At 36.0% G+C, this 72,089-nt stretch overlaps 3 protein-coding genes across 4 annotated transcripts; all 3 read right to left on the reverse strand.

Moving 5' to 3' along the window:
- Positions 1-1,134: 1,134 nt before the first annotated feature.
- On the reverse strand, positions 1,135-31,509 carry LOC142352996 (COP9 signalosome complex subunit 8-like). Of its 2 annotated transcripts, none has more exons than XM_075405166.1 (3): positions 31,350-31,509; positions 30,589-30,780; positions 1,135-1,460 (listed from the first exon to the last, which is right to left on the reverse strand). In XM_075405166.1, the coding sequence occupies exons 1-3, from the start codon at positions 31,502-31,504 to the stop codon at positions 1,193-1,195; spliced, it is 615 nt and encodes a 204-aa protein (XP_075261281.1). In that variant the 5' UTR covers positions 31,505-31,509; the 3' UTR covers positions 1,135-1,192. The 2 variants fall into 2 exon arrangements, with proteins under 2 accessions (XP_075261281.1, XP_075261282.1); XM_075405167.1 differs by lacking the exons at positions 30,589-30,780; positions 31,350-31,509 and adding exons at positions 27,148-27,339; positions 27,859-28,017.
- A 10,524-nt stretch (positions 31,510-42,033) lies between these two features.
- Positions 42,034-43,867, reverse strand: LOC142353132 (uncharacterized). Its single transcript, XM_075405342.1, has 2 exons — positions 43,688-43,867; positions 42,034-42,476 (listed from the first exon to the last, which is right to left on the reverse strand). The coding sequence occupies exon 2, from the start codon at positions 42,470-42,472 to the stop codon at positions 42,143-42,145; it is 330 nt and encodes a 109-aa protein (XP_075261457.1). The 5' UTR covers positions 42,473-42,476; positions 43,688-43,867; the 3' UTR covers positions 42,034-42,142.
- Positions 43,868-52,270: 8,403 nt separating this feature from the next.
- Positions 52,271-55,591, reverse strand: LOC142353560 (ER membrane protein complex subunit 1-like). Its single transcript, XM_075405824.1, has one exon. It carries the CDS (start codon positions 55,534-55,536, stop codon positions 52,639-52,641), a length of 2,898 nt encoding a protein of 965 aa, XP_075261939.1. The 5' UTR covers positions 55,537-55,591; the 3' UTR covers positions 52,271-52,638.
- Between the last annotated feature and the right edge of the window lie 16,498 nt (positions 55,592-72,089).

The raw sequence follows: 72,089 nt of genomic DNA on the forward strand, positions 1-72,089 counted from the left end.
TTTATAAGTTCAACTCTGCAGGGAGTGAATTTTGTGGAAGCTATAACTTACGAACACTTCGTAAACATCTGGGAGCTATTTATTACTATTACTTACATTTGCTTGCCAACTGAGCTATACAAATGTATTCAAGTTTATAGTTCGTTCATGCAGTTAACTCCAGCAGGCGTATAAAGCGAAGCTTTTCAAAAATGATTTCAATAATAATTACTAGAACTTTGCACAACCATTTAATTTAGCGGTTCTGATGTCGATAGAATAGACGGGGCCTTTCTTATTATAAATCCCATTATGGTATAATTGCGTTATTGGGGTGGGGGGGGGGGGGTGTACATAAGATGCACACTAAAAGGGGCCTGGGTGGGTTCTGTAACGGAAAAGGCCTGGGGTAGGATCTATTCATTCATTCATTCATTCATTGGCGACTCGGTTCTTCTTCAATTGTGACACCATTCCAAAGCTTAGTGGGCGCATATTAATTGCACCCCGCCCAAACGCACGTGCCATATTTTTGCAATGATTTACTATGTAATAGCACGTGCTCTTTATCTGGTTGTGTGCAAACTTGGTATCGAATTTTGGATCTATTCTGTTTCGGCCCACAGTGTCTTTCATGACCCCCAGTTACAAATTATGTGTTTTTATATAGCACGTTACTATGTAAAAATAACACACGTGCGCCTGGGGGTCATAAAACAGATATTCCCACTAAGCTGGGGGACAGAGTAGCTCCCCAGTTTTTAAGGTGCATCTGTGCGCAATACTGGGCAAAACGAAGCACACGTGTCTGTAAGTAAGTCTTGTAACGAAACTTGTGAAAACGAAACGTAAAATGATGAAAGCCTGCAGTACCAGAAGTTAAAATGCCAGAAGTTTCTGTTTAGAAAGTTGACTTCGTCATTTTAAAACGTGCGCGCTTCGTGTTTTAAGCATGGTTACGTGACTCTGCAGAAGTCACTCCAAAATTTTGACTTAATATCTCAAACCGCTTCGCGGTTCTCGATAAACGCCAGAAGTTCTAAGTGATTTCAAGCAGAGTCATTCAACCATTACTACCAGTTTCCACTGTACCGCACCAGTTTTCAGTTAACTTTTATGAAATATTCACCTCTACTTGAAGCTCGCAGATTGAAACTTGTTCAAACATAAATTAAAACAAAACTAAATACTGTATATCTTATCATTTAATTCCTCAGTTTTCAATTGCAGAAATAATTCTTGTCAGCTTCGAAAGTTCATCTTCGAATTCAATGCTTAAAACTCTGTCATTTTGGGTTCCCTTCGGGGTCACAAACTTAGAGTTGAGGTCCCATCCAAGTTGACTAAGCAACTCTTTTGCTGATTGTTCACTTCGGCAACCCGTTAGTTCACAAAATACATCCAGTTTGATCACACCGTATGCTTTCTGGATTAAATTAATTGAGTTCTGCCGCACTGTTTGTTCGAGGGTTCTGATGTAACTGAAACCAAACGATAGATACACAGGTGTGAAAAAAAAACTGTTATGAACAGTTAGTCAACTATCACGAAGTGTCTTAAGCAACACGTTCAATCAGAGAAGTTAACAGATTCCGTTTAAGAATCCGGACATCTGACCAGATTTAAAAACCGAAATACAAAAATTTTCTCTCAATTATGCTAAATGTTGAATTACCACGTAGAGTCTTTAACCACGCAAATTTATCTCATTCTCGATTACAAAAGTTTCATAAGGTAACCTCTTAGACAACCAAAGGTAAAAAAGCCGAATACGAAAAAAAAGGAGCTAAATTATTGATAAGGAAAACTACTTAGTAAATTAAAAATCAGTATTTATTAAATGTGACGAGAAAATTTTCTACTAATATAAACATAAACCGACTAATGTAAAAAGAATTGTTCTCGAACGACATGCGGTAGAAAAAAATTTAGCCCCACCGGGATTAAAACCATTGACCTCCCGCTTCATATTCATACGCAATGCCGACTGTGCTATCTGCCACTTGTTTTTGCTATGCTGCAACCGATTTTATATTAGCAACAAGCTTTACTTCGGAGTGAGAGCAATAGAGATCACTTAAAAATGAAGAACGAAAGCGTGAAAAAGTCACTTGAGAAGTCAAGAAATGTTCCAGAAGAAAAGCGCAAAATGGTCAAGCAAAAATTTGCATAAAGAAGACCAACACGTTTACAAAAATTGCTTTGAACTTCTTTCAAGAGCAATTAAACAGCATATCTTAGATCGAAACATCAATGCCTCCGAGCAAAAGGAAACACTTAATTTCGTTGCTGAACAAAGATAAATGAAGGTGGACAATCAACGAGATCATGGAGTCTATATTCGAATTTGCCCAATATATTATAACTATAACGAAACATGCTCATACCTCAACGCACTGTGAGGCTCGATATGAAAAAATCACAATTGAAAAACACACCCGGCATCTGGTCAGAAAAAAGATGCTGTTGACTCCCATGACTACGGGTTTATTGTTCCGACCCCATTTGTTGGGGCAGGACAGGAACTATATACTCAACAGTTTTCTTTGTTCAGTCAGTCTTGGCCGATCGATATATTGATCGTGGAGAGTTCTGACTGGTATCTCCAGAAATCCCGTCCAACTTACAGTGTGAAAATAAGGAGGTTTTTGCAAAACTTCGTCTTTTTCGAAGTTATCGAGGTTTTAAAGAATAATTAAAGATTTTAAAGGTTTCAAAGAAAATTTCTTGAACATTTTAAAAACTGTTTGGCTAATATTGTTTTTAATTCCATTTTTCCGTTTTTCAGTGACTTTGAAGCGACATCGAGACTACTTTCTTGGGTCGCATCGTGTTTTTTTTAACAAAAAAATGGTTGGATTTGGATGTAGAATTTTTCAGTTTTTAAAGATATTTGTTTGCGGTCATTTGACTTGTTTTGGTTTTTTGTTACTTTCTTTCTAAATGCGATGAATTTGTATTAATGGTGAACATATGCTGTTGTCAGAAGTGGTCTGTGGGCATCTAACAATTTTTTCACTTTGAAACTAAAAGTTTTCAGTTAAATTTTACCAATCGCTTTTTTGTTCTTTTTGTATTGTTATTGAGTCTCAATACGGACAGGTCATATTAAGGTCTAATTACGTATTTAATGTTCAGAAAACATAGTTTATGGCATTGGTTACTTTGAAGCTATTTGTTGAAATAGTTTTGCTTCTCTGTAGTTTTGTCGGCGTCTGAGTAATGAAAGGTCTAATTAATTTCAGTAAAAAAAAAACAAATTAAGATTAAGATGATCAATTCATAGCTAATGATTTTTTTAATGACTGGACGCTAAATTTTTTTCAAAAAATGAACCATGACTACTTAGTTTGTTGTTGAGTTGCCTTTCGTTTCATCTGTCTCAGTAGCTTCTTAAAAGAATTTAAAAATTCGATAACTGGTTTAATCCGCTTTTTGTACACGTCTTCCTTTTTTCTGTCTTTTTTTCAGAAGATATTTCAGTTTTCAAAAGACAAAAGACAACTGCTCAGTCTAGCAAAAAAAATGTTTTTGTTCTAATGGTGCATAAATGTAGTTGTCTCAATTGTGCTCCGGGCAACTAATGATTTTGTTGATTTTGACAATAACTATTTTCAGTACAATTTCGTAAACTGCATCCCTTTTTTGATCTTATATACTGATACTAACTCCAAAGACTGAGACCTCTTACTGCTGGTCTATCAAGGTCTGAAAAACTCATATCAAGTCTATTTTCTGAAACTGTTATTTTGGTACTGAATTCTTTTCAAAATTTGTTTCAGTTTTTACTTCAGATTGGTTTGTTAAAGTCTGAGCAATGATTAATCTCATTAATCGCAGAAGTGGCAAAAAACTGATGAATGACTGGAGCTAATAGTTTCGTGATGACCGTACACTGTCTTAAAAAATATAAGTGAACTTTGTTCTGACCAATTTAGTTCTTATATTTATTGTCCGGAACTTCCACTTTTTAATTGAAGTTTCATAAGTCAATAATGAAGCATGACTGAATCCGGATTTCTCTTTTCATTGGTGTTTTTTCATTGAGTTAAAATTGACACAGTTTGTAATAAAAGTTGTAGAACTTTTTAGTTTGGTACACATTTGGTTTTTACTTTTGGCTTTTACAGTTGGACTCATCAATTATTCTGATTTCTGAAAATTCCAACCAGTCTACTGAAGATGCATAAACTAGTCATCTGAACGTGTTCATTTGAAATCAAGTGATTTTTAAATTTTTCAAAAATAAACGTAGCCGGCATATTGCCCGAATAGCTGGGAAATAGACTTGCTGGCCACATATTTTAGATAGAAGCAGATACAGATATAAGTTGAAAAGTTATTGGCACCGCTCAAAAAGCTTTTTCAAAAACATTCAGCGATGATTTAATAAAGCTTGCTAAAACTCATGCCGCAGAAGCTTTTTTTTATTAGGGACCTTTATTACACATTAATATCACTCAAATTAAATTTAAGTGCAAAAGTGAAAAAGTCAATTTCCTGAGATAGGTGAGTAACGTATGATTGAGATCTAATCACGCAAATGACCTGAAAACTTCGACTCTAGAAAGAGAGAGAGAGAGAGAGAGAGAGAGAGAGAGAGAGAGAGAGGGAACTGACGTCACACGCGCAAAAGCAGTTAGAGGCGAAAAAAATTTCAGAACATTTGAATTCAGAACATTTGAATTTTTCAGCACAACTGTGTGAACAAATGTAAAAAGAAAAATGAGCGTCAGACGACAAAACAAAAAACCAAGAGCACCGCACTGTAGCTCCGCTCGGCTTAGAGCTTCAAAATAACAAACTGGAAAAAATTTTAGCCTAATATTGTATTGTCAAAAATAATCGCCATAACAAGATATCCTAGCTGAATCATACTCATTTCTATGGGCATATGCTTTGTGGCTCAAGTTTTTTGAAAATTAAGGCGAGGGTGTACTTGATTAGCACCAAAAATTTGAAGAAACGGCACTTGTTCCGGATCTTTTCCGTTTTTTGATTCTGCATATGTTTGTTTATGAATTGACAACCAGTTTGCTAGAGCAATCTTTTGATAAGTTTCAGGAGCAAACATGACTTACTTCAATACCAACTTGCCTCATGATTATATAGCTTGGGTATCCTCTATTTCAATTTGATGATTTTGCATTCTTAATTCAGATTTTTAAGCGAGTGAAGAGGCCATTTTTTACTTCTGATTTAAGATTTTCAAAACAAATCAAAATTTCATAAAATTGTTTGATTTACTTGGAAATTCCTTTAGAGTTGATTTCATCTGTCGTTTCGTTAGTTTGAGTTTATATTAGTGAAATAAAGAAATTCGATTTCACTGGTATAAGCACCTTTTTGTATGGACGTCTGTCCTTTTTAAGATTTTTGATCAAAGTTAAAAAAAATCAACTGCCTTTAAAAGCAGTTTATCTCTTCTCATATTGGCAGAAAATTGAGAGAAGACTGTGAATGAGCAGGTTCGGAAGATTATAGACTATCGCACATTAGAGAATCTCCTTGTCTTGTTTCTATTTTTGATTTCGCTTTTCAAAATTGACTCTGTTTATTTTAGATTGTTTTGCTGGACAGCTACTGCTCATATGCCAATTAAGCAAAATTACGCTGTTCATATGCAACTAAGTCAAACAAATGTCACGCACAATAAAAACAGAAAACAATACAAAATTAGGCAGAGCGAAACAAATTTCTACCTGACGTAGTAAGAAATCGAAAAACTCTTTAATACACTCCTCTTTATATTCGGCTGTTTTAAATGTTGGGTTTCACCTAGCCAATTAATTCGGTTCAGCGCAAGAGAACTCACTCTACAAAAAGCCGAATGAGAAGTACAGAGGCCTCTCCCTCTGGATTCGAAATGAGTCACGCACGCAAATTTTTATCCCTTCATACCTGAATTGCCCATAGCATTATTTACCAAAAATGATGAGTGCTTGGCTATCATAACCTCATGATCGATTCTGATAGTTTCAAATCGAGTCTTCGGAGCTGCGGAGGCAGAAGACGTGCAACTATGCCGACTTATTTCAGAGCCGACAATTTTTTTGAAATTTTAATTCTTAAAATATCTGAGCCAGTAAATAAATATTGCTGAAATAAGAGCATAAAAATTTCAAGCAATCACAATTGAACCATGAGATATTGCATCTTTGCTTTATCAGTACAAAATGTCAGCGAGGGAAACAATCTAACAATACCAATGGCTAGCCTTTTGGACCTGATAAGAATCCATCACAACCAAAACACAGACCAGATTACATTGGGTGTCATTGAACATCACTTCAGCCTGCAATTATATGATGGTCATTTTCCGCAGTCTAAAATTGATCACGTTTTCGGCTCTCTTGACCGTCGGCTTGGTTATACGCAATACAGTTGCTCAATTGATAAATTAAAGAAAATAACAACCTTCAATTCTGCATTCAATTGTAATCGGTTCAATATTTTATTCAGTAAAAAATCTGTTAGCTTTCAAAAATATTTCCTAAATTTTTTGATCTCTAAAACCCCGACATACTTGCGCCTCAAGAGAAGCATGGAACTGTACACTAAACAGATTTCGATCTTCTAAACAAACGAGAGGACATACTAATGCTCGAACGAAACATTCCTAGAAAACTTTATGCAATAAGAGGGCATTTTGACAAAATCGCGGCTAGCAAAGCACAACAGTTTTTCTACGTTTTAATATCATCAAAAAGCTGCAATAGCATTGACAGCATTACATAGCTCATCGTTTTCTACATTTAATGACAGCAATAATTTTGCGTTTCGTTTATTTCACAACTCAGCGTGCGAACGCGTCACTTAAAACAGGGTAGGCACGGAACGCAGCAATAATGGCGCACGAACTGTGCTATTTCATGAGCATTGTGTAGTTTGGCATGTGGTAACAAACTCGAATAATTAATGACCACGCTTTTCACCTGACAACAAAGAGCAATTCTCCACAATTCCTCTCCCAGATGTCATCAATGCTGAACAAGGCTTCAAATAGCCGCCAAATTGAGAATAAGGACACACAGCAACCACTTGGCATCATAAACAATGCGGTCACAACAAACACTTCATACGTAAACATGGAATTAACAACACCATTTTGCATGCTCATTTTGTTGTGTAGAGCCACAAAAGTATCCGAAATATGAGAGAAAAGCAAAAGAAGAATTTGAGTGAACCTTAAACTTATAATTCAGTTTGATTTATCAACATTAAACGTATAACGGATAGAGTTCCGTGTTGCAGGTGGAATGAGGTGGAGTGGGTGGGGGGAGTGAAGAGGGGGGGGGGGGGGTTAAAGGGAGAGGGGTCAAACTCTAAAAACAACAGAGTCAAGCGAAAAATCGCATAGAAAAGACAACAGCCACAAATTATACACCAAGAGTCCCAAATCAATGACTACCTACACATTGCAACCCATAAAAATCAACTGACTAACGTCGGGCGAATTATTGCTGTCAAATGACCGCCGAGCTGTTGGCTTCTGTAGTCGCCAAAAGGGGCTTAGGGATGCTAGCATGGGTGGGGGGTTTTGACCGGAATGTGCGGGGGGATCAAGCGATGAGTTGCGAAGGCTAGATGAGAGAGGGGCTTCAAGTCGAGATAAGGAGCGTGGACAATGCGAGTGTTGAGGTGGGGGGGGGGGTGACTGAGGGGGTTTATTCAATTGTCTTAAAAAACCATAAATCTGATTCCTGTCAAATGAAGCCAGTTGAACACCAAAAAGACTAACTGCAACAGAAACTCCAAAACGCAAAGTTTCATCTAATCCTAATAATTGCTTTAACTGGTAAAAATGGTCTCAAGAACACCATTACCGACTACAATCTGTGAGAGAAACCATTAAGGTTGGATTTAAAGCTTTGCCCGCTCAGCTTAAAATTTTGCAGACTTACTTTTCTTGTTCCATCTCAGAACATTATATGAACAAAATTTACTGCAAATTTTTCTCTGATTTTAGACTTTTGTTCAGTAAAATGGCCTAAACACTTGTTTTCACGTACAGCATTTGACTTTTCATCGTCCACTTTTAGTCGTAATAATTGCTACAAGCTTCGTTTGAGATAAATAAATCAGTTTTCAATCCAAAAAAACTAGCAACTTTCGAATGCAGTAGAAGTTAAATGAATTCGTCAACCATTTTGATAAAAGCACTTCGCTCAGAACAACAATTTTCTCCAATAACAAGGAAGAAATTAATCATTCTATTTCTTAACGAGCAGCTAAAGGGAACAAAATCTTTGAATTGCAGCCTTAGTATTGTTGAATACGATGAGGAACCCAATTCCAATTACTAAAAATTAAGAGAAACCAGAAGCTTATCAGGGATTTTGTCTCTATGTGGCAAGCATGAAACAGCTAGGTCGACGGCTGGTAAAAAAATTAAAAATATATTAATAGATGTTCAACTTTCGTTGAATGCTCAGTGCAAAAATCACAATCCTTTATGTCAGAAGTTAATAGATCAATATTTGCAAGCGACAAAAATAGACGCCATGTTTGTTAAAACAACGGTAGTTGATAAAATTGAGTGAATAAAAAATATAAATGGCAAATTTGAGGCGTCAACTAATGGTCACTTTTAAATTCTCGTCGACACCAAACTTAAAAAGTGAATCTCCAAAAACTACTTTCGGTGACAAAAGAGCCTTTTAGTAGAAATGGCAAAAACACCGCAGCTGTAGGCTAATTCACATTTTTAAAATTTAATATTAACTAAAGACATCCAACTAACATAAATAATGAAAAATTAACATTTTGAAAAATCAACATTAACTGGAGATAGACAACTAACATAATTAGGGAATCATCCAACCGACAATGTAGGGCGGTGACTAGTTTGTGGGGTCACTGACGCAGGGGTGTAAACATCCACCTTTTTCACCTCAATTTGTTCACCCTCCTATATTCTAACACAATTTTTAATGCTATCTCTCAATAAACACCGTGGTTCTAGCAGTTAATGCGCTCCTATTTTTTGTTCCGACCCCCTCTTGAGGGGGAGGAACTATATACTCAAATGGGTTTTTTTTTGTTCAGTCAATTTTGGCCGATCGATATATTCATCGTAGAGAGTTGAGACTGGTATCATTAGAAAGCTTGTTCAGCGTAGAATATGGAATTAAAAAGATTTTTTGATTTTCGTTCTTGACAGGATATAGAGGTTTAAACTTTCGAGAAAATAGAGTGAATTCCGTTGATTTCATTCAACTTTTTTCGGAATTTTTGCCTAAAATTTCGCCAATTTTGATGAAATTTAATAAAATTTTTCCAAAAAATGTTGTTGATTTTACGTTTAAAGACAAAATATATTGTCGGCTATTTTCATTGAATTTTTTTGGTCACAAATTCCGGCTAAATATTTCACAAAATTTAGATTTTTTCATCAAAAACAGCACGAAATAAGTTTCTTTAGTCCATTCTGATTAAATTTGCAGGAAGTGCACACCCAAACACCACTAAAACAATATTTGTAGACTGAAAAAGGGGCTAATTCCACTTCAACTTCCGTTGAGAGTGCTCTGTAAATAAAACATTGCCGTTTTTTGCTAACTTTATTCGTTGATTATCAAAAAAGCAGCATGTATTTTTGATTTTTTTAACTAACATATCTATATCAATGACAATCCAAAAATTCAATATTCCTAATGAACAATCTGCATTAGCAGGACTAGTTCTGTACCAATCGTGGACCGTTACAATCCAAAATTAATTCGGATTGTCGTCAATCGGTTTTTTATTTTAAAAAATCGATCATTTTTATATTAATTAAGTAACAGAACATTTCAAATCAAAGCTCACTAGTGATAGGTCCTATTGGCTTCCTAAAAAGCTCAAAATTAATTTATATAGTTGATTGCTTGAAAGCTTATGGTCGTTTTGACTTTTAAAATACTTGATTTTTAAATAAAAAATGGCATATTGAACTTTGCCTCCATTTTTCTCTTAATTTGGTCAACTTGTAGCTTAGTGTCAGCAATCAAAGAGTGCTCCTTCTTTCTCTTCTTTCTGCTGAATTCAAATTTGGTCTTTATTGCGGTTTTACGCCTTAAGGTATTTGCCCATTTTTCATGTTTTCTAGTTTTGTCAAATTATCACGTTATTGTCAGTTCATATATCACATTTTTCGCGTTCAAAATAGCGCACAATTGATAATATTTAAATCCTTAACGATATAGATTGTGGTTCTTTACGGCTTCGACAGTACTTTTTCGAAGAATTTAATTGAATTTTTTAATTTTGTCTTTAACTGTTGTTTTTACTTTGTCGTTCGAGTCGTATTAATTTTCCTGTACAATGACCCAGTTTGATTGGCTTTTCCTGAAAGAGTAGATGAGTCGATGTTCTGATATTAGAAAATAGATAATGGCTTTCATGACTTTCAAAACAATTGTTTTCCAAAATGAAAAAAAAAATTAAACTTCGCAGTTTTCTTCCATTTATGGTCTGTTTGTTACCTGGTCTCGTTAATTAAAGGTTAAAGATGACATTATTTTTGTCAAGGAAAGGTGTCAAAAGGGATTGGTGTCACAAAATCTAATGTTTTTAAAGAATTCGTTATGAATTTACTGTCTTCGACACGGGTTTTTCACAAAAAAAGTCAATTAATTCTTGATTTTTGGCATATCTCTTTTTGTAGACGTAAGACTTGTTATGGATAATTGCAAGTCTCGAGGGCCTCCTTTGGAGGAATAAACGAACCTATTCAATTTTTTCATTTTGTAGTTAATGGCTTTCATGTCTTTGGAAATAAATTTTTTTCGAAAAAAAAACAAGTATTACATAATTTTGCATTTTTTCACTTTTTGTCTAATTGTTGCTTATTTTCATTAACGAGTGGCTACATAATACATTATTGGTGTTCGATAAGGTGCAATTGAACATATTTTGGGGGCAAAGTATGGCTTTACGGCTTCCAAAGCATTTTCTGACAAGTTTTAATTGATTTTTAGTTTGTTGTCTATTTGTTGTTCTTTTTGTAACTGCATAAAAAATTGAATACCAAGAGTTGTTAATTCCCTTCTATAGAAGCATTCGTACTTGTAAACCTATGGGATATTTTAGTTGATTCCTAATGGTTTTCATTACTTTGAAATTAATTGTTTTTTTTTTAATTTCAGCGAATTTTCTAACTTAAAAGTTTCTGTTCTTTTTTGTTTAATTGTTACCAAGTTTTATTATGAATTTGGTTAATAACCATTTTTTGCTGGTGAATTACAATTTGTTTTGTTTATTTCAGTTTTATCTGACGCTATTTTGACTTTGTTATTAAGTTTTGTTTTTTAGAACGGACATAAATTTTTTAATGTAATTAATGTTTGTTGTTTGATTTTGCCGTTCATCTTCGCTTAGGGCTTGATTATTAATGCGGACATCATAGCTAAAAACTGAAGCGCGGCACGTGAATACCTGGTATTTTTAAATTTCTATGCAGAAGTAAATTTATTGACGGTTTTGCTCGCTCAAATCTCATGGCCATGAACTAATTATAATTCGTTGGCTCGGGAAGAAACCCAAACCCTTTTTAGAAGACAATAAAAAATGGTGTTTTCATTGAAAACCCAAACGCGAAATGAAACAATTAAGTGATTGGCTAATAGTGATAGTTAATCAACAAATTCGTAACCTGAACAGAACAGATCGCTAAGCGTACTATTTGAAGATTTTTTTTTTTTTTTTTTTGGGGGGGGGGGGGGGGGGGGCGTATCTCGGCTTATTATGGTTATCAATTCAATGGGTTAAATTAAAAGAGCAGTTACAGAACCAAATGAGACCAAATTATGCGCGCAACAACTGACTTCAAAAAGAGTGATCAACTGAATTTGTATAATCAATTTCTGCTATTCAGAACAACAGAAATTTAGAAAAAAATTTGGCTTTCAGCAGCAATTACGACGAAAACTTTGAATATTTGATATGAGAAGTCTGAATCGTCGGAAAAAAACAATGCACCTACAAATGTGATAGAAAGAAAGATTAAAAATAGCAAATTAAAAATATCACAAATATCCAAAAAATGGAAGAAATAAAGTGCAAGAACCAAAACATTGAGATTTATGATAGTCTCAAAACAAACACACAAAACAACCTGTTAAAAATTAGCCAATATAAAACGATTGAAGTCGATTAAAGTGCTCTCGAACGACTGGTGGGGCAATTAATTTAATTCCGGCGCCGTAGAATAGTAAATTTTTCTTTATGAGCGCAAAAAGAAGTTCTTTCAAAATAAGTTCTCTTTATGAGTTGTCGACAGAAGCATAAACGACACGGCTATCAGACCCTTGTGCTCTCCAATCTTACATCCACTTGATTTTAACAACAAACTTTATTTCGGAATGAGAGTGTCAAAGAATACTCTCGAACAAACGCGAAAATTATAGAAGGCGAGAAAAATATAAAAGTTCAATTTTGACTGGTGAAGTGTTAAAGAAGGTCAAAATTTTTCTCATAATCAATTGTCAATATTTTTTCACGCTGTTAGATCCAAAAACCTCAAACTAACATGCCAATATTGCAAAGAATTATCGATTTATCTTATCGACTAAAAATATTTCTAAACTTTTATCACCGTATATTTTGTTTTCGCAATGTTTGATAAGGTTCACATGTACAGAAAACCATGTTTAACCTTATAGAGCCCCTGAGAGACACACCGGCATGGAACATTAACCGAAAACGTGCTGAAGTAAAAAGTGAACGTAAATGGGTAATAATTGAACCCAGAACCATATATCAAGCAGGATCACTCTTCACTAAGACATACTGGACTCAATAGATAGTTCAGGACTCAACCTTTACAGATGCTTTTTGTTCTAAAAATCACAATTAACAACACGGCGACCAATTGTTTAAGCAATTGTATTTTAATTCTACGTTCTCTGATCTGAAAAGCGTCGATTTTGCAAAGTAATTGAAAATTTTTTATAACAGTAGTAGTTGGTTTTTTATGACATTCAAACCAATTCACAGCTAAATGCTACTGCTGGTCCCTAAAAACAATACATCAAACAATATTTAATGCTCAAGAGCCTGTTTGCATTTTTGTAATTTCACCAGATATTAATTGCCTAAAAGTAAAGAACTAACCGACTAACGTCGGGCGAATTGCTCTCAAACGACCGGCGAGCTGTTGGCTTCGTCAGTAGCTAACCGCGGTTTAGTGAAGCTAGCTTCAGCTTGATTGAAGAGGCGTGAGGTGAGCGCAGAGGGGGTCGGAGCAATCGCGGGAGGGGGTCTTCGGCTGCACGGGAGCCTCACGGCCTGAACCATGTGCAGGGGTGGGGATTGGGGGGATGTGAAGTGAGGGGGGCTGATGTGGGGTGGGGGGGGGGGGGTCAACGTCTAACAACCGTCCTTCACACCATAAGTATAAGTCTCCAAAACAGTTTCTGTGAATCGCATAATTGGAGACTAATGAGCTGAAAGGCTCTAAGAGCGCTTTATGCCCGCCGGGCGCCCCCTGTTTATCTCGTTTTTGAGGAAAAAAATCAAATGGGTCATACGAAAAATTGGCCAAGCGAAAAATTGCATAAAAATACCAACAGGATTAATATAATTGCTAAAAACTTCGTTTGAGAGTAATTAAAAACATAGCTGGATAAACCAAGAAAAAGCCGTCGAAATGTTTTTCCGGGGTCAAAACTTTGTATTTCGAAAAAATTTAGCTCAAAAAACGCACTGGAAACTGAATATTGTAATAGTTGCTAAGGCCCCAGCATTTCTGTTACCCAATTGGTTAACAATTTTCTGTACAAGTTAAAGATTTTCTTCAAAAGTTTTTTTTTCGTAACTTTAACCTCTGAAACGATAATAACCAACTACCGAAAAGCAAGCAGAATATTGCCAACAGGAGGGTTGACAAAATTGAATATTGAAAGATGAGTTGAAAGTGAAATGTTTCGAGCAATTGCCACCTAACTTTTAAACCGAGGACAATTTTTCCGAAAACTTCATTTTTATAACTATTCGAATAGTATAAGACGGCAGATTGCCGGAAAAAAGCCGCCGTTGTCGCACTTTATGCACATCGGGAATGAAACAGAAAAAGAAAAAAGGAACAAAAATTGACTGAATTTTCTGTTTTTTGTTCAGTCAAAAAGTGTTCTAATTTGGCGCGCACTTTAGTTAGATGCTAAAACTATACTTAATTCAGCTTCGAAACTAATCAGCTAGCAAACACTTGGCCAAGCGAAAAATTGCATAAAAATACCAACAGGATTAATATAATTGCTAAAAACTTCGTTTGAGAGTAATTAAAAACATAGCTGGATAAACCAAGAAAAAGCCGTCGAAATGTTTTTCCGGGGTCAAAACTTTGTATTTCGAAAAAATTTAGCTCAAAAAACGCACTGGAAACTGAATATTGTAATAGTTGCTAAGGCCCCAGCATTTCTGTTACCCAATTGGTTAACAATTTTCTGTACAAGTTAAAGATTTTCTTCAAAAGTTTTTTTTCGTTAACTTTAACCTCTGAAACGATAATAACCAACTACCGAAAAGCAAGCAGAATATTGCCAACAGGAGGGTTGACAAAATTGAATATTGAAAGATGAGTTGAAAGTGAAATGTTTCGAGCAATTGCCACCTAACTTTTAAACCGAGGACAATTTTTCCGAAAACTTCATTTTTATAACTATTCGAATAGTATAAGACGGCAGATTGCCGGAAAAAAGCCGCCGTTGTCGCGCTTTATGCACATCGGGAATGAAACAGAAAAAGAAAAAAGGAACAAAAATTGACTGAATTTTCTGTTTTTTGTTCAGTCAAAAAGTGTTCTAATTTGGCGCGCACTTTAGTTAGATTCTAAAACTATACTTAATTCAGCTTCGAAACTAATCAGCTAGCAAACACTTGTGAACTTTGATAACCTAATTCTCAAGGAATAAATGACCGGTCTTCTATCGGTTTTTCCCATCTCTTTTAATTTTGCTCTTTTGACTTTGACAGTATTTACTATATTGCGTAATTCAATGCATGAAAAAATTTAAAATCCATTCAGTTGAAACAGTGAGTGAAGTAAGTCAGAAGTCAAACGTTAAAATCGTGACTTATGTAAAACGTGATCAAAGAGGAAAGAATTAAAAAACATAGCAGGACAAGTCCTGACGTAAAGATTTTACATTGACTAAACAAGAAAACAGACCTAGAATGGAATATGAGTGAATTGCAAAAACCCCATTTCTAAAAAGAAATCAGATAAAATTTTTAAAAAACCAGAAAATCAATGTCAAAATGCAGCATGTGAACAAAAACCCACTAACGAGAAATGGAAATTTGGTTCAAACAAAAAACTAGGCCTAGAATGAACTATGAATGGATTGAAAAACATTTAGAAAATCCGATCCAAAAATCGAAAAAACAGAAAAAATTAAAGTGAAATTAACGCATGTGAACAAAAAACCACTAGCGAGCAAGCTAATTTTTGCTAAACGACGTTTTCTCACTAATTTAAAATTAGAGCGGAAAAATTCACGCCGCAAAACCACTCGCTTTTTCGCCCCACTTCCTGTTTCGGCGTGACCAAAATCACTACTCCAATTTGACTTCAAAAATCATGAAAATGTGTGAACAGATCTTAAAAAAAGACAGCGCCCCAATACAATTCAAATTCTTTGAATTGTAAAAATTCTTTGGATTGTAAAAAGGAGAGCGCTTAAATAATAGCCGTTTGACCGTTTGAGAGGCTGACGGCTGCTATTAAAAATGGTTTCAATTTTGCATAAAAAACACAATTATGGAAAACTAAAACAGCAGTTTTCTTTGCCTCACAAACAGCTAAAATTGAACTTTGAACATATAGAGCATCAGATATTTTAATTAAGCAAACAAAACGAAATAACTGATTCAAAAAGTTTAATATCAGAAAGTAATTAATTTTAAAAGAATACTTTATTTGTTTTAAATTGCTTCGGTATGCTGTGCCAACCTTGATGATTTATTGACTTGCCGTGACAATATGAAACATCAAGGAATAAATAAATCTGTAGGTTTTTTAAATTATATCTTCTATACACATACGCGGAACCATCTTTTTGTTGCTCAGATTACATTTTTTTAAAGAACTTTAATGAGGAAAATATTGTCCCGACCATTGGGCTTTTAGATATTTATAAACCAATTGGTGAGAAATAGCTAAAATTCAGACTTTGCTTCTGCTATTTCACTTCTATTCTACTAGTGTATGTCAAGATAAAAATTTTTCTCTGCTAAAATTTTCGGACCATTTTTGGGCAACATATAATCCGAATTGGCTGCTAGTGTGGTGAGCTGGCTCCCTCTCACAAAACGATGATTTTAACTAATCGTTGTGGAAAGAACCAGAAAAATAGTTTTCTGCCTTATTTTGGAATAAACCACGTTGTTCCTCCGACTGTTGGGTTTTGAGGTACTTGCAAAACCGAATCTAGATTTGTCGGGAAATTGCAAAAAGGCAAAAAAATGACGAAGAAATTGGTCCTAGCGTGGAAAGTTTTGATGACGAAAAAGGGCCAATATTTCGCAAATATTGGCTTTGCTTAACTTCAATAATAATGATTATAAATTGTTTCCATCAGTCAATAAGTAGCTTCACAATTACCTTTACAAATACAATCACATATTTGACTGTGGGAGAGCACTATTGGGACGATGGCCGTTCTCATTCAGTTTATCTGGATGAAAGTGATTCAACAAGAAAAAAAGAGGAAGCACTGTTTGTCAAGCTACCATTAAACCTAGCAGTAAAATCAGTATTCTGGTTTTGGAGCGCCTTCGAGTTGTGATATTAAATCTCATACAACAGTCTGAATATGTCCTCATTACCCAAAATATAATTATCTAGAAAATGATGAGAGAAATTTTTTGTTTCGGCATTAGACATGTTTTCAATCTTTTCGATTACTTCATAATCGTAACCTAGAAGGATTCTTAAGAGCCGCCTTATATAAACTATTATTAAAAAACTGTGAAATAGATTTTTACATAGAGCTATTTTGTTTTTAATCAACCGCTTGCTTTTTCAAGGCAGTTTTGCATTGAGAAACCCTTTGAAATTGGTGAAATAATACAATGTCCCCTTATGTTTTTTAGTGTTTGCTTACGTACCTCAGAGGCATGTAACTCTGATGCTAAATAGTTCCTATGTTTTACTCTTTCTTCGTAAGTGCTTTCAAACTTTTTTCGATGAAAAATTAGCCGCACGATACGTTTGACAACTTTGTCTATTTCCCTAATTGTTGTGATTGTTGTTGACCCGTATATCAAGACTCCGTATTGTACTATTGGTTGTATGTATGTTCTAAATGCTTTTATCATCTGTGATTCTCTCAAAACTTTTCTCAGTTTATAGAAGATAGAACAATTCGACAAAAGTTTTGTGACCACAAGCTTTGAGTGCTTTGAGAAACGTAGTTCATTATCTATCGTGATGCCCAGGTATTTGAAACTTTATTTTTCCTCAAGTTCAGTGTTTTTAATGATTCTGGACACAGAGTTTTCTTGATTTTTTTTTAAAAAAAACATGCTTTTTGTTTTTTCCTTGTTCAGCGTTAGTTTGTATTTTATGAGCAAATCATTGACGTTATCTAGTGCTTTGTTGTGATCGTCGTCAATTTTCGATGCAGAACTTCTCCTCTTCACAACAGTGTCATCGGCGTATAAAATTACATTTGATATTTTCTGGGACAAGCTCAAGTCATGTAGATAATAAACAAGCCTCAGTTTGGACTTTTTATCTCCAATTAAGGTATATCGCATTCGTTTGGACAAATATGATTTTAAAATGTTGTATATTGGACCACGTAGACCATATCTATAACACTCTTGCAGTAGAATGTTGTGATCGACAGTATAAAAAGCTTTCTTTAAGTCTAGAAAGGTGCATTTGCTTTTTCGCTGTTGTGAAGATTTGATCTTACTTCCTCTATTAAGGTTGCAATAGCATCAACTGTGCTCTTCCCCTGCCTGAAGCCAAATTGTGAATCTGAGAGAATTTCAAAAACCTTAAGGTAGTTTTGAATTCGATCAAATATAATCCGCTCAAAGACTTTCCCTACGATTGGTAGCAACGAAATGGGCCTGAAATTTGATGGGTCATCTTTATTTCAATTTTTGAAGAACGGTATTACTTTTGCAAATTTCAAACTCTCTGGGTATTGTCCAAGTTCTATGCATCTGTTAAACAATAGTTGTAAAGGAGCTGTTAAACAGTCAGAAACTTTTTTAATGAAAAAATAGTTCAAGTTATAGCAATCAAGGCTATATTTATTTTTACAATTGTTGATAGCGAACTTTACGTCATTTTCAGATATCGATTTTAAAAACATACTTTGACTCTGGTTTTCTATCGTGACGGAACTTCTTGTTAAAAATTCTGCATTTAACTTTTTCCCAATGTTTGAGAAGAACTCGTTAAATTCTTCTACTTTATTTTGTGAGCAAAAAACTTTAGAGGACTCTGAATTGCCGGCTAAAGAACTATAAAGCTGAAAAAATGTTTGTTTTTTTACCGAATCGGCTTCAAGTAGATTTTGATAAAAAATTTGTTTTTTAGATCTGATTAGCGATTTAAGATTTTTAGCGATTTAAGATATAAGTTTTCTGAAAATTTGCGTTAATTTGTGGACTTCCAGTTGCATCTGCCAGTTTCTTAAGACATGCTCTTCACGAAATGCTTAAAATTTCACGAAATGCTCACTGAAGCATTAAACAGTCACCTCCCTGAAAACTATCGTACACGAAAAAAGAACAAAAATTGGATTGACAATGAGGTTAAAAATTTAGCGACGAAAAAAAGTTGTCTTAAAAAACTGGAAGACAACGTTTTTTCGTCGCTAAGTTTTTAACCTCATTGTCAATCCAATTTTTGTTCTTTTTTCGTGTACGATATTTTTCAGGGAGGTGACTGTTTAATGCTTCAGTGAGCATTTCGTTAAATTTTTTGAAGGCGTTGTCTATTGGTAAGAGTTCTAAACTACTTCTGTGTACCTCAAATTGATACCTGAGATCCTTTTTGAGTCTTTCTCATGTAATTGGATTATTTAGATTTTGCCAATTACGAGTTTTTAGAGCTATAAGATACTTTTCTGGACTGCCATAGAGGTCGAAAGCCATCTACCGTGTGCTGATCTGTTATACAGGTTGATTTAACTTTTCTTTCTATAAAAAAAGTTAGAAAATATTGCGTCAATGAGCGTTCCTCTGCCATTTGATACCCTCGTTTGCTCATTATTGTTTGATATACTGAGACCGTTTCCGGCTAAAAGGCTTTTTAAACTTTCGGCTTTTTTGCTGTTTAATAAAAAATTAACATTAAAATCCCCACAAAGTACGTGTTTTGTTTCTGGGTCAACCATTAGGCTGTCAAGATATCTTTCAACCGTCAAGAAATTGGCTTCATTAGTGCAATTTGGTGGCATATAAATAGACGAAAACCAGATTTGTTCTTTTATTGTTTTGATGGCAACTGTTAGTAGTTGAACGGAATTCGTTTCTAATTTTTTAACTATCTGAAGGTTGTTTTTTAAGAAGAATGCAACACCTCCACCTCTTTTATTACGATTGCTAGATATAATTGTTTGATAACCATTCAAAGACAAACAGTTATTGTTGTAGCTAGGATTTCACCAAGTCTGTCAGGCAAACCACTTCGGGTTTCTTAGACAAGCTATTAATGTAAACTTCGAACTCGTCTAGGTTCTTAGATACTGATCGAATGTTTTGAAGAACAAATTGGAACTGTCTCGGATGACATTCTTTTATTTGTCATTGTTGACGTAGGAGTACTTTTCGTTATCAATTCCTTGCCGTTACAGTCTGGTTTTATTTTTTTCTTGTATAAAACTAAACTATTACGATATAACAGTGCTAAATTGTTTTTTTTATTTGTTGCTTGCGGAAATCACCAACAACAAATCAAAACATTATGTTTCTTTGCTCTCCTGCGCCCTGTGTGCATGGTTGTGTAAATCACAACCGACAGTCCGCCGCCTGCGGAAATCACAAGCAGAGTGCTAAAACAATTTTTAAAGATTTTTTGTTGAATTTGAGGTCATCTTATGCATAAATAAGCTGACTTAATGTTTTTTTTGAAAAAAAATTAAGAAATGAGCCAAAAAAAGTTTAAAAAATACGATCAAAACGTTGCAAAGGCTGGCGAAAAGTTTCTACCCTAAATCTTGAGTTGTCATATTATACATAAAGTAAACTGCAAATTGAATCAAAGATAACACTCAAATCGGAATCGTGTGCGATAAGACTGCAACAGCAAAGAAAAATTGTTCTTTTCAAGCAAACATTTAGAGTTTTGAAGTTTTCTCACAGCGTTTCACTCAAGCTCAACCGACTGTTCTTCAGCAAATTGTTGTTTATCGGGCTTTAAAAACACGGCCTTTAAAAAGTTTCTCACAATTGGAAATAGAGAATATTATGACCGCCATATATTGGCTGACATCCAGACCTAGATTAACTAAAAAAACTAAAGAGTTCAAAATAACAAATACCAGCAACACAAATATATGAGCGTATTTTAACGCACTTTAAACAACGGTGCTACCATAAGAACTAAACTTATGGTCATCGACTACGAGCTGCACAATATTATGCATAATAGATCTCTCAGCTCTTCTATCAAGTGGTAACGTAAAGTAGTCTTTACTGTTACTTTATTAATAGTTAATAATTAGACCTTCGCAATCGCAAACGAAACAACTTGCAACAGAACGATTATGACGCAAATTATACACTTCTACAATACCGTAAACTACACACCTGAAAAAACAGGCAACTTTCACATCCGAGTAGTTTTGTTGAAGTGATCACCTGTTAAAAAAACTACATTTACAAAAATGGGGGAAAACACCGATTCTGCAGTAGATGAAACCAATGACGATGTTCCTCAGTATTACATAATAGTTGGATCAGTGATTTCTGGTACCATACTCCTTATGCTGTTGCTTGCCGCTTTCGTGATAGTGAGGTACAAACGTGAATTGAGACGAAAAGAGCGTGACCAAAATATAGGACATTACAAAGTGTCGCCAAGAGGGACACTACAGAGCATGGACAGTGTGGATAATGAACTTGAAGACCGACAAATTGGTGTCCGAAACGAATCATTGGAATACAGGGGCGACTCACGAGAACAAACATTGGAAACGCCAGCAAACGTAGAAGAAACTGTTGTTGTTGCCGACATTGAAACATCATAAAGAAAACAATGCTTTTCTTTTAATAATCTCGGGTGCTCTAATTTATACAAAATCATATGCCCCTGATTAATTCCATTGATGATTTATGGAGAAAATTCTATCTTAAATTATCTGTTTATCAATTTAAAATTATTGTTCCGACCCCCACTTTAGTGGGGAGGGAGAAACTATATACAACAGGTTTTTTTGTTCAGTCAATTTTGGCCGATCGATATATTCATCGTAGAAAGTTGTGAGTGGTATCATTAGAAAGCACGTACATCCTAGAATATTGAATTCAAAGATTTTTTCGAATTTATTTTTTTACATGGAGTTTTCGTGGTTTAAAGTTTTGTGAATATTCGACAGTTTTTATTCACATTTTCCGTAATTTCCGCTAAGATTTGGCTAAATTTTGCTAATATAAAAAATACGATACAATTTTTATTGATAGTGTTATTGTTTTCGCTAAAGATAGAAGAGCGCTGCTGAATTGTTGGATTCAAGTTTTTTGGCAAAAACGTTTGATAAAATTTTCGAAATTGGACTTTTTTTCATCAAAAATGGCACAAAATATGCTTTTTCTGGTCCACTTTGTTTAAGTTTGCCAGGAGAGACCTATAAAACGCTGACACAGACCACAGACTCTGTGAACTCCAAAAGGGAGCTAGTTGAAACTAGGCGCCCTATAAAAAAATTTGCCGTTTTACGCAAATTAAATCAAAAACTATATAAACTGCATCATTGTTCTTTTGACTTTTGAAATATTTAACTTAACAAGTAATCTAATTCTCATATATTTGGAACAATTGGCCGATTTTTCGGTCGCTCGGCAGAATCAGGGATATGTTTGATCGTATCATGGATTCTTACAATCAGGAATTTATTAATTTATATTTGGGCTCCGCCTTTTTTTTCAAAAAAATTTTGTTTTTTTAATAATTACAAAAAATTTTAATTCACGGCTCAATGAAATTAATTAAGTAGATGTTATTTTAAAAAAATGGAGTTTTGGTCGCAATTAATATTTATAATTATTTCATTTTTATCGCTGTCTTTTCTGGTAGTCACATTAATGACAGGTCTCGTCGTCCATCTAAGGTATATTGTTTTATTCATTTAGTGGTTTGTTGAACGATATGGTAATTTATTTATCTCTTCCTTATTTTCTAGAGAATTAAGTTAAAAATGTAGACGAGCAGGGCAGAACATTATGCGAACGCACATTACCGAGCCTCCTTGTTAAATTAAGGCGGAGAGACTACCAAAATGGAGAGTCCGGTTTGGGTGTTAATCTTGCAAGATAATGCGTAAACTTGCAAGTAATATCATTTTGGAAGAATCTTGCAAGATGAAAATAAATTTGCAAGAATCTTGCAAGATTGAAATCCCTTTGCAAGAATCTTAATAATCTCGGGTGCTCTAATTTATACAAAATCATATGCCCCTGATTAATTCCATTGATGATTTATGGAGAAAATTCTATCTTAAATTATCTGTTTATCAATTTAAAATTATTGTTCCGACCCCCACTTTAGTGGGGAGGGAGGAACTATATACTCAACAGGTTTTTTTGTTCAGTCAATTTTGGCGAACGCACATTACCGAGCCTCCTTGTTAAATTAAGGCGGAGAGACTACCAAAATGGAGAGTCCGGTTTGGGTGTTAATCTTGCAAGATAATGCGTAAACTTGCAAGTAATATCATTTTGGAAGAATCTTGCAAGATGAAAATAAATTTGCAAGAATCTTGCAAGATTGAAATCCCTTTGCAAGAATCTTGCAAGATTAAAATCCCTTTGCAAGAATCTTGCAATATTGAAATCCTTTTGCAAGAAGCGTGCAAGAATAACATCTCTTTTTACAAAAATCTTGCAAGAATATCATCCAGTCTCGGTCAGCGGAATCAGTGGTTCTGGCCAACTGATATCAGTGACTCACTTTCTGACTGGTTTTCAGCTGAGCTTTCTATCGTTTTATTTTCAAATTCAGGATCAATTCTACACAATTCGAGCATCAAAAAAATCAACAGCAAATGATACGCCGTTGTGAATCCAAACTCAATATGGTCATTTAAATTACAATAAACACAATTCAGATGCCTCTATTTTGCACAAATGCTTATAGCCATTTTTTGGTGATTTTTGGTGGACAACTATAGCTGGGTATTAAAAATCAGGGATGACGAAATGTGGGACGAGTTCAACATATTTCGAAAATTCACATTCTAAGACAAGATTCTCCTTCATATAACCATCAATGACGTATAGCTATTCATTTTTAGCTGCCGATAACTGCCTATAAAAACTGCCTGTCCGTTTCAATTGGACAAAAGCTGTTCAAAAGTTCATGATTTTGGTGGATTGCTAAGAATCGCCATGCTTTATCCTTATTTCAGATATGAATTTTCCGAGTTTAAAACACCGATACCCACGCGACGTCAAATACGTTGTTGCGATGTCCTGTTTGTCTTTCCATTAACCTTCACGTTCTTATCAGTAAATTGCTAATGATCCTAAATGATGATAAAAATTAATAAAATAACGTTCACACTGACTTCATTTGTATTTGTTTTGGAGACATCATGTTGTGATTTTTTAGCGTCTGAGGAGTTGAAAACGAGCAAACTTTTTATCTGAAAATGAAGGAGTGCTTTCAGAGTTCTAGCTCCGAAAGCGCATCTGGTCAAATTCCGCTCGGTTTCTATACCGTTTCCTTTGATGTCGACTTTTGACCTTGAACATACAATATATTGAGTAAATTTGTTGAAACAATGAGTGAGGTTACTCAGAAGTCAAACGTAAAAATCGTCACAACAGAATGGATGAACGAAAGGTAAAGGGAATTGAAACACACGGCAGGACAAGTCCCATGCGAACTAAAACCACTGAGAGTGAGAAAACGAATTTCTGTTCAAACACTGCAACAACCCAAAGTTTTGGTGGTCATTTAATTTATCTCTTATTTTCTATAGTGAATTTCTTGACAGATAAGAGTTCGTTGGTCGTTCTAGTAAGTGCAGTGCCTTCTTTCAAATCGAAAAGTGATAGCATTTTGGCAACATATTCGTAAGCCCCTTGAGGCGGAGAAACTCAAAAACTAGATTGTTCAAAATATTGAATATCATTGTTCAGATTTTGAGAATAAAAATTAAGCCATTGCGCACACTTGAAAAATCTTAAATACAATTCTTCCCTTGAGAAACTATTATGATCGAACAATGTGAAAGAACTAAGCTTTCCAAAACATGAAATTGATTTTTCCTGGTTACACTTACCAATGAAAATAAACTGAAATCACGCCAAAAAGAATGTACAGAGTTGCTAGATTGGTGACACGGTTTCTTAAACACATCCCTTGCAAATACAGATAAATTCTATAGAAAAAAAACGTATTGGTATGACATCTTCGGTAGAGAATATTTTGTTGCCATTTATAGAACTATTCTGGAAAACAATGAAGTTATAGAGCTACTTATATTGGATCCATTTTATTTGGAAAAATTAGAGTAATTTTTTCCTAGGCGCAATCAATCGATAAAAATTAAGTGGGTGCACTTAATATTTGGTTCCAAACCGGGCGCAAAAATGAACGCAGCGCTTAGATGGCCATTTTGACGGAAACTGCTCACATGCTTTTGCCTGAGCCCTGTAATGGCAAGGACGATATATGCCCATACAGCACCCAATTTGGGCTATTGAATAAATTGCATCAGATTTTTCCACTTGGATTAAAAGGTGTGCAATAGAATACTATAACCCGCTGGAAGAGGACACTAAAATGATTCCAAAAGCCTTCGCAATACTTTTGAGAAACAAAACTTATAACCCAGCATTTTTCCTCCAATAGCTTAGGAAACGACCTCAAGGCGAGTCTGAGAAAGTTACTGAGTTTCTGCAGATTTAAACCCCCTCGCTAAAAAGCGTATTCTGATGGCTGAGGAAATTGGAGAACATTTTAACATGCAAGGTTTCTTGGAGACACTACTTGATCAAACGGTGAGCTTAGAAAACAGAAACTGTCTTAAAGAGGCTTAATAAACAGCGAGTTTTTGTTCAAAATAAATCTGTTCGCATTCAAATAAGGCATAAGAATAGTGTTAGTTTTTGGGGAATACTACGTTAAATCCTTGTTAGTTAAACCCCCATTGATGTTGCTGGAGTCGAAATGCAAATTTCAATAATGGTCTTCAGCGCTAATGCTCTTCAAAGTCAAGGATCTTCAGTGCCAATTTAGAGAATTAGGCAACAATTATAGAGCTCCTTGTTGAACTGATAGTCCTAATTGTGGTCATCTGACAAAAACTGAACATGGTCTTGCAAAAAAGTGCAAAAAAGTGTTTGATAACAACTGAAACTACCTCAATCAGTAATTTCACTTATTTGTCAGTTGGTATTGTCAATACCTATTGCACTCATTTGTACTATTGCTATTTGTCAACGCTTTCTTTTAATTATCTGTATGTACCTCACGTGGACGTGGTTCTTTCTTTGGGAATTAAGAGGTGTAACAACCCAAGCTTTTGTAAGTCAATTAGTTTATCTCTTTCTGCAATTGATTACTTGGTAGCTAAGAGTCGCTGATTCTTTCAAGTTCAGAGCATTCCTTCGAGCCGAGAAGTTAACGCGTTTGGTAACGTATTGCCAAATTTCAAAAATCAAAATGTGTGAACAAAACAACAGCGCCCCAAAACAAAACAAATTTTCTCAATCGTAAAAAAACAGCAGAAAAAAGAAGTGCATAACAACTCCAAGAATTTTTATTTAAACTATTGAAAAAACTAGACCTAGAAATGAATAGGTATAGGCTTAGAAGATCAATGAGAAAAAACCCGACCAAAACCTCGAAATGCGTGAGAAATCAAAGAATTGTCACACCATTTTTATTCATACGCAAATTTCTCGCTTTATTTCACAAATTATCTTCAAAAAATACACTGCAGAACCAATCACCTTGTTCTCCACTTTCTGCTTTAAACGTAATATGACTTAAAAAAACATAACCGACTAAACGTCGGAAGAATTGCTCTCGAACGACTAGTGGGCGCTCTAATCAATTGCAGCCTGCTTCAGTAGGGGGTCTAAATGGGACTAAGCAAATCAAAAGTGGGCTTCAAATAACCACATTGGAGGTTAACATATACCACTATTAAGATTTAAAGTGAAAAATGGCACCATTTTCGGCGCATTTTTCATTTGACTTTTAGTATTAAAGTGCCGCCAATTGAGTTCAGCTGCTTGAAATTGTGATTGAGAGAATTTTAGATCACGAGAAACGCAAAAAGTCAAGGGCGCAAAAGTCACTCGATAAGTCAAAACCGCCAAGCAAAAATTTTGCATAAAAAAGACACACGTTTACAATAATTGCTATGAACTTTGTTCAAGAGCAATTAAACAGCAACCAACATCTAAAAGATTTATTGGATCTTTTCCGTTTGTGCCCCCCAGTATGTTATGCCCCCCCCCCCAGTTACAGAGCACGTGCCATTACATAGTAAATCATTATGTAAAAATATGGCACGTGCGCTTGAGGGGTGCAAGTAAAATGCGCCCACTAAGATGGGGGCATAAACGGAAAGCTTTGCAATGTTGTGCTTAGGTGAGAGCGCTCAGCTGTAGTCAAATCCAAAATCAATACTACGTTGTATCCTGATGAACATATTAACGACTAATCAGTAGATTTTTGTACACTCTTTATGCAAAACAGTTATTATACTGCACTATGCCAAAGAATTAAAGAGTTCGATTACTACCTGCAACATGGACAGAACAAAACTCAAACAAAACCACGGGTTCGATGCCCATATTTCCCTATAGGCCAGGACTTCTCATAAAGCGCAATTAAGTTTTGAAAACTTTAGTTTAACCGGTGATTTATTGGTTTTAATTTAAGTGTAAGTATAAGTCAAAAGTTGCATTGATTTTTGGCGAGGATAGAACGTTGGGAGCATTTAGAGAGAAAACACTCTTTTCTTAAACGAAAAGCGCTCAACCTACTTCTCAATAACAGGCGACCAGTTGAATGCTTGAAGTAACTCATACACAGCTTTCAAATCCCCAGTCCACAGTTTGCATCCAATTTTCCACAGCTGTTTCAATTCATCACCACTTTTGACACTGGCAGGAATTCTTTTCCACAGAAACTTGGCCGCAGTCATTTCTCCAATGATTAGATAGATCGCATACAGCCTAAAATACAACAAGATAAACACTTTGCATCTTTTTGTAAATGAAAAGAACTGTAATTTTACCACTCTTAATATATTTCACACATTGAATTGAATTAAAAATTGCGGTTGGCGACAATTCGAAGTACAAATAACAATCAGAATGAACAATAATTGGACATTCAAGGACCACTAACGATGCTCGCGCAGGCTGGCCTTTTAAAAATGAGATGATTTATGAAAATATTGGTAACAGAGGTGGGCATTGGGTTTCAAGATGCTTCATAAAAACCAAACAACTGAACTGCCACGTATTAACTCTAAACATAGGAAATAATTTTTTGGATCTGCAATAGTTTTAGAAAAAAAAATACATGCCTATTGTTCTGTAACAATATGGGTTTGTTTTGTGCAATTTTCTTGATCTTTCATCATAGACTCCGGTTGTCTCAATTGCGCATATATAACACAGCAGTCGTTCCCTGTATCTATTATGTTCTATCTCAGTTGGTCAGCTCGAGGTAAAAAAAGGTCAGCTAACCTGGAATAAGCATTTGGGTCGAGTCCAGCTAGTGAGAGACTGATGTCTAGACTCAGCTCTGCTTCTTCCAAAATAGACGCCTCCTGTTTGAGTGACTCCACTGAGAAATTGTCACTCGTTGCAGTACTTACACAAGTCTCCATACTAGACGCCATTGTCTGATCTGAAAATGGCAAATAATGCAAACTAGAAAATTATTTTGAGCAATGATTTTTCGGAACGTTTCCCTTTCACGACGAAATTGAATTGACTGCGCCTTCAAAACAATTCTTAAAAATATAAGTATTTCCTTCAATTGTACTATTAAGTCACCTATTCTCCCTACTTTTTGCTTATGTTTTCTTTTAAATCGCTTTATCATCCATCTCCTGAAATGAAAAGTTCCTGATCAAAAACTCATGCCAGATTCTGCCAGTTATATCAATCCACATTAAAGAAATCACAAGAAATAGCCGAAATTGACCATCATCGAGGATTGAAGAGGTTAAGCAATTTGCTCAACAGTTTGGATATGACCAGAAGCCCGAAAGTATACAACCCAGTTGGATATGACTATTTATTATTAGGCACCCAAATGACATCTACTAGAGCTTGTAACCTATATTTAAAATAAAGAGGTTACTATTTTGAGTACAATAAATACGGCACGTACGATTGAAAAACCAACCACACAAATCAGCCAAAAACTCAAAATTTCTATCAAGATTTTAGCAAATAACGTCACGCATGCAATTGTTTAGCGGTACAAATGATGGAACAAAATTGAGGCGTGTTCAAATAATCAAAAAATTGATTTAGACGATAAAATGAAAATAATTTCCCTGCTGGAATTATGTAGGACAGCAGAACCATATATAGGCATGAAGCCATCTGCAATTCAACCAAGACCGACGGGAATCATTATTGCGTCTGGACCAACAATCTATGAGTACATCTAAGGGAGAAATGCCCCGTCACTCATAAACAGGGCAAAAGTTGAAAATCCTCAAATTGAAATGCAAAAGATGCATTAAAAAAACTTTTACTGTGAGAAACGAAAGGAAAATTGAACTAAACCAGCTGCAGGATGACAAGCCAGATATAATTGCGTTCACGAGTTCTGTCAAACTCAAAATTCCACACATACGCGGATCAGTATAAAGGCACCGTGTGGTAAAGTTTTCAATCGCCTGTTCCGATTACAACAGTTGCTTATTTTTATTTTACGTGTTATGTTGATAAGATTACAAGTTCATGCCACTCTCTTATTACCACGCTCACTATATGAGCAAGGGCGATCAAAGCAAGAGCACGTACTTGTCGCGAAACCACAAGTTTTCCATATTTTGCTAATATTTATCGCGCGTTAACGATTCATACAATCGATAAGTTATGCAAGTAAACTTAAAATCAAAATGTGTGAACAAAACTACAACGCCCCAAAACGAAACAAATTTTCTCAATCGTAAAAAAAACAGCAGAAAAAAGAAGTGCATAAATTTTTATTTAAACTATTGAAAAAAACTAGACCTAGAAATGAATAGGTATAGGCTTAGAAGATCAATGAGAAAAAACCCGACCGAAACCTCGAAATGCGTGAGAAATCAAAGAATTGCCACACCATTTTTATTCATACGCAAATTTCTCGCTTTATTTCACAAATTATCTTCAAAAAATACACTGCAGAACCAATCGCCTTGTTCTCCACTTTCTGCTTTAAACGTAATTTGACTTAAAAAACATAACCGACTAAACGTCGGAGGAATTGCCCTCGAACGACTAGTGGGCGCTCTAATCAATTGCAGCCTGCTTCAGTAGGGGGTCTAAATGGGACTAAGCAAATCAAAAGTGGGCTTCAAATAACCACATTGGAGGTTAACATATACCACTATTAAGATTTAAAGTGAAAAAGGCACCATTTTCGGCGCATTTTTCATTTGACTTTTAGTATTAAAGTGCCGCCAATTGAGTTCAGCTGCTTGAAATTGTGATTGAGAGAATTTTAGATCACGAGAAACGCAAAATGTCAAGGGCGTAAAAGTCACTCGATAAGTCAAAACCACCAAGCAAAAATTTTGCATAAAAAAGACACACGTTTACAATAATTGCTATGAACTTTGTTCAAGAGCAATTAAACAGCAGCCAACATCTAAAAGATTTATTGGATCTTTTCCGTTTGTCCCCCCCAGTATGTTATGCCCCCCCCCCCCCCCAGTTACAGAGCACGTGCCATTACATAGTAAATCATTATGTAAAAATATGGCACGTGCGTTTGAGGGGTGCAAATAAAATGCGCCCACTAAGCTGGGGGGGGGGGGGGCATAAACGGAAAGCTTTGCAATGCTGTGCTTAGGTGAGAGCGCTCAGCTGTAGTCAAATCCAAAATCAATACTATGTTGTATCCTGATGAACATATTAACTACTAATCAGTAGATTTTTGTACACTCTTTATGCAAAACAGTTATTATACTGCACTATGCCAAAGAATTTAAGAGTTCGATTACTACCTGCAACATGGAAAGAACAAAACTCAAAGAAAACCACGGGTTCGATGCCCATATTTCCCTATAGGCCAGGACTTCTCATAAAGCGCAATTAAGTTTTGAAAACTTTAATTTAACCGGTGATTTATTGGTTTTAATTTAAGTGTAAGTATAAGTCAAAAGTTGCATTGATTTTTGGCGAGGATAGAACGTTGGGAGCATTTAGAGAGAAAACGCTCTTTTCTGAAACGAAAAGCGCTCAACCTACTTCTCAATAACAGGCGACCAGTTGAATGCTTGAATTAACTCATACACCGTTTTCAAATCCCCAGTCCACAGTTTGCATCCAATTTTCCACAGCTGTTTCATTTCATCACCACTTTTGACACTGACAGGAATTCTTTTCCACAGAAACTTGGCGGCAGTCATTTCTCCAATGATTAGATAGATCGCATACAGCCTAAAATACAACAAGATAAACAATTTGAATCTTTTTGTAAATGGAAAGAACTGTAATTTTACCACTCTTAATATGACTACCCAAAATTGATCATGTAATGAACGCAAAATACTCATTATTTATTTCACACATTAATTGAATTGAATTAAAAATTGCGGTCGGCGACAATTCGAAGTACAAACAACAATCAGAGTGAACAATAATTGGACATTCAAGGACCGCCAACGATGCTCGCGCAGGCTGGCCTTTTAAAAATGAGATGATTTATGAAAATATTGGTAACAGAGGGGGCATTGGGTTTCAAGATGCATCATAAAAACCAAACAACTGAACTGCCGCGTATTAACTCTAAACATAAGAAACAATTTTTTGTATCTGCAATAAATTTAGAAAAAAAAATACATGCCTATTGTTCTGTAACAATATGGGTTTGTTTTGTGCAATTTTCTTGACCTTTCATCATAGACTCCGGTCGTCTCAATTGAGTATGCATAACACAGTAGTCGTTCCCTATATCTATTATGTTCTATCTCAGTGGGTCAGCTAGAGGTAAATAAAGGTCAACTAACCTGGAATAAGCATTTGGGTCGAGTCCAGCTAGTGAGAGACTGATGTCTAGACTCAGCTCTGCTTCTTCCAAAATAGACGCCTCCTGTTTGAGTGACTCCACAGAGAAATTGTCACTCGTTGCAGTAGTTACACAAGTCTCCATACTAGACGCCATTGTCCTGATCTGAAAATGGCAAATAATGCAAACTAGAAAATTATTTTGAGCAATGATTTTTCAGAATGTTTCCCTTTACCGAAAAAATTAAATTGACTGCGCCTTCGAAACAATTCTTAAAAAAATCAGTATTTCCTTCAATTGTACTATTAAGTCACCTATTTTCCCTACTTTTGCTTGTTTTTTTTTTTAAAAATCGTCCATCTCCTGAAATGAGAAGTTCCTGACTAAAAGCTCATGCTAGATTCTGCCATTTATATCAATCCACATCAAACAAATCGCAAGAAATAGCCGAAATTGACCATCATCGAGGATTGAAGAGGCTAAGCAATTTGCTGAACAGTTTTGATATGACCAGAACTCCAAAATAAAGATGTTATTACTTTGAGTACAATACGGCACGTATGATTGAAAAACCAACCACACAAATCAGCCAAAAACTCAATCAAGATTTTAGCAAATGACGTCACGCATGCAATTGTTTAGCGGTACAAATGATGGAACAAAATTGAGGCGTGATCAAATAATCACCAAAAATTGATTTAGACGATAAAATGAAGAAAATAATTTCCCTGCTGGAATTATGTAGGACAGCAGATTCATATATAGGCATGAAGCCATCTGCAATTCACCCAAGACCGATGAGAATCATTATTGCGTCTGGACCCACAATCTATGAGTACATCTAAGGGAGAAATGCCCCGTCACTCATTAACAGGGCAAAAGTTGAAAATCCTCAAATTGAAATGCAAAAGATGCATTAAAAAAACTTTTACTGTGAGAAACGAAAGGAAAATTGAACTAAACCAGCTGCAGGGTGACAAGCCATATATAATTGCGTTCACGAGTTCTGTCAAACTCAAAATTCCACACATACGCGAATCAGTATAAAGGCACCGTGTGGTAAAGATTTTAATCATCTGTTGCGATTACAACAGTTGCTTATTTTTATTTTACGCCGCTGTTATGTTGATAAGATTACAAGTTCATGTCACTCTCTTATTACCACGCTCACTATATAAGCAAGGGCGATCAAAGCAAGAGCTGGTACTTGTCGTGAAACCACAAAACAGTTTTCCATATTTTGCTATTATTTATCGCGCGTTAACGATTCATACAATCGGTAAGTTATGCAAGTAAACTTTTTATCAATTTAGAACTCGATTCCAATCAATCAAGTTTGCTCCTTGTCTATAATATATTAAATAAACTTCATAGACTTTAGAACTCAATTCCTATTGATAAAGAACAAACAATGGATATATGGATAAAGAAAAACTTGATAGGATAGGAATTGAGTTCTAAAGTGATAAGTTCACTTGCATAACTTATCAATTGTATAAATCGTCAACGCGCTATAAAAAATAGCAGCATGTAGAAAACTGTTTTGTGGTTTCACAAGTACATGCTCCTGCGTTGATAGCCATTGTTTATATAGCGAGCGTGGTAATATGACCGGCACCAACTCGTATTCAACATATTTCATATCACTTTGGAGCTCAATTCTTATCAATAAGTTTGCACATTATCCATAATATATTGAACATAATCCATATACATATATTTATGTACAACCAATTGGCGAAACAATTTCAATACCTATTAAGAAAGAGTGAGTTTAAAAGTAACGTCGAGAAAATAGTTTTTGTTAAACCTGATTATTCGGTGTATAAACTTTCTTTGCCTCAAGCACACTGAAACATTTCAAGTAAAAAGGAGAAATTATACTGGCTTGGCATGACGTATCCAGATGACAGTGACCTGAGTACTTGGCACTTGGTTAGTCTCTTAGAGAAGGCATGGCAGGCGAGTTTCAATTTCTTCTGGTGAAAATGTACTTATAAACGATTAGGAAAAAATTTTTGAAAATATTAAATATGAATGCACGTGGTTTGTGCTCGAACACCTTGCGTGGATCTTGCGCGGTAATAGTGCATTGCACTAAGCGTATTCTGTAATTGAAACTGTTTATCGTGACGTTCTGCCATTTCTCAATTCGTCGCAAAAATTGAGAAAAAGGAGAATAAAATTAGAGCAGAATGGGCTGCAAGCCGACGTGCGCGTTTTTGATAATGTGATAGTGGACAGCTTTAAGCTCCATGTAAGGTGCCGCCTATGCTCAGCTTTTGATTCGAATACATTTAGAAAATAAGTTCGAAGCAATTGAAATAGATACGTAATAACCAGGCCACCTTATAAACTAACCATGTTTCGAAGTTGGAATCAGACTAGGAAGAGCAAACGGTTAACATTAATACAAGAAGAGGGCAAACCATAAAAAACGTTTTTGGCTAGAAAAATAAACAGTAAAAAGAAACAAATGGTTTTAAAAAATGATAAATAAAAATTCCCAGGCTTAGCAGCTGATTTTGAATGCGTAAGAAGCTGATCGTAGTCTATGTCCATCGCTTGTATCTTCAATTTGTTGAGTAGACATTTCACCCCCGAACTTACTATGCGAAGGGCTGGCTGAACTTTTAAGGATGACAGTGTATAGATCGAGTGATCTTAATATAGCTCCAACTTGACTAGGTGAGCAGTTGGCCATTTACTTTGGATATGTTTCAGGCGCACAAAGCGAGTATCTGACTGACAAGATAAAACACACAAACTTTTCAATAGAAAGAAAAAAAGATTGGATTAGGCTTCGGACTGTAAATCGGTAGAATTTAATAGTGTGCATGCTGTTATCCACTGCAACATTTTCGCTGTTTGGATACAGTAAAGACTTGATAAATTTACTAAAAGGGAGAATTCCTGGATTTTCCTATCAAATTATGAAGTAATCGTGTATCGTTGTTGGTATTAGCGTACAGAAAACCGAAAATGCGAACAAAAGAGTAAACGAATGTGCCTTCAACCTCATGACTTTAAATGGTTTAAATCAAGCTATTAATATTAAACGATGAGTTAGAGGTGGCCAATCTGAACAAAAAAACGACTGAACATAACCTCGCATAGCAGAAAACTGAAAGTTATTTAGGTCGGAGGGATCTTTTTTTTTACTTAAATCAAGGGTAAGGAATTTTTTTAAGGATAGATTTGAAATAGCAGGAGGATGTAAATGCTGACTTTCATTACGTATAAAGCATATTGTAGTAGCCGTGTTTTGCTATGTTGAGTTCATGAATTACTTGGCAATGGCAAGCGGCTGGCCATCAACGTGACAAAAAAATGTTTTCAGTTACCAAAATGAAACAGAGCGGTAACTGAGGGGGCATCAACCCTCAGTCGATCAAATTTGTTCTTTCTATCAATTTGCGGACGCACTGATTATCACTGCAACCCTTGGCTCTTCTTCAACACGTTAAAATTCTGTAATCTGGTATTTTACTAAATACAAACGCCTCGAGGAAAAAATTATAATTTTACTGGAGTTAGACTCGAATCATAGTTGCAAGTTTTTTGATCATCCATTTTTGCTCCATACAATTGTTCTATTCGATAACGACTTGAGTTTATCAGCCATCCATCTTATCATTTGCTCTGTTGGTTAAACCCAAAATTTAGTTTGGTTGTTGCATTTGATTTCTCCCTTTTCTCCGACTTTAAAGCCCCCTCCTATTACCTGAAAAAGTATAATTTTAAATTTAGTTGGAGAGTTCACTGGGCTCGATGCTCATTTTCTCTATTTCAGTATTTTGAGTCATTTGTCCATATTATATGTGACTTGAGTTTTTTAGTAAAGAAGATGGTCAAGAGTAGTTATGTAAGTCTTGAGCGGGCTCTGTCGTTTTTGTATATCAGCTCCATTATAGACTATGTTGTGTTTTACAGCCCATTGGATAATCCCGTTGGCTAATTTAATCTGCAACTCTTCGCAGTTTCATGTTTGCTTTTCGTGGAGCTTTGGGACACTGTATCATCTTGGTTTCAGTAGTCAAATTTGCATAGTTTGTACCTGCACGCTTTATATTTTTTGATGAGGGCCTACGAATGACCCAGCTAGCAAGCATTAGAGTACAAAAAAGGGGGCGGTTCCAGGATGACTCTCTTCGTTCATGTTCGGGTTATTCAGCTTCCAGAGCTAAAACTGTCTGCTATTCGCCCTCTTCACTAAATTGTGGCAGTGGTAATTTCAATTGAGAAGCGGAGTGAGAGTGATAATCAGGAATTTTGTTTATTGTGTCTTCCTAATGGGTACTCCATTTATGCTAACGATTAAACGACTATTCCCTTCAACTGCTTTCCAATATCATGGAGTGAGTTTTATTGGCGTTTACTTTGATTTTCAGGGAGTCGTGCCAATGGAGGAGATTGTTCAGCACTGCGCTGATTGGAGAAACTTTGAATTAGTTTCTTGGTCCTTGACCTGTAGTACAGGGCAAAGTTGTCAGCGAACTGTGAGATCTTGGCTTTTAGTTGAGAGTATTGGGTGACGTGTATAAGGAAAAGAATATCATTTAGGCTTTATTTAGGTACTCCAGCTGCCGGGCAGTTACTATCACTGACAGTAGAATTAATCTTCACGAAACGGTTCCTCTGTGACAGAAGAATTTATTCACCTTATAACTGAAATATTTGCTAACTGCTTGTAGTTGGAGAATCAATCCTAGAAACCATACAGCATCAAACGTTTTTTTGCCATCCAAGCACATTTTTTTGACATCAAAGCAACAATTTCGTACCCCTGGAAGACTTCACTTACGTGCTGGGTGAGTTAAGTTGTGGTGCAGCGATCGTTCTTGTATGTGCTCAGAGTCTAACCGAATACATTTCGTTGTTCGCAATGTTCTATAACGACGTTTTTCACCTATCCAAAAGCAGTTTAGCAGATTTCGGCTAGGTATTTTGTAAGACTAATCGGTTGGTAGTTTTCGGTTTTTGACCGGTCTTCGTCTTGTTTTGGTAACGTTTGGATCTGAGAGTCTTTCCAATTTAATGGAGTTGTTTCTTGAGCTAGATATGAAGAGACAAGCAAGGTCTATAACATTCTTAGGTAAGTCTTTGAGGAGTTCGTAGCAAATTGTATCAGGCCCAGGGCATGTTCTTCTCGATTCTTTCAATATTTCATAAAATTCATTTGCAGTGACCACGATGCCAATTCCCAGTTGTTCAATGGCGCCATTTCGATTTAAAAAATTTCCTGGTTTCATTTTCAATACTTTAGGAGTGTTCTAAAATTATTGACGAATCTGTTTGTGATTTTTCATCATAATATATTAAACATGATTCACAAAGCTTGTGACTTTTCTAAGGATTTATTTACTTTTGGAATCACTGCTTAGCAACTAGTACCATGTACTTATTTGAGCAATTTTTAAACAATTCCTTAAACGAGCTCGAACACGATAATATTAATGCCGCCTTATAGCCAGCCAGTTAACTCTTTAATGTCTATATGGTTATCGAAATTCAATACGTTATCAGAACCTAGAATTAACATTAGAGCCATCTTAGAAAATACTTGTAGCTACTTTTTTTTGCGTTTTATGCAAATCAGCTGTAGCTATTGTTTCCCTACTGGCTTTAAAATTCCCCTTCTTAGGTGGCACAAAGGGACAAAGAAGGAGCACGCGCCTTTTCCCAAGCAATTTTCCTTTTGGAGATCTCCCTTCTGGTTAATAATTCATAAATGAAGTTTTGAGCACAACCGCATTTGGCTTCAATTAATCAAAGTTTAATCAGGCGGAAGTTTTTATTGAAAACAAACACCGCGCCAGCTGAAACGCACGGTTCACGTTAAAAGCTGCATACTTATTCAGCATTATAAAGAAGATGAGGAAAGCATTATTTCATGTCAGAGTTTTGATCAAATATTAACACGACGAATTAATCCCCCGGCCTAAAACTCATCCTAATAACTGTATTTATTCCAGGGTATTTTCTGAAAATTTTCAACCCAGCCGCAATGTTTTTCAATTTATGCAATCTATTTTTTTGTCAGTACCTAACCTGTAATTAAGAGCTCAAAAACCACATTTTAGCCAGAAAAATTTTTATTAAAAAATATGTCGAAAAGCAACCCAATTTTGCATTTTTCTGAATTAATCCACTAAGGGGTCGGAACTACAACACTAACACTTCCCCATACTAGTAAAATCGCGATATCTGAACAGCTGACGTTCTGCTTTCCTTAGTTTAAAATTAAAAGTTAATTAACTTTTAATTAATTTTAACTTCCCTAAGTTAAAATTACCACTTTTTGAGCTCTAACTCTTTCAACCATCAACGCTTTGGAAACGCGCTCTTCATTTACATAACCTTTTCGGTGACGCGACCAGTCCGAAACTTCAATATAACGTGGAGAGGGGGTGGGGGCACAAACGGAAAAGATCTCGAAGTTGAATCCGATTGCAATGACCCAGGGCCTTTCCCAATTTCTTACCAAAACTTTTGAAATCATTCGGTGCTCCACCTCTCTTACCAACACTTTGACGTTAAAATACCAAGTTGTAATAATAAATGAGATTAATTCAACTTAAGGGCATTTGTTGAAACAGACACCCGCGCTTCATGGCTTTAATGCATTCAGCTTCAGCGGTGAAAGCCATAACAATGAATACAATTCTCTGCAATTTTTATTCTTGTGACATCACTTATCATTTTATGCTTAGCTGAGTACCGAAAGCATTCAATTACGAAAAATGAGACCCGGTACTGATTTAATCGGAGCAAAATTTCAAACGCCCTAACTGAAGTATAAAAGTAGACCTTGTTCCATCTCAACAAATTTTCAGTTTTTACACAGTTTTGACCAAGGAACTCAATGGCAAGAGGGGGTTTCAGAGGATACATGGTAGCCTTGACGTCCAGAGCTGAAAATTTGAAACAAAAGTACATTCTCGGTTTCTACGCTTACACAAAGATTTTTAAGCTCTTTTGTTCATTTACTGTTTGCCACGCACTGTTTCCAAGCACTCACTTATCTTGGGTGCAAAACAATCTGATGGACAGAAATTACTTTTTAGTTGTTCGGAAATTTTGAGAATTTACGAAAAAAACTCCTACCGAAAAAAAACTTTTGAGAATTTACGAAAAAACTCAAAAAACCTTTTGAGAGTTTATCTTCCAATAAGATAATGCTCTCGTGCATAAATTAGTGATTGTTGGCAAATTCTTCAAAGAAAAGGAGCAGAAGGTATTGGAAAGGCAAGCATATGCTCCAGAAGTGCATTCACCTGAAAATTTATGGTCCATTTTGAGGCAGAGATTACGGAAAGTTTTTGGGGAAAATTTAGAGAAGGTCCTGCAAATTTAGAAAATATTGCTGTAGATGTCGTGAGCACTTTGTATTAAAACTATATAAACAAACTACTAAATGTCCTAGGAAGCAAATGCATAATAACTCTGACATTACTACAGAACTGATCTGAGCCCAAAAAGTTTATGTATTTCTGGCTAGAGACGCTTTTTCTTCAGGTGTACGTAGTTTTTTTGGTAGCATAGTGTATAGCGGACATATTGGCCAAAGGCAGACGCAAAGAATCATTCAGATCAAAAACATCTGTGATAAAAGACGGTCTGCATAATCATTTGATGGCACCACGTGCTTTAAGTCATTGTAACATTCAGCAAAATTGCAAAAAACGAATGGTTTCCTATGATTACTATTTAAGACCAAAGTTATGACTTCACGCTTTTGAGTGCGAGTACTAATATGTGACGAGAAAATTCGTCAAACAACGCCGGCTCCTGAAAATTATTCAAACAAGTGCACTTCTCTGGTTATATCTTACAGAAATTCTGTTCTCGAAGAAATATACTTTAACCAAATTTTCCGTAGAATCACGTCAAACAATTCTTACTTTAAAATACAAGCACAGAAATTCAGTTGAAAGTTAAATCTCATCGAACACAACTTTTGTTTCCAGCTTTTGAAATAATAACTAGTGCAGAACTGGCATTCGGAGATGGAAAGAAACAACAACAGAATGCATGATAAAAAAATATGGTCGAGAAAATCAAACTATCAATTCAGAAATTCATAGCAAGCTGTACTGGCAATTAACTGGTTGAATAACTTTCGATGATTTAACTTCGCCCAAATTAGTTCCTGCTTCTCGTCAGAAAAAAAATATCCTCACAAAAAGTTGAGATCATCAAAAATTGGTGGTTTATAAGAGATTTTATCATCTCATCTTTCTTTTACTTGATATACAAATCCGCTTTTACACAAATACAATCAGTTGACATTGAACAACAGATTCTCAGTAGCTTTCACTTCGAATACAAACTTAATTTAGCTTCCATACCAAGCAATTTTACAAGTGAGGAAATCCGTCATAAAAATTAAGTGAAATGACTAAACAATGCGCAAGAATTTTTTGATAAAGTTTGCTTTCACTAATAAAAACTTACAGTTTTTCTTACCAATGCTTTTTATAGCAATATCTGAACTAACACTTCGAATATGCATAATTAAAACAGAAAATCTGCACTTCGAAAATAAAACACTCCGATCTGCACAACCGAAAATAAAGCCAGCCGAAAAAGCTGGCAAATAGACGTACTCACCAAAGAACTTAGATATCAACAGTAGTGAATCAAGCAGACAGGGCTGTTGATGCATAAAAACTATTTAAAACTCATGTTTTTCGTTCGAAGTTACAAAAATTCTTCAAAAGAAAGTGATTTCAATTCACTCACAAAGCCTAACATTTCATACATTATTAATCAATAGGCCTGCATTAATTGTCCAAAATTACGCGAGTTACCTGTAGTGACCTTAGGAAGGCATTTTGAGAGTGAAATAACTCATTCACGATTTAAATACAAATTACGCAATTCGCTAATAACCCAATAATAATCATGAGCATAATAAATGTCGTCACGCACATTGAAGCAGCTGCCGAGTGGCACGAGGACATTAAAAAAGTCTGTTATGCAGCGTGAAAGAAAAAACAGAAAAAGAAAATGAGCGCCGAACGAAACAAACAAAAGATAGCAGAAGTCCCGAATTACCAGAAAGCCAAAACCAGGCAAATGACTGGCAATGGATTTGGAAAATTATTAGAAAACAAACCGACTAAAGCTGTACAAATTGCTCACAAAGAGAGGCGCGGCTAAATTCACAGGGTGCTGTAGCTTAGATAAATTGTTATGGGTGCAAAAACTTCCGGCTAGGGTAGGGTTTGAACCCACTTCCCGCGTGATCGACTGATGCATTCACCAGTCGGCTATCAGATACTCGTAATATTCTAACTTACAATCGCTTCTGTACTAGCAACAGACTGAACATCTGAATAAGAGCAATATAGATCACGCAAAAATCGAGAAATCATGCGTGAAAAGTCACTCGGTTGATCTGGAAATAATGTAGAAAAAGCGCAAAAACGGCGAAGAACAAAATTTTGCATGAAAGACAAGCACATTTACAATAAATACTTTAAACTCCGTTCGAGACCAATTAAAGAACGTAAGTAAATGGTAAATTTCCCGCCTGTTATACTGATTGGGATGCCATAAAATTATGCGTTTCAAATTACAATGTGAAGCTGGCAGCTAAGTGATTTCTAACGAAATGTTCAGACATCGCAGAATTATGCAGATCTACTTCCTAAATATTCGGACGAAAATTTCAGCAGCATAAGGGCTAGTCGACAAAAACATTCCACTAAATGTCGAAGTTCAACGCATAGACACAGTTTCTATTTGATTGAAATAACCAAACTTTGACAGAAAAATTTTATTTCTTCACTTTAAGAAGACGGCTGTCATAAGAGTAACCTTAGAGCTACATGAGGCTTTGTTAGAGAACTGATGAACCTCAAATATAGATGGCCTAACAATTCCAAACTAACAATATAAGCACGAGCAATTAACACTTCGTTTCAAAGGCATGTCCCGTTTGTACATGTGATTTAATTTTCGCCCTCACGTGCTTTAATTCTAGATTAACTGCTTCTTATATGCGAATTGTGCAGAACAACCAAGCATAGATTTTCTATTGTTTTCCAAAAACCTTTATAGTTTTTAGAAAACAATAGAAATTAAGTAAAACTGCAGCGTATGAACAAAAAGAACTACCAACAAAGCAATTTGTCGTTTACCGACAAAGCAAATTGTCGTTCAAACACTAATTTGTCGCTCTAACAAAAAGCTAGATTGAGAGTTTCATACCTCATAACCACTCGTTCTTTCACTCCACTCCTTGTCCAGACACCCCAGCAAACAAACTGAAGTCAAATAACAATAGAAAATTGGCCAAAAACTAACTTTAACAAAAAAGATATTTACTACTTTCTCATATAATAAAAGTGCATACAAAAACCTCTCGTGCACTTTTTAGTGACTGGAGAAAATAATAGGCGTCACAATAGGCAAACATAACCAACCTATTTTTTTTCTAAATTTTTCTATTATGCAAAATTTTGCTTCATAACAATAAAAATCAATTTCTAAGAGTCACAATAAAAAACTACGGGCCAAAAATCTTTAAGGAATCTCCAAATTTGGTTCATATTAATTGAAATCACCAAAAACTTCGCAGCGGTATTAAAAGAACCTCAATGTTGTTTCTATAGTCCATTAAAATCTTTAAAGCAGAAAACTCGTTAATACAAAAAAAACTCGATTAACTAACAAAATGAACTAAGAAACCATTTTAATTTCTTCAAATATACCTACCTAGAGTCAAAATCTAATAAAAAACCGCACAGCACCACAAACTCTTTCGATCCATAAAAGTTGCACTAATCATTTATTCGCACTGGACATTGGTTGATTGAAAAATCGGTACAAGCCTTGATCAGTCCATCTATTCTCCAACTCTTTAACTGTAGGTTTTGCATTAGCCCGTTTATTCTTCCCACTATTTTTCCCACAAGTAACACCACTCATAGTTCCCACCATTCCACTACTGGTTATTCTTGCGCCAGTCTCTGGATTAAGAAGGTAGGAGTCTTCCCCCACTGGGGGTAATTCGTCAATGGGCACTGCTATGTCTTCGTGTGGGAGTTTATCCTGTCGCCATTGATCGTCAACTATGTCAATTAGGAAGTCGTTTGTAACTTGACCGTCAGCCATTTTTCTATGAAAAATATGAACGCTCATTAACATTGAAGGCAATATTTAAACAGCTATTGAAATGAAATCGATTTACATCATTCTATACAGAATAAATGCTCCGGCATTTCTTCAAAACGGGGTAATTTATATGCGAGGCCGTTTTTTTCAAATTTTACTTTTTTACGCATCACAAAGAAAAAAGACATTTCGTAGTACGCAGTTTAAACAAAATCTACAAATTTTAATTAGGGATTTTAAAAAAAAAACAAGAAAAGAAGAAGTATTGGCGGATCACGGAAAGGGGGTATAAAATTGTATTAAAATAATTGTTCGAAGTGTTAGTAATTTAAATCTTTATAAACACCAAGTATTCAAAGGAAAAAAACTTTTACACATTACTTTTTTTAAACATTTCACGGGTTCTTTCTTTACCTGTAACTATTTTAGGTTTTTATTTTTTTGTTCAATACCTTTCCAATACAATCAAAATTTTCGGAAAAAAATATACATGAAAAATCGACAGAACTCAAAAACAGGCGCCAAAAATTTTTAAAAGAAAACATAAATCATTCATCTTTTTCCTCATTCCTCTCATTGAATAATTAAATTACATTTTAGAACTATATAGTAACTTGCAGTCAATTTCTCAGTTTTAATGGATAATTGCCAGATATCATATCCAAATGAACAACTGCGCTACTCCTGATGTACAAGAAAACTTTAAAATACAATTTTTCAAATATTTAGTTCACCTTTTTATTTGTTTATGTGATATCTTTGACAGACTATTTTACCTTAATAATGAGGCCTCAATATAACAGACTATTTGATTCCACGTTAAAAGCAAACAAAAAATTTCGAATTAAAAGATCAAAATATGTTTTAAGAAAACAACTTAATTTTGTAATAAAATGTGCACTTTTGATAAATGGAGTGCAATTTCTTCTAGCTAATTTGAGTCGATTTGATTGAGAGTCCACAGAACTGAAGAACATCTGCTTCCCTAAAACTCTTTATTATGCTGATTGTTAGTGATACTTTAGAAGGCTCTCAAATTTACGCACTCTATTGGCCTCCTGCTGACTGTTCATTTCCACAAAAAGTGTATAAAAACAGGTAAAGTCACCAGTATATTTCAACTTAAAATAAAGCAAAAAAAAAACAAATCAGGAAAGTATAATGGAAAAGTAGAAAAGCATATATTTGTAAATGTTTGAAGAAATTTACACTTACCACACTGCTTCCTTGTTTTTTAGGGTTTTTATTTGACAGTAGAATAACAGAAATAATTCTTCAAGGCACATTCCAAAATAATAAAAGCAACCACTTGAGGAAAGAACGAAAAATATCTTTGTCAACTTTGTTGACTAGAGACTTCTTGATTTTGATGTTTGCGCAGTTCAGTTGTAATGATATTAATCAGCAGTTAGATTCAACAGAAATTCCGAGTAAGACCTTTAGGTCTTACCTTCAATGATAAAAACAGGCAATGTCTTTCTGTGGAAAACTATTAAAAAAAAAACTAATGCAAAATAATCGCAAGAATGATGTCTTTCTTGGCTGACTAAAAGGTCATGGCTGACTTAAAAAAAGGTCACATAATGCAAGCACAAAAAAATCGCTTTCAACACTGCTCCGTTTTTCTCGATTGATGCTTGGTTGGCTTTAAAACATAACTTATCTCAATTATTGCATAACCAAATTTTAGTAATCAGTAATAAATGTCCAAAATCTTTTTCAAATTTTTTTTAATTGACAGGTGAAAAATCAAACAAAACATCTTTTTATTGATTTGATTAAGTTGTACAGAACTGAAAATAACTAGGATACAGGACAAATGATATTCAAATACTTTGAAATAAATTTGTTACTAAAAACAACACTTGACAATCATCATCTCTGAACTTTGATGACTTCATATTTGGGAACACCTTTTTGAGTAAAATTGTCCAGTGAATCTTGAGTTAAACTGATTGGTAGAAACGTTTCGTCATTCTGGCATATTTTAATAAAAAAGAATAGAAAAGAAAGTTTTGCGAAACGCTGTTTTGTATTTCAAATTGAATTTTTCATTCAGCATAATACAGAAAATCGTATTCAGGGCTGCTTCCAAAAAATTGCTTTAATCTGAGCTCAGCACAACTATTTGTCAAAAGAGTTTTTTCTCAGGACACAGAAACGTTTCGACAAACTTGATATAATGTTGGATCATGCTGCGCTACGTACCGTCTCACATGAGCCGTCTTCTTGATTTGTTGCGGTGAAATTCATCTTCATGTTTAACGAATCACGGCAAATTGTTCTCACTAGAACGAAGGAAAAATTAAAAACACATGCTTTCATGGGAAAACAAATTATGGCACCCCTAATCCGTACGTTACCAGATTTATTTTTTTTCAATTAAAAAAATAAACGTCGGACAAACTGCTCTCGATCGCGCAGTAACGTAATTCAGAGGGAACTGTAGCCTAGGTATTCTTTTTGGGTGCACAATTGCAATTTTTTCGACAAATGAAGGGTTCGAACCCCTGATCTGTGGCGTAATCTACTGCAGCATTAACAACTTGATTTTCAGGCCCCTGTGTTAGCTTATCGCAAAATCAACTGTTTTAGCGACAGACCAATTTCTAAACAAGAGAAATTTAGGTCACGCAAAAATCAAGACAAACGTGAAAGTCACCAAGGAAGTGAGATCGAAAACAAAACGGTCAGGAGTTAATTTGGAGTAACTTTCAAGCCTTTGAATTCATTATTTATTTGGCACTTTTTAAAAAAAATATAGTCAAGGGTGATCCAATTCCAGAAATCCAGTGTCAGAAATTTTGATTTTCAGGATTTTCCCCTGACTTTGTTAGTCTGTGGTTCCCAACTGTGCGAGAACTATTGAAGTGATTGTTTTTTCATGCCAGGCGTCATTGGATTGAGAATACGACGTATTTCGTTACCCAAATGAGTCAAATTATAGAAGGAAAACTTAAATTCACTGTCCGGTGCTTCAAATAAGATCATTTGATGTTATATATCACTATAATCAATAAAAACAAATTCGGACGAATTTCGGCGCACTTTTCGGTTGATTTTTAGAAGTGAACTCCCGCGCTTCTAGAGTTCAACTGCAGAAATTTAGATCACGCCAAACAAAAAAGTGAAGGGCGTAAAAGTCAAGCGGTAAGTCAAAGCAAAAATTTGACATAACTTCGGACGATTTGCTCTCTATTTGCTTACTCGTTCAATTCGCTTCAAAAAGCGTTTAATGGTTGTTTTGATCATACTTTTCACGAAAGCTTGTTTCATAAAAGGCACTCAAGAAGAGTATGGAGACATTCTGGTGAACCCACTGGGAGAAATATCTAGGTGCAAGAATCGGGTCTCTTAAACATTCGGTAGCAATTAGAGAAACTTTTAAACGCTATTCATAAAATGCAAGTACATGATATCATTTTTGGTTGTAAGAACCAGATACAAATGCTCAGAGCACTTTTAGGGATGATGTGTAAGAGAGGTAGAGATAGAAAGAATTTAGGCTTCTGCGTCATTCACAAGAGGGTTTGCACCCGTCATTGAAAGGTTAAGTGGACCACTTCCTCAACAATGTTGCAGCTGCCACAGTTGCAGAGCAAGGTTCAGAAACAGAAGTTGATCTCTCAGTAACAATTTCTGAAGTAATTCCAGCAAACTTTTATGAACGTTCTTCAATCTCCTTTAGTTCAATATTTGAGCATTTCCGCGTAATATTTAGTAGTTTGCTGACCCACAAAATCTCACCCAAAAAATCTCTTCTTTTTGTGAGATTTATCGATTGCTAAGAGCCCAAATTGTCGTTAATTCATTCCATTTCCATTTGGCGATTCGAGGTTGTAACTGCCCGGCAAAAAAGTGGTGAGCGTTAGTAGCCCATGGAGTTAAAAGTATGTGACAACGGCAGAAGCTTGAGCCCCGATAGCCTCTTCGTAATTCACTTCCCAACTACTTAACATCTATGCAGTGGCTTTTTTGGGATATGTTCAGATTTATTAGATTATTCAGATTTATTAACAAACCAAACCATTAAGGCATGGCTTAAAACTGGTACGAAATAACCTACATAAGCATTAAGTTTTGCTCTAACGCCTTTGCAATTTTTTGACATCGCTTTTGGCCAATTGCTTTCCAGGAGAGTCCAGGTAGTTTGGTCTGGAGGAATTTAAATTTAGTTTTAAATGATGTTTGCAGTTCTGTTTTACGTGTAAAACAAAATATTTGTTTTCAATCAGTTTCATTTCATTTTACACGCAACAGCTTTCTATGGCTTCCAGATTTGATTGATTTACTGGCTGTGTTGTCATTAACTTAAAGTCATCAGCATATCCAAAAGCTCTACACACTTTCGACCGCTTTGGTAGATCGTTTACATATATAAAAAGTAGAGGACCAAATAGTGATCCTTATGGGACACCACTAGTAACTAGGACTATTTCAGATTTCCAATTATTTACTTTAACAGATTGTTTTCTTACAATCAGGGGCCTTGCTATTATTCTCTGGAAGTTATTACTGATTTGCAGCTCCTCAATTTTTTCGAATTATTGATCGTTTACTACACTGTCGAAGGCTGTTTTAAAATCTAAGTAGAGCTCAAATAATTAGTTTTCTTTTTCGTCGAGTTCTTTGCGAAGAAGATCGAGGAAAAGCAGTTTCTGCGTGACAACAGACCTATGTCACGTGAATCTATGTTGGGAGTTTTTGAGAAAATTTTCTGTCAATGTCATTGAAGACTTACTTTTCTGAACCCTTCAAGTCATTACAAAGTAAGCTGATCGACCTGTTATTTTCAACAATTGGTCGGTTTTCGTCTTTGAAAATCGGGATTTTTTCGCTCGTTTTCCAAAATTAATAGAAACACCCTTCGTTCAAAGCAGCTTGGAAAAAAAGCAGTGATTTTGAAAAACAGGCAGGTTTTTTGTAGACCCAGCTACTAATGTCAGGTCCGCATGCTCTATGATCTGAAGTTTGGCCAGTATTTCTGATTTTTTCGTCGGTCAATTTTTGTTCAGAACAAGGTTTCAAAGTGATTGTACTACCTTTTAGGAAAACACTGGAAAAAAAAACCCTCAAGTACTCGCACTTCAAACTGTCTTCATTGATTTGGTGATTCTGTCTAGCAATATGGCTTGAAAATGATTTTTTGTATAGAGGTATCTAAATCCTTCAAATCAACTTTGTTGAGGGCATGCTTAAGCTGTTTTGCACCGAATTGTGTCTGTTTGCGCCCCGATCTTCACTATGAAAACTTCATGATCGGATTTTGAAGAATTTTTTATTTGTGTAACGGAGTATTACTTCATCGGTAGTCTTTGTTTTGAAGACATCAAGTTGTCCGTGTTGTTTTTGGTTTAAAATTTCTTGGAGTTTTTCCTCACATACATTCAACAAACTTTTTTTCGTATGCATTTGTTGAACTTCAAATTTTCCATTAAATATTTTCATGATTGAGATCGCCTGTAATAATAATTGAATTACAATTTTCCTTTGCCGCATAGATCTTCAACTAATCAAAAAGGTTAATCATTGATGTCTCAGACCACCTATATGAGCTCTTTTTTGGCGGGTTGCAAAAACAGCATATCAAAATTGTTGTATTTTAACAACATACTAATTTGAATTCTTAACTCCTACTCTTTTATGAGGTACTTTTCTAAACGCAATGACAAATTTTTAGTGCTTTGTCTTGCGATTTTCAGTTTTTCTGTCATTTCGTTGGATGGTAAAGTCTTTAAGGAAAGTTCCTCATTGAGTATGTCGTCTGTTAACCATGTTTTATTCAGGCACAAAATCTGTTTTCCAATGACCGACAATTTAAAAAGTTCGACCTGCGTTTGAGGTCTACTAGACTTCTTACATTGAAAGTTAGAAACTTCATATCGTTGGATTTTGATAGTCCATCTCTTGTGACTGTTTCATTTTTATTACCGTTCTCATTTGTAGCAGTTATTTTTCTGTTGCTTGCTCTTCCGGAGTAAGCTCTGCCAATAAATACTGACTTGTCATAGTCTTTCCATTTTTCTTAGGGACAGAAGAATAAGTCTCTTTGCATAATCACAATCTTCACCAACAGGGTTCGATTCTTGCCTTCAGAGAATTTACCTAGCCGATTGATATCAGTGACAATGCAAGCAATTTTTAGGTGCTTCATTGCAGCTTTTACTTCTTTCAAGTCATAATCGCATCAGTCCATATGCTTACTGAATTCAGTTCTGGTTTGCCCCGGAACCTAACTCCATCGTATTGTTTACTTACAGGCTTTTTGTACGATGGTTCTTTTAATAGTTTGGGTCCAGCAGTGGGAGCTGTGGTGTTGTCAGTAATTTCCTCATTAATTTTGTGGAGCTCCGTGTTTAACGCTAACTTGTTGACTTTTATCTCTGCTCTCAGTTCTCTAATTTCGGTCTATCCCTGCATTCGGTTAACAGATCAATTATGAAATCTTTATTTTTCAAATCTAAGTTTGGCATACTCGGAGTACGTTGTGAAACATAGCCGGCAGATTGCCGGAAAATAGCCGCGATAGACGCTTGGGGCCTTCCATGAATTGAAACTAGAGATTAGATAGACAGATCGACCAGCAGTCCTTAAATAGACCACTAGACTTTGGGTTAGCTTTGGCCTGTCATTTTTATGAGACACATAAGCTCTATAAGGAGAAAGCCCTAATAGGGCTTTTGAAAATTAGGATCTCTTCGGTTTGTGCCCCCTCAGCTTAGGGGCGCATGTTATTTGCAGCCCTCAGATGCACGAGCAATATTTTTGACATAATGACTTATTATGTAATGGCACGTTCTCTGTAACTGGCGGGCGCATAACGTACTGGGGGCACAAACGGAGAAAATTAATATTCAAATCAAAAACTCAAGACTCTAATTATCAAGAATTAGGGAATATATGTTTGGCACTACTTAGATGCACACTATTGACCTTTAACAAGTAAACGTTCATAAAATTTAAAGTTCCATAAGTGAGTTCAGAAGTTTTTTTGAGTGAGGTCAGTAATTGAAAAAGTCAATTCCAAGAAGTCAGGGTAAGACGAAACAAAAATCTGTTAGACGAAGTAAAAACATAGCAGGACAAGTCCTGAATTACAATTCACAGAATTGAAGGAAAAACTTAAAAGTACTTTACCTGACAAGCAGATCAATTGAACAAAGCCAGCCAAAACACTAACAAAATAATCTCAAAAAAATTGAGAAACTAAAATAATCAAACGAAATTATACTCATTACTAAAACTCCTAAAGCGTTATTCCTTTAGGCAAAATTTCATCCCTTTAAAATAACCTGTTTCAAAAACATGTTCAAGACCATTTTTTGTTTTTGAAATCGGTCCAGTATTATATCTGCATGACCTGAAAAAATTCATTGGCCCCTGAAGATCGAGTAACTCGAAAATGATCGAAAAATTTAAAAAATGAAATCAATAGCAAACTGTAATGAAGTGTTGCTGAAAATCAGGATAATAATATCTTCAGAATCATTTCTGTGTCTCTATAGGCTATCCATTAACCCAATGCATTAAAAAATTCATTGGCTCAAAGATCGATAGGCAGTAGTTTTCAAAAAATCTTTAAAATAAAATAGAAATTCCTTCTATTAAAATGTTGAAAACCATTCAATTGCCCCCTAACAACTATCTAATAACATACTATCAAACCCTTAATGAGGTTAGCTGGCTACCGAGGCAAGAGAAATTGAATAAAAGTAAAATGTGTTGAAAAAACTTGAAAAAAATTGCAAATTTCATCAAAAAATTTCTAAAATTCTAAAGGCTAATTTGTTGAAAACAAGGGTCTGTCCCATTATAGCCCCCCCCCCCCAGCTTAGTGGTCAGATGACCTATAGCCCCCATCCAAACATGGTAATTATACCATAATGGGGGGCTATAAATTCATGGAGGGCTATAATGAGAACGACCCGAAAATAAATCCATTGGAACTAACAACCATACAGCAACCTTTTATCAGACCGTGGAATAGGATTTCTGGCACTTGAGAATGGACAAATATCAAAAATTGGCAAAAACTTAAGGCCAGCATGAAAAAATTGCAGATTTCATTTTAAAAAATGCAGAATTTTGAGTGCTCTATTAGCAAACCACATAGGACGTTTCCTGGCCCCTGAAGCTCGAAAAACTCAAATAATGACAAAAATTTTCAAAAAACTTGAAAATTGCAAAAAATTGGTATCATTTTGCGTGTTTGTATTTGGAGTACCAAAACAACATATAACAAATAAAATGGTCATAACAAGTCATTTTGTCTCGCAATAGGCCTTCATCATTTCTCAAAAAGCTCAACTTAAGACTAATCAAACAAAAAATTCAAAAAGAAATCACAAAAAAAAACATGAAAAATTGCAACATTTTGAGCCCAAAAACTCCTAAAAAGGACCTTTTAAACTTCAATTAAGGCCATCCCAGCAGCTGCGCCACTCTAAGCACTTGATGGACTACTGAAGCCCACTTTGGGCCTCTAATGAAACTTAATGCCCGCTGAGCTTTACCTGTTTATCCCGTTTTGAAAGATCAAAGTCATTGAAAAATGCGTGAACACATCTTAAAAAAAACACAGCGCCCCAATACGATTCAAATTCTTTGAATTATAAAAAATTTAGGAGTGCTATAATAGCCCCCTGGAATTGAGGACGCGGCTATTAATAAAACTGATGATTCCAAAAATTTCCTCGTGTGACACTCCCGTGAACTTTGCTGTTAGATGCATGTTTTCATCACATTCTACGCAATGAAAGACAACTGATTTTGATTCAATGTTTGCCGTGCACAATGTGCAACGTTAATTTTTCATTGCATGTTCTTTGACCATTACCGTTGTTCAACTTAATTCGTATTGACGTTTTGAGGACGAATCATTTCGCTTGATATTATTATTGGAGGACTGTCTTATATAGTTGTTTACACTATGTGATAGAGTTAAGAGTTTAAATAATTAAAGGACGGGAATTACTCGAAAGGAGATAGTGGTCGAAGAGGACTAGATAAGGTCAATGTCTCCTGGCGGAATGAGCCTATGGCTTATCTGACACCCCAGAACGAGAAAAGTTGAAGCCCGGGTCTCCAGTCGAAAGGAGCCCATGGCTCATCTACTCACAGATAAACGAGAAAAGGTTGATATCGTCTTCAAATAAATTTCAATTTTCTTCTTGGCTTCACTTGCATATGACTAATATCAGGTTTACGTCTCTGTTGATGCGTTACTGCCTTGCCTTTACATGTCCCCATCTAGTTCTAATACATTAATGGGCTATTTGATAACAATGAAAAACTTCTAAAAAAAAGGTACTGAGGTACCGGATTTTTTTAATACTTTTTTGTTTCAGTTCTTCCTTAAATCTCGCATAGTTAATTTGTGCTAAGCTTTTCGAGTTACTCGATGCTCAACAATGCTCGGCAATCACTGAAAACGTCGCATGAAGTACTATCAGTAATTCAAATACTCATATTTCCCTATTTTTGATTTCTCTTAAATTCATCTTCCTTTTCTCCAATTTTAAACAATTACTCTCCGATTTGTTTGTCATTTTTAGAAAAAGCTCAGACGTCTAAAATAAGTTGTGGTAACATCAATGTACTCCAATCTTAATATGTGCTATAATGCATTTTGATTTACTTTTTGCTTGCTGTTGGGATTTAATTCTTATTATTATGTCAATAATTTGGAAACTTAGTGATGCCTCACAATCTGTATGAGTGCCGTTCCTGTAAATTTCAATTGTTGGCCTCAATTTACCGAGGTTTCACTCTGCTATTGCGCCCACTTTGCAAAAGACACAAAATACGTAATAAATTCAGGAAAACTAGTAACATAATTTAAAAACATTACTGGTTCACATGTGCGGGAGTAAATCAAATTAGCAGATATAGCTTTATAGAACAGCATTAACTTGCAAGGAAAAAATGGTATAAATATCAAATTTATGGATGGGCCAGAATTAAGATTCATTATCAACTCATTCAGATCAAATGACATTAAATGTGAGTCATGTTGAAGCATCAGAACAATTACTGGATATTTTATGAGAAAATCGGGCCGCGAATTTGTTCACGCTTTTGCCCAAATTGCTAGCATAAATGATTGATGACTTCCTGAGATCTCGGTTGAATAACACGGGTTATGAACAGACGTTGGAACTCATTTTTCACTTCCACGCTTTTTTCAAAGCATAATATGCCGATAGCTTTTTGGTGACAAAAGATGCAATGAAAAGAGCTGAACAAACTCCTCCGATAATCCAGAACTCAAAATCGGCGCTAAGGACATCAAACATTTCCGATGGGAACACTTGTGTGAAAAAGACGTCCAAGCCGTAAGTGAAAAGCAAAACAGTGGACTCCAAACCTCCAGGGTAGGCAAAGCTTCCTCGAATAGACGCAATGCTTCTATTGTAGTTGATAGTCATTTCTAAAGGCAGTGATATTACAGGATGGTACGGAATTAAACCCTCCTCTCTAGCGGCCGCTCTAGAGGTCAAAGTTCGTCTCGGGTCAAGAATATGCTTAGGAATTGGAACTAGCGCTCCTGTTGAGGTACCGACTATAACTTGTTTGTTCGTCAAACCCTTTTCAGAATACGTGGTAGCTAGAGACTTGATAAATGAAGGGTAAATGTAGCTTTGTCTTAGCACCAAAGGTGCCGATGAGTTGGCAAATGATGAGAAATGGGTGGCGTTTCTGTCGGCATCCTTTCCGGACTCATACAACTCGATAACTGTCAGTTCAGTGCGTCTATTCTTCTCGTTCCATACGCTCATTACAACCCAATTCTCGGAATGAACTACTTTTATATCTGATATTCGTTTCATGGTCGTCGAGAAAACTGTCTCACCAGAAATGGAATCGAGGAGACTGAATTCGTGAAGGTATTTTGCGTCACTTTCAGAACGGGACTCACTCGCGTCCTGCTGTTTTGGACTCAGAACCAAAACTATCAAATTCGGGTTCAAATATTTGAACAAAACAGTTTGATCACTCTGAACTTTTCCTGGAGAATCTACCAGCTCTCCTTCGCGCTTGCTGAAAATTCCATATACTGTGTGATCTACACCGATACTATGTGACCACAAAGTCTGGCTTTTTTCAGCACTGCTGTACTTAATGCCAAACAATTTATCATTCATCGGCACCAAAGCCACAAAATTCGCTTTTGAACATTGCTGTTCGAACTGCAATCTGTTATCTTTTGATTCAGGGTAAATTTTCAGAGTTTTATCTTCTAACAGAAATGCAAAGCTTTTCAAATTATCTTCAGTTATTAATGAAGGCAGCGTGAAAACTTGCAATGCTTTAAAACCTGCATCGTCCACAGATTCCAGAATTTCTCCAGATAGAGGGTTGAAATACACCAGAGCAACATTTCTGGTAGTTTTACTTCGTCCAACAACAACGGCTCTCGGATCAAATTTATAATCCTCAGTTCCGCGTTGAACAAACAGAAACGATCCCGGATCGCCGCCATATGATGTCACGAATTCCATGTTACTCAGCCGGAAAGACCAGATGATTTTACCGGACGTACTCAACATTCCCAAAACCTTGCCATTTTTGGTCAACACGATGATCATTTTGTTCACATTAAACTGATCTCTGACAAGCTCGTCTGAATCTGCGGAGCATTCCGTGAACAACTTTTGATTGGCAATTTTGTCATACGTTGATTGTGCGAAACTTACAAGTTGTGATACATGTGAAGAAAATCGCCGGTAAAACATTTCAAAAAGAGTTGTTTTTGCACGCGTTGCGAATTCAAAGTCAGCCTCTAAAGTTATCATAGCTTCACTCAAATTCAGATCGCACATTTGAACGTTGATAACTTGTGACAAACTTTCATCCTTAGACCACAAAACTTTGTGCTGTGCACTTTTGCCTGAAATTCCTATCATTAATGTTTTCATGTCTTCAGCAACTATGAAAACTTTGTCTGGTTTATCACTCGATCTACCAGCCGTTACAGCTACATGAATTGGCTTGCCATGTTTCTCGTGAATTTTCACTTTGAGCTGATGCGAAAACAACGTTTCTTTTGATTCGACTTTGATTGCTGTAACAGTCAATGATCCGTCTTCTGAATGCAGAAAAGCGAATGATGGTTCTGCTTTCAGGTATGAAGTTGAAAGCTGACTGGAAGCCAGAAAACCGCTAAAATGCTTGATAACTTCGATTTTGTCGTTTGCTATATCAACCAAAGAAGCTTCTTCAGAGTTCTCAAACGTGACTAAGAACACACTCGAATCAATTAATTGAACAGTTTCAATTTTGTGTCCTAAATTGGATGATATGAGTTCAACTCTTTCGGAATTTGGCAAACTGTCAAGGCTAAAATGGCTTAGTGTATCCTCCGCCCAGCAAACTATGAACTTACCTTCAAGGTGGCAATTTTTATAAGAGAACTCAAAATACCTCTTGATTTCTTCAATTTTATCGCCACTTGAAACATCAAATTTCAATGAATGAACTGCACTTTTATAAAGAGTTGTGGCAACGAGTGTTTTGTCCTTCTCGTTTACTAGAAGTTTTCTAGTTATAAAGTCATCGGAATTTACTGAAAGCGGAAAATTCCAATTATCGGAATCATCCGTTGCTATTGATTGTAGACTAGTTTTGGAAACCGTGAACACATTTGATGGTTGTTTTGAAGCCACTGCGTAGTCAGTAACCACCTCTGGTAATCCTGTTTCGGGTAATAAAGATAACTCGTATTTAAGATTTCCAGAGTTATAATCAAAAACTCTATACAGATGCCTCCGTTCATGAAATGTCGCTACATGAGAGCTACCATCAAATATTGATGCTGATGATAGAAGTCCCTCTGTGTCTCCGAAAACATTTCTCCATGCAACAACGCCATCGGCAGCATTGACGAGAGCCAGCGCCTGAGATGAAGCAACTAGAAGATACGACTGACTACTAATCGAAACGAAGCGGGACCATTTAATCTCCCCAATATTTTGTACTAGCCAATCAAATTTTCCAACTTGGTCTTCAAAAAGTGCAAGACATTGTAGTCCCACACTGAAAATTATGACAAGATTCAGATACATTTCAGTCTAGTCATAACCCTGAAATGATAAAACTACCTTGTTTCCATTCTCGCCGATGTGCAGCTGAAAAAGTCCATTATGAATTATCATTCTCTCCTCAAAAATGAGCTAATAAAGTCAATATCTCTTGCCCTTCTGTACCCAACATTGGCCAATAAAATTAGTGTCTGAATTTCAAGCAGTAGTCTGAATTTCAAGCAGTAGTCTTGTTATATAATTGTGTTGTATGGGTTTTAATTAACCAAATAACCAAGATTAATTATTCTTATCAGAATGTTTTACTTGTGCTACTTTTGACTGTAGTAATAATGTTTTAAATGAGTGAAATAAATCTCCATCCAAACTGTTTTCTTATTTTCTGTATATTACCATAGTCATAGAATGCGGAGTGGTCTGGCTACTAGAATTTTAACCTTAGCAATCAACGGGGGTTCGCTGCCTAACTTGTCAGATATTTGAGCAAGGTTTCAAAACTGGTTTTTTGGAGATAGAGTGAATTTGAATTAACAATATTAAACCAACTGTTTTCCAAATAGAATCAAATTGTCTGTCCCTTTTTCCTATTTCAATTCTTCTCCTTTTTTCTTCGTGTTGTTCCTTTTTTATCCCCTCTCTTTCCGTGCTGTTTTCTCTTCTCCGTTTTTATCTGCACTGCTTTCCCTTCCTTTTTAGTCCAATCAAATTGCTCAATGGGAATCCATTACACTGGCCAACTGGTTGAAAGTGCCACGTCCTTCTTGTAAGCAAGTGCAGTTCTTTTTATTACAAAATTTACAATATTACTGCTTCATATCAAATTACTGCAATAATCATGCCTTGAAGAGAATCATGCAATGAAAGATAGAGAAAGAATGATATGAACCGTTCTATGAACATTTTTTTTTCTTTTAAAAACCACGGAACTTTTTCGTGTCTTGCTGCAAAGCCAACCACAACTTTACAGCTTGACTTTTTTTTTTAATACAATATTTCAAGAACATGCAAAAGATAAATGAGATTATCTATGAAATTTTTATATATATTTTTAAATGAATCAGAATTTTAAGCCATTCTCAATACGTGAGTACACGTTTGGAACCTCTGGATAGAGTTCGTTATGACGGGTTAGTAGAATTCTTGACTCTGCTTCTGGAACTGGTAGCTGAAATTGTCGCTCGGGAATAACGACACTTTTTTTGTGAATGCGGTGATCTGGATGTGACATTAAATAGTTGTAATCTTCTTCAGAGACTGCAGCAACTGGTCTGGTCTTCATTGCTTGTCCTTCCAGCATTATGCGGAACGGAAATTTGTTATGGATGGGTAGCTTCTTGTGGGCCAGGTATGTCCAAAGGATATGGAGGGCTTGTGATGTTAAGAAAGAAAGTAGTCCAACTGTAAGTGAAAGCTTGATCGTGGTGAAGCCTGACATATGTTCCGTCAGCTTTGTTCTCAACTGTTTCATCTCAAACGTAATGGGTTCCTTCAACGCTCTGATCCTCACTGGGTCGTTCTTCTGTTCTTCGGGAAGTCGAATTAGCTGCTTTTGTACCTCCTGAAATAAGGTGATGCGGGCTGTCGCTATATCGGGTAAATGAGGAAACTCATCGAGTTCTGGGAAGTCTTTAAACAGGTCGTGTAATGGGCTCGGTAGCTCCACGTTGACTCGTGCAGCTGGTACTTTTGAACACGTTTCCAGGTCAGACTTCAGGTGTATTTTTGGTCCCTGGATTTCGTGTCCGCATTGTATGGTGATAATGCAAACATTGCAGCCTTCGTGTATTTTAATAGGCATAGGTAGGCTTGAATTCATTCTTCTTTCCTGTAGCTTATATTTGGAATGTGCACACGTTACCAGCCACCGACCAAAACCTAGATTCCTGGCTTTCTCTTTAAGTGGCAGTTTAACTGGTTTGAGATTGCAGTTTTCCATTGAACGGTACTGGTCTTGAAGTAAGAGTGCCGCCAGACATGTTGAGCTAGTCTTCTCCATTGCGAAAGTCTGTTCACAAATAGTGTAAACTTTTGAGCCCACGCATTTTTCTAGGTCGTTTTTTGATACCGCCGCGGTCTCACTTTGATCGTCTGTTGTCGCAATGTATTGCTCCTCGAGATCCCATAGATTTGCTGTACCATCTTGCAATGGCATTGGGATTGGTATCGCTTCGTAAACTGTGAGTATGGTTGACTTAGATGCAAACGGTACAGAGAACGTAAAAATAACACCGACTTCATCTGATTCTACCTTCAGCAGCAGTTTGCTCTCATAGTAGGTGAGTATCTCATTCAGAGGTATAGCCAAGGTTAGTCTGCTTCCATTTTCAATTTCATTTGTCATGACTGCAATGAGAATTTCGTGCAATATTTCCTTTGAAATGATGGACAGCAGCAGAAAACCATTGACCATAGCCGATAAGTTCTGCAGCAAATTTGCTCGAAAGTTTGCTAATGCTAATCTATAAGATCTTATAATTGTCTGCAACGTATTGAGGATCGACGATATGCTAGCTAGGTGTTGGTTCATTTCCTGTCTGGAGAAGAAAAATTGATCGCAGTTTCTTAATGCGTGCACATTTTTCTCAATTGCCGACATCTGCCCATGGATAGTTTCGAAATTTGCGTTTTGAGCAGTTGTAATATCTTGTTGTTGTTTTTTCATATCGTTGATTTCTTCTCCGAGTACAAAAAATTTGTATCTATTGTTCCGGCTGCTTCTTTCCATCTCGCATTCATTTTGTTGACGTAGTGGACTGTTGAGAGGATTGCATTTCTGTTTTGACTCCCGAGCTCATTGCAACCACCAAGGATTCCAAGGATACAAGAATCTCCCGATGCGAGTCCTAGACCAAGGCCCATTATACCCGCACCAACACCTAAAGCCATTCCCATTGCTCGTTTTTCTCTTTTTGAGCTCTGCTTGGGTGAAAGAAGATTCCTGATTTCGCTGATCAAATTTCTGAGGTCGCTTCTGGCTCTATTATGTTCAGTCTGCGTGATGTTGTAAATCCATTCGGCTGATGTTGTTGTGACATTTACTTCGGTGTACTTCAGTTGACAAAGTTCGGTAGGAGCGTTCCATTTTTTTGATAGGGATTGGGCTAATATATTGAGGTACTTGGAAAGCGTTGCGTTATAGGGTGGAAAAGGAAGGACAAATTTGATGTTGACAAATTTTTCTGCTACGAGGACTTTTTGTTGAAAATTAAATAAGATTCCTGATTGCAAAATGTGGTTGTCTGCTGAGTTGGGAGCTGGGGAAATTTTGTCGGCGAATACGGCGATAAAGAAAGCGAGTTTCCAAACAAACATAGCTAAATTTTTTGTATTTTACTGTCGTTGTATTTTTGTTTTGTTCAATATTCAATAATGTTGTTGAATGTATGAGTACTTGATGGAATGTGGTGCTCAAAGGCAAACTTGAGAACAAGAAATAACGCTGATGTGCTCTTAACAACAAACGTCTCTGTCAAAAGATCGGTGAATTGAAAGGTTGCGTGGATAATTTTTGCATCTGTAGCGGGATAAAATATAGATTTAAGCTTTGCAAGTTTGCCATTAATTCGTATCAACATTGTTGTATTGAATGAGTGAGTATACTTTAGTTTGGAAAATTCAATTGCAACTTTTAATTTTTGTTATTTTTACAACCAGCTAATATGCCAAATAGGAGTGAGAAAAATGGATTTGTTTGTATCCTATCTCAATAGAAGAGAGATTGTGATAATTTGTTTTGGCAACCGGCTTTATTTGTTTATTTTGATTACTTTTCTTTTCTTAGGTTGCTACGTTGCAAACTGCTTAAGGCTTCACAGTGGCGTCGTTTCATTGAGTAACAATCTGATTTCAGATGGGGGCTTTAAGAATATGCAGATGTTTGGCATAAGCGGTTTCCGCAACCGGTTGTCTCTATTTTGACGGTAATGTATTTGTGTTACTGGGTAGTTTAGATAATCAATAATAACAAATTGGTAGAGAAACAATGCTATCATCCGGTCTCCTGTTCGAAGGTTGTATTTTGGCTGTGTGGTTTCAACCTCGGCTGATTTTTGTCTGAAATTATAGTTTTCGGTGTCAATGCATTCGGATGTTAACATTTGATCATTTGTTGAATTTTGTCCTTCTACAGTAAATTCTTCGCTCGAACTCGAGTTCTCATTCAATTTTGACAACCAAGTATCACCAATTTCTCTTTCTGGGTGATTTTTGTTCACGCTGTTGTCCTCGAATTGTACTTGTCGGTGCTCGCTTTCTGTATTGAGCTCCAGAGAAGTTTCAATGTAACTGTCAAGCAATTGTGGTTCCTTTTCGTGCTCTTCAGTATTTGGATCGGCTTCGAATTTTGATTCATCAATCTCCTCTAAATCATTTACAGCATATTGAGGTTTGATGGGTCGCAATCTAATCCTATGTACTAGACTGGTATAGTTCGTAGCAACTTTCCTAACAATGTAATTACTGTGTGTTAGGACCTTTTCAACTCTGTAAAGTGGCAACAATTTGCTTCTCTGCTTTTCGAAAGATGTGTTCGGGTTTGTCACCTTTGGATCTAGTAGAAGACAATACGAGTGCAGCTCTAATGGTGAGGCTGCGCATTTTCGGTCGTAGTATTTTCTGTTTTGATGATATGAAGTGACCATATTTTGACGTGCTGCCACAAATAACTCGGACATTCGACTATGCAGTTTTGAAATGTAGTCGTAATGGTTGTTTGGAAGCGTTTGACGAGAAGTATTGAAACGGAGGTCCACAGATGTGTAAGGCTCTCTGCCATGAAATAGTAAAGATGGTGGGCAACCGATTGCTTTATGATATGTGGTGTTATGAGCAAAGACGGCAACATCAACGTAATTGTACCAATCAGAAGAGAGTTGGTTTTCATTGACTTTCAATGCTCTTTTGAACGAGGCGTGGCTCCTTTCTAATAGGCCAATTGTTTGGGCGTGCTTCAATGTAGCATGTTTAAGTTTAACGCCTAGTGTTTTCGATAAATTCTTTATCAAATTTCCCGTAAAAACAGTCCCAAGGTCAGTTAGGATTGTTTTTGGAAGGTAGGAGTGTCGAAAAAATATGCTAGTCAGACCCTTGGCAACAGATTCAGCATCCGCGCTTCGAAGTGGTAGTCCAAAAAGGTAGCGTGTGAAAACGTCTATTCCAGTTAGAACGAATTTGAACTGACTGCCTGGCATTTTTCCTACCAGGTCTATCTCAAGTAAATCTTCTGGAAAACTTTGTTGAGAAGCTATTGGGAAAGGCAATGGTCTAAGTGATGCAGGTTTAACTGCTTTGGCTTGTAGACAGGTCAAGCAATTTCTAACGTAATTTACGATGCTTTCAATGAAACTAGGGAAGTAATATTTGAGTCGGACATCATTTAGCATCTTTCCGATACCTGGATGACTTTTCTGTTTATCGTTATGGAGGCGAAACAATAGTTCGTCTTTAAGGTGAGCTGGTACGCAGAACTGTAATATAATGACTTTACCTATATCATTGAAAAATTTTCTGAATAATACGCCCTTTTCAATCACTAGCCGTGGAACCTGTTTAGCGTACTTTCTTTGGCACGGTGTGAGTCTTTCTCTGTCGATTCTATGTTCACCTTTTATCCATTTAATGGCAAGCTGAATATCTTCGTCCTTTAGCTGTTCTTCGATTTGGTTGATTTGTTCTAGGTGCGTTGTGAGGTCAAAATTGTCTAATGGGTTGCTCTCGTTGAGGGATCCAATTTGTGGATGTATTTGTTCCCTTGAAATTGCTATTGGAGTTACTTCATTTTCAGTTTCTATTTGTATCAGCGGTGAATTGTCTGAAGGATAGAGCGATGAGATGCTTGGTAATTCAGCTTGCTCTATGTCTACAGAACAAAGAGAATTATCAGGAAGCTGCGGATCCATGCCAAGTTCTACGCTTTTGAGCGGTATAGCCTCTTTTATTTTGAGATTAAGTTTCTCGGTTGGATTTATGTGGATTCGAGATAAATAGTCAGCTGCAAGGTTTGCACGGCCTGGTATATGTCCTAGTACAAATGGGAAGGACAGGACGTGGTCAACGGCGTTCCAGAGGTGTGCAGGTATTTTCTTTGCTTGAAAGAATCTGATCAGTGATTTGTTGTCAGTAAGGACTAATACTGGCTTCTCTGCTCCCCAGATGATATGCGCAAACACATCAAATGCAAAATGGACAGCTAGGAACTCTTTTGCATAAATTGAAAGCTTAAGTTGGGCTGGTTGGAAAATTTTGGATCCAAATGTAACTGGACTGTAGATTTTAACATCCTTGCCGGCTTTATTTTTCACGTAGTCTTCTATCATCAGCACAAATCCAGCTGCATAGTAGGAAGCATCTGCTAATATTACGTACTGGCATCCGGTTTTCGGTAGTCTCATTGTCATTTGGCATATTCTTTTCAGCTCGTTCTTTAGTTCGTCAAAAATTTCACGGTGAATTGACTCCAAAATAAGATCTTGGTCTTTGTGTAGTAATTTGTAAAAGGGTAAAAGTTTTTCGGAAAGCTTTGGTATAAACGCTTTGTAGAACTGAAGGAATCCAATGAAGCGTCGAATCTGTTTCTCTGTTTTTGGAATCTGTAAGTTTTCTAAGATTTTTGTTATTTTCTCTCCCGTAGGTTGAACTCCTTCTGAAGTAATAGTCTGTCCCAAAAACTCAATTGACCCTGTTCCAAACTCACATTTGCCTGGCGACAGTTTAAGGCCAGCTTTTTCTATGCACTCGAATATACATTCCAGGTTAACAATCATTTCTGGGACACTATTCGATGCAGTTCCAACATCATCCACATACTGAAAACATTTATCAGTTATGATGCATGGGTCTAATTTTTGTCGCATAAAGGAACTAAATGTGCTCACTGCTCGACTCAAACCTTGCGCTAGTCGGAGAAATGCGTATGTGCGTGAAGCAAAGTTGAATGCGAGGAGCTCAATTGAGCGCTGGTCTGCCATTTGAAGAGCAAAGTATGCCTGGCTACAGTCGAGTTTGCAGAAGAAACTTTTTCCCGCTAAATGCGCTCCTGCATCTGCAAGCGTTGAAATTGGGAAGTTTTTGGAATCGTAATCATGGCGTAACAGATGATTGATTTTTCTCAAGTCGATGAGAAGGCGAAGTTTTCCACTAGGTTTGCGTTGTGCAAAGATAGGTGAAGCATATTTAGAGAATGGTAGTGTAGTTATGATTCCATAGTACTGTAGTAAGGCAAGCTCGATTAACAGCTCGTCGCGTATGTGAATGGGTGTGCTTGGGCTCTGGGAATATACAGGTTTGTCATGTTCAGGTGTGAGAAGAACTTTGAAATCGTCGTTTCTGCCTACATCCAAACGGTGTCTCGCAAATATTCTGTGATATTTTTTCAACAGCTTTTCTATTTGTGTCCTTTCAGAGTTTGAGACTATCGATTTAGACCAACTGAATTGAGACAAAAACTTTTCCTCTTGTTCTGATGAATTATTAGGGTTCAGTCGTTCCATTTGTTGAAACTTCATTAATGAGTCGTAAATTTGCTTCTCAATTCCTGTAAGTGCATCCGGATTTTGGCATGATTCTGGTGTTGGGAACCAGAATTGCGACTTATTGCTTGTTGGTGTTTGTTCATTTTGGGCGGAGGCTAATATAGTTTGACTTAATAACGAATCGCATGTACTGTCGTCTGTCAGACTAAGAATCTTTGGATCTATTGGTACAATGAACTTAGCTTGATCTGGTGTGACAACTTCAAATTCAGCCACTGTTTCATTGGGAGACAGTTCAACTGGAACTTTTGACCTGTTCAGTAGGCCTAAATACAAGTTTCCTTTGTCGTCGGACGTTTCGATTGCGCTAGTTATGCTTACATCGTATTTACTTTCGAAGCTTTTGCATGGTTCGATTAGTCCGGTTACGTCTCTCAGCTCATGGCCATTGAGACAACTGACAACAACTAAATGAAAAGCGGAAGGAGCCAAAATAACATTGCCTTGGAGAACTAAGGGGAACTTACTTTTGGCTCTGTTCTGAATTTTTAAGTCAGAAGTATCATTTTGAAGAGAATGGATAAAAAATGTGAAGTCCGTGAATTTTAGCAGTCTGCGTTTGCAATCTACTACAACATTGTTTTTGTCTAAAAAAGGAAGGCCTAATAAAATGTCGTTCATATCGGGTAGAATTAAAAAGCGTTCAGTAAATTTTTTGTTTCCAAGATTGAATTTGATATCGGCTTGAAAGAGGACTTCGACTTTAGATCGGGAAGCAACCGAGACTTTGTATGATGGAGGGTCAAGTTTTTGACAAATTGTGGAACAACTGGATTCTAAGATAGACTCAAACATTGATTTTGACATGGCGCTGCAAAATGCTCCGGTGTCAATAAGTGCTCTTTGTTTACATTGAGGAGAAAAGATGAGGTTAACAAAGAAAGGGCGTGTGACATGCATATTTAAGTCATTAGAGGATAAAGAGTCCTCATCTAAAGAAATTGTAGAAAAGGATGCAAATTTGTTTGTGGTTGATTGATTGAGGTTTGTTTTGTTCCGTGGTTTGATTAGTTTTTTGGTTGGCGCGGAAATGGAATGCTTTCTCCAACTCTCGGGGCTGGTCTTTGCCAACATTGTCCCTGAGTATGACCTCTGCGTCCGCAGTTACGGCATATATCCCTTGCTGGTGTTGGATTGCGTGGATATCTTCTTTCCGGCTGTGAATTTTCTTGTGCATACAAACGCGGGTTCCTGTACGAATTTTGATACTGATTTCCGTATTGACGCGGTGGTGAACTCTGCAATGCACGAGTACGCCAATTTGTTGCATATGTAGGCTGTTGCTGTCGTTGTGGCTGTGAAGTCACGGTCGCGGCAATAGATGCAGAAGCTTCGTTGATTCTTGAACTAATTTTGGTCATATTGTCTACAAATCTGTCCAGTTTTTTGAAGAAAGCGTCCTCCCTTTGATTGGTGTCCGATTGCAAAGCATTGAAGGAAGCAGGGTAGCTGGTTTCGGGATATGTGTCAGAGACCCACATTTCTGTTTTGATTCTGTCGCATAACTGGTCTACCGTTTCAGCGGCTGGTGCTTTCAAAAGCTTGCGTTTATAATTTAGCGGCATTCCTTGTATGAACTTCTCTTTTATTCGATCGGTCCTCTCCTGAGCTCTATTAACTCCTGCGGCAGCATTGTCCGGAAATGCTAAGTCCGCTAGTCTTTGAATTGCAACTAAGAAATCCTCAGCTGTTTCCTTGCTTGGATCAAAAATTTTCTCGTTGAATCTCAAGACATGGAAAGCTCCATTATCGGTGTTGTTGTATCGACGACCCAATCTTTCCATGAGTTGATCATAGTCGTTTCTCACTGCTTCCGGAAGGCCGTTAAAAAATCGAAGAGCGCTCTCAGCTAGATTCATTCTCACAAATTGTGGTCTCAGAGCATCGTCAATTCCTGCTAGTGCTACTGCAGATTCGATGGAGGAGCGGAAGTCGTCAAACGATTCTCCTAGTTTTCCACTGAATTTGTCAACTTTAATGTATGGCTGTATATTTGCTGCCATTCTGATTTTTTTTTTAAATCGTGCAATTAAAACCATGCAATGAATGATTAAAGAGTCTACGACTAATAATGAAGGATTATAAATTTCACTGCTTTTTACAAAATAAAATAGAACATTGTTATAACTTATCTGCTGAAGAATTTTGTATGGGCCCCTAGTTGTGTCCGCACTTCCTGTTCAACGAGTCGTCACTGTCAACTCCTTGATGTGAGGTGAGTAGTTCGTGAGAGATGTCATCTTGCATGAACTGCTTGCTTTAGTCATCCTTGGGGTCAATCTGAGATGTCCGTGTGTGAGATTTTCAAGTCGACTGTTTGTTCTTCTTCTTTTGCGAGTTGAAACAATTCGTGGATATTGACCAAATGTGCTATCGATCGTAAACAATTCATTTTCAGGAGTCTCTTCGATCAAGTAAGCTTCAAAGTTTTTTGAAAGTTAGTCAAAGTGTAAGATAGCAGTTTGGCTTGCTTGTCATTTGTGATTCTTTTTATGTCTCGTAGTTCTGTATTAACCGTGAAACTGCCTGTTGTAATCGATTTGTAGAAGGTAAGTAAGAAGAGAAAAATACGCAATAAAAATTATTCAGAAATTGGCAAGGTAAATGAATATTGTGCGGTAAAACTCAACACTGTGTTCGACATCTGAAGTTTCGCTTTAGTTTGGTTGAAATTAGGTGACATGCTGTCGGTAATAAAAACACATAGAATACTGGAATTTTGTTTTTTGAAGAATAAACGCAATTGGTTGAAACAAGGTGAAAAACTATAAAACAGAATTTGACCTTCTGTGTTGTCTACTTTTATTCGAAGATTTTTATTTTGAACGTCGATAAAAGTCATAATTGAACCAAATTTTCAATTATAAATACGTGGTGACTGACAAGAATTATTGGTAACATTAGGCATAACCCTTGTCACCATGTTATATAATTGTGTTGTATGGGTTTTAATTAACCAAATAACCAAGATTAATTATTCTTATCAGAATGTTTTACTTGTGCTACTTTTGACTGTAGTAATAATGTTTTAAATGAGTGAAATAAATCTCCATCCAAACTGTTTTCTTATTTTCTGTATATTACCATAGTCATAGAATGCGGAGTGGTCTGGCTACTAGAATTTTAACCTTAGCAATCAACGGGGGTTCGCTGCCTAACTTGTCAGATATTTGAGCAAGGTTTCAAAACTGGTTTTTTGGAGATAGAGTGAATTTGAATTAACAATATTAAACCAACTGTTTTCCAAATAGAATCAAATTGTCTGTCCCTTTTTCCTATTTCAATTCTTCTCCTTTTTTCTTCGTGTTGTTCCTTTTTTATCCCCTCTCTTTCCGTGCTGTTTTCTCTTCTCCGTTTTTATCTGCACTGCTTTCCCTTCCTTTTTAGTCCAATCAAATTGCTCAATGGGAATCCATTACAAGTCTGAATTTCAAAGCAGTATCGACAGCTACTATAAATGACTGTCTGATAATATGCTAAACTTATTGTTTCTCTTTTAGAATGAAGTCTTTCTCAAATAATACCAAACTCAAAATATCACCAATCCCATGGAGGTCAGTAAAACAGAAGTACTAAGATTTTAAGAAGGAACACGTTTGTAAATTGAATACTGCCGGCTTGTCTTCGACAACTAACCAGAAGTACCCTTTTATCGAAAATTAGAATTCAATACCAAATCAACTCAGTGACCTCAAAACTTGCAACAGGTTGTTGGAAAAGCACTACAAAGATCAAATTCTTGAATGTGCAGAATTCTGAACATTTTTTATTGTATCGCCTGGATTAATTTTTTTAAAACGCACAGTGGAAATTGAACATTTTTAACACCATGATATTTTCTTATTGCGCAATTTTGCACTGATTGCGTTGATTAGCTCTAATATTCACAGTGCTGAATTAGAATGTCTTCTTCCTGATGCTCAGTAAAATGTTTTAGAACAAATAATTTCCCGTGCAGTCACGGCAGATAACAGTTTTCAAATGAAACGAAAATCTACTTTTCTAGGATCTTGGGGTACGTTTGTGTGCCTTTGTTCTTTACGGGTTGGAAAGTATTTATTCCTGCTGTAATTCAAGTTATCTCTTTAATAATTATGTTCTTATCCTTTACTTCATATCAGGCGCTATCTTTTTTAATCATAATAAGTCTTCCGGCATTCTTGTTTGAAATCCATAACTTTTCGCTTTTTCATTCGTTTTCTGAATTTTCTGCCAGAACGTGCAAACAGTCGTTGGCTTTTCATAAAATAGTGGCTTCTGTTTTCTTATAGATGCAGTCTACAGGTAACACGAACGTAGACCCCAATACAATATACTCTTGAATAAACTTTGTTACGCCATAGATTGATGGTCGGTACGCCAGCATGGTAAAATGTGTAGTAGTAGTAGTAGTAGTAGTAGTAGTAGTAAAGGCTTTAGGATTTAAACATAAATAAATCCAAGGGTTTGTTAGACCCACATGAGTTCAGTCCAAAGGTAGTTTTAGTTTAGTCTAGTTTTTTCCAGTTATTGCAGTGGTCACATTTGCAAACAATTCGCCAAGTTGGTATGTCCACAGTTTTTGGTATTTGCCTCCATACTTTGATATAAGATTCTTGTTTTGTTTTTGTTCTTTCAATCATCGCGTTAAATTAGGACTGGTACGCTGTTGTGAATGTATTTTGTATTCTCAATTCCCAACATTTATGTGATACGGCGTCCTTTTGATGTTTGACCCTCTTTCACTGTGTAAACTGACTGGACAACCAAATATTGGTGTTCAATTTTCAACAAATGCTCTTACCGCGGTGTTCACTCGAGGATTTGGTGACCCAACTTCTTCATGCCAATTTTTAAATAATCTCCGATGAAAGTTAGGTACTTGTTTCCCTGAGACTCGAGGTGGCCCAAAACATCAGGAAATACCTTTCAAAACGAAACAATAGACTTTTTGTGTTGGCAAATGTCCATGTGTCTGTTAGTGCATCTCTTTTGAGACAAAAGAGGAGCCAGTCATGCCTGCCATACAAAAGAGACTAGTAAGCACTTAAACTAATAAATTTTAGAAAAACACTAATTTTTAAAATGAATTATTTTCTCAAGTTGTTTAATATGTAAACACCAATGTATTTCCTCCTTGATGATGCCACTTTTGCTAGACGGTTAGTTTAATTTACATCATTTCTATTTAATCTTTCTAAGAGAAAATTTATTAGATCCTAGAAGGGACGATAATAGTATTGGGGCCCGTACAGTATCTCCACGATAATAGATTGAAGCTACTAGCAGTAAGTGAAACGTACTGTAAGGAATCAGCTATGATTTGTACCATACGACCAAACTCAGTATACGCAATCAGATATAAAAGAGTAGTTTAGGAAAAACTCGAGATAGGAACTACAGAAAAAGGATAACAAAACCTGTATCTTAAATCACGTATTATCTGGTGCGAACAGTGAACTCAGATGAACAATGGAATCAAATAACATACCTATCGCAATAACAGACGGAAAAGATGAAGAAACACAAGCAAACGAAAAACAAATTAGGAAAAAAAGAACGCCACAATATCACATAAATTTTAGATACAACTCAATTATCAAACTATATACCAATTCTAAATACCATATATTTATAACAAAAACTATGTATAACATAACTATGCTAGATAACAAACTAATTCGCTGGTATGCAATATATGCAGAAATAAAAAGAAAAACTACAGTTTCAAAGTTTCTTTGACACCACGAACAACAACTTGATAGAATCTAAATGCAAAGTAATACCATCTTCCTCATAAAAAATTAAATTCAGCAAACTATCTTATACGAGTAGAACAAGAACAAAAGCATACAAAACATTTCAATTAATAAACAAACAGCTTTAAAGAACGGTAAGAGTATATAATAAAGTAAGAGTATATTAAGGATGGGAATCGGGCATTGATTGAACAACACCGCCCTATTAGTCTCTTATGTAGCGTCTCAAAAGTATTAGAAAAACTAATTTTCGACGAACTATATGAAATTGTCAAGACAAAGCTAGAAGAATCACAACACGGATTTAGAATGCATAGATCAGTAGTAACCCAGATGTTGCTTTTCCTAGACCTGTTGTATAATGAATTCGACGAAAAAGACGAAATTTTTGTACTTTACCTTGACTTCAAAAAAGCGTTCGATACAGTTCCTCAAGATCTCCTGATTAACAAAGTGGAGAACCTGGGTGTAGGGGGAAATTTCTTAAAGATTGTAGCCAGTTACCTATCAAATAGAAAACAATACGTGAAAGTAAATGACTCGGAATCTGAAACTGTACCAGTAACCAGTGGTGTCCCCCAAGGATCTCTCCTAGGTCCCCTACTTTTCATAATATATATAAACGATCTTCCACAACAAACATCAAAATGCTCTGCGTTTGGATACGCAGATGATTTCAAGCTTGTATCAACAAATCCAGCAAATATACAAAGTGACCTGGAAAAAATCAAAAAATGGCGCCATAACAACAAAATGCAACTCAATGAAAGCAAATGTCACATCCTACCGATTAAAGTAAACGAAAAAAACTGGCACTCCTTTATACTTAACTCTAAAACTCTCTCAAATAAAAGCGAGCAAAAAGATCTAGGTATAATTATGGCTACTATGTTATCATGGAAAGCGATTATAAAGAAACGTTGTAGCAAAGCCTGGAAAGCGTTTTATTTCCTAAAACGAAACATATCAAACCTTGCATCGCAAACAACAAAACTCAATGCATATGTCGGCTACGTTATACCAGTCATAAGTTATGCCTCACAAGCATGGTTCGCGAATAAGACCGAAAGCAAAGACATCGAGCGCATTCAAAAAAAGCAACGTCGTGGATAATCAGTAACTGGGAAATTAGTTACAAGCAAAGACTGACCACACTGAAGTTGCTGCCATTGTCATATTACTTTGAATTGCATGATCTATTAATGCTCATCTCACTGCTTAAAGGATCTTACAATATAAAAATACCCATTAAAACAAACAATAATGAAGGGATGTTAAGCACACGTCAAAACGAGCTAAAAACAATTAATAAAACAAGAACAAGGAAGGCTGATGAAAACTTCTTGAAAAGAACCAGTTATTTATTAAATATAATACGAAAAATAGGGAACGTCGATCTCGATCAATTTGATAAGAAATATTTAACAAAAATATACTGGAACTACTTCTTCAAAATTTATTCGGAAGTCAACTTATGTTCCTGGGATTTCAACTGCAGCTGTGGACATTGTAACCCTGTGCAGAAGCTCAGCTCAGTCGTTATATGAAGAGTGCAAACCCATGTGGAAAGACCCACAGAAGCCTAAACCTCGCTCTCTCTCTCTCTCAATAAACACTAGGCTACATATAGCAAAAGCCAAAAACATCTTCGTTTTATAAAATGTATCAGAATTGAAATTCTTCGAAAAGTTCAACGAAGACAATCTATGTACCTGGAGGATACTCTGCCAATGCACGAACAATAACCAACATTCCAAACTTACTCACTAAAGACATAAAGAGTGAAAACCCATGGTATATCCCTAAAGACTTCGCTACTACTACTACTACTACTACTACTAATTGAAGTTTTTTGCTATAAAGTTTATGCACCATTTACAAAAACTAAAAATTGCTTTCAAAATCAAATATTAAATAAAAAAGTTTTCAGTTTTTTACGATAATCAAAATCATGGTGTAATAGTTTCATTTCAAAAGGCAACTTGTTCCATTTGAAAGAACAGCAAAAATGGATGATCTTCGCCCATATGCAACAGTGACATTAGGGACCTTCAAATTTTACGCATTTTGGCATCTGTTCACATTATCATTTCGGAAAACTAATACGCCAAGACGGGTAGCTAATGAAGCTCTTTGATATAATTTGCTGGTGAACCAGGTGATAGCTTAAATTTGAGACCATGCTGAGATCATTAAACGCTGTAATTTCTGTATAATATACAGAAGAAGTCTTTAGTATAGTGAGTTGCAGTAATCTAGTTGCGAGCGAGTCATTACCCGAGTTAACCAATTAATGAATTTCTTTCGACTGTATCTCTGATGGAATAAAATTTTCGCAGGAAATAATAACATCTACGACAAACAGAGCTAAATTGTTTCCTATATAGAAATGTTGAATCTAAGTAGAAGCCCAACTTTAAAAAAAATTGGCGTCTGTTGGAAATTCATCATCGCTATTTAAACTATTAATTCTACTTATAAACATGTTCTCAGTTTTATTCTAGTTTAGTCTCAACTTAACACCACTGAACCACTTTTGCACAGTTGTAAGTATCCAATCAAAAGTCCCATGATTGATAGAAGCATGGTAAATCAAAAATAGATAACAGTGGCATAATAGTGATAGATAACAGCGGCATAAAAATGATAAGTGACATCAAGACGTTCAAATTGAATATCCAGAGGAACAAGATAGCATGAAAGACTGGGACCTAGAACAGATGCTTGAGGAATACCCGTCTTTATACTTCTTTTTGTCGCATATTCGTCATCAATCAACACTTTTTGAGATCTTCTACTCTGATAGCTATTTAAAAAGCTAAGAACTTTATCTTGCACACCCAAACCTGTTTCAGGAATTGAAGAAGTAATTCTTGATCGAGAGTATCAAAAGCAGCTGATAGATCAAGGCCAATATAATATGTGCTTTTTGTCCTATCTAAGTTGGGGAGAAAATCATTAGTCACCTTAATTAGGGCTGTTTCTGTAGAAAAAAACTTCTTGTAGGCACTTTGGTATTTACTAAAGAGACTATTCCTTTCAAAGAGTTCACGCACTTGCATAAAAGCCGCCCGTTCTAATAGCTTTGAAAAATATCTTTTTGGTCTGAGATAGGTCAATAATTTGAAAAATTTTCGTTGTCAGAATTTGTTTTCTTCAAGTGGGGCTTAACAATGGCCAATTTAAAGGACTGGGGGAAAAATACCTCCTCAAGCGAAAGACTAAGGAGTCTCAGGAGGTCGAAAAATAATAATCTGGAAATGACTTTACAAGATGTGTCGAAATGATGTCCAGTGAAGATGTACTGTTT

The sequence above is a fragment of the Convolutriloba macropyga genome, chromosome 14, assembly GCF_964194025.1.
Source record: "Convolutriloba macropyga chromosome 14, txConMacr16.3, whole genome shotgun sequence".
NCBI classification, from domain to species: domain Eukaryota; kingdom Metazoa; phylum Xenacoelomorpha; order Acoela; family Convolutidae; genus Convolutriloba; species Convolutriloba macropyga.

Excerpts from the sequence above, each read along its gene's own strand:
- LOC142352996 (XM_075405166.1), bottom strand. The coding sequence starts at position 31,504 with ATGGCGTCTAGTATGGAGACTTGTGTAACTACTGCAACGAGTGACAAT. Across the intron at positions 30,781-31,349 it reads GACCCAAATGCTTATTCCAG|GCTGTATGCGATCTATCTAA; the intron begins GTTAGTTGACCT and ends GTTGTATTTTAG. Across the intron at positions 1,461-30,588 it reads TGGTCGCCTGTTATTGAGAA|TTACATCAGAACCCTCGAAC; the intron begins GTAGGTTGAGCG and ends GTTTGGTTTCAG.
- LOC142353560 (XM_075405824.1), bottom strand. The coding sequence starts at position 55,536 with ATGTATCTGAATCTTGTCATAATTTTCAGTGTGGGACTACAATGTCTT.
- LOC142353132 (XM_075405342.1), bottom strand. The coding sequence starts at position 42,472 with ATGGCTGACGGTCAAGTTACAAACGACTTCCTAATTGACATAGTTGAC.